This window comes from Euprymna scolopes, chromosome 46, assembly GCF_053919585.1.
Source record: "Euprymna scolopes isolate OS-2025 chromosome 46, ASM5391958v1, whole genome shotgun sequence".
NCBI lineage: Eukaryota > Metazoa > Mollusca > Cephalopoda > Sepiida > Sepiolidae > Euprymna > Euprymna scolopes.
Genome location: NC_136527.1, coordinates 175098360 through 175170448, shown reverse-complemented (window position 1 = coordinate 175170448; position 72089 = coordinate 175098360). Strand labels below are relative to the sequence as shown.

The following is a 72089-nucleotide window of genomic DNA, read 5'->3' as shown; positions in this document are numbered from 1 at the left end:
TGGACAATGTCAATATTTACGTTCTGAGAAATCAAATCTAGCTATGCCTATAAGTACTCACACTGGAGAAAAGCTATATTCTTGTGAACAATGTTAATATTCACTTTCTGAGAAACCAAATCTAGCTATGCATATGAGTAATCACACTAGAACAAAACCATATTTTTGTGAACTATGTCAATATTCATGTTCAAAGAAATCCACACTAGCGATACATATAAGAACTCACTCTGGAGTAAAACCATATTCTTGTGATCAATGTGATTATTCATCTTAAGATAAATCAAATCTCGTGAAACACATGAAAATTCACATTACGTGAAAACCATATTCTTGTGAAAACTGTGTATATTCATGTTCTCGTAAACAAGATCTAACAAAACCTACGAAACATAATACAATGTAAAAACCAGATTCATGTGAACAATATTAATATTAAAGTTCTCGTAAACAAAATCTTTCGACACATTTCAGAACTCACCCTGTGTTTATTATTGTTCTTATACATCATATATTTTGAAACATAAAAATTCACTCTGAAAAAAATAAATCCTTACTGGAAATAACTGAAATGTTTACTTAACATCGTCCTCGGATGTCTTCAGGATTTCTTTATAGGTTTTTGTGGGGAAGTGCAATGCGGAGATTTTGTCACAAAAAGGCCATGAGATAATCATATATAAAGTTAATATAAAAAATACAAACAAATGCTGGCAACCAAGATAAGGGAGAGAAATGAGACGATTTCAGATATAAAGTCTTGATAAAATCTATGCAGATCCGTGTATTTCCATCATTTGTAGCAACAAAGAATAGAGAATTATGAACTCATAAAACCCATGGATTTTTGATCAAAAGAAAATATTTTGCTGTCACTAATCCAACTTTGCAGAAAATAATATAAAATCCTGGATGAGAAAATTAAGGAATTGCGGAATCATATGGTCAGTAAGTCCAGAGTATGGAAAGGTAGAGAAGAAAAACTCAGTTGTTGTCAAACTACAAGAATTACAACGACAGAAAGCTTAACAAATTATGAGTTTCTCAATTGCAAAAACCACGGGCGTCCTAGCACAAAAACAAGACAACACATTTAAAACGGAAACTCAAGAATTGGTTGAATTTTTGCAGAAAACAAATTGCTTCAGATAAAACAATTTCTTGTCGCTTACAGTGTTAAGCTGGTTGGACAAGAGAACCTGCAACCTGGAAACATTATGATATATAAGACAGAAGTAGAAGAAAAGTCATTATATTATGAGACAAAAGTAGGAGAAAACTCATTATAATATGAGACAAAAGTAGAAAGGAAATCATAATTACGGCTATGACAACAGAACATTCTTTTCATTGTTTTGACTTTCGAGTATATATCCGACACAATTAGACAGTTAATCACCCTAGAACCACATCACTCTATATAGAAGCATATAAGATATCAACGGATACAATTAGACAGTTAATCACCCGAGAACCACATCACTCTATATAGAAGCATATAAGATATAAACGGATACAATTAGACAGTTAATCACCCGAGAACCACATAACTCTATATAGAAGCATATAAGACCTCAACGGATACACACACCAGATCCAAAACAATGAAGAAATATGCCGTTGCCTAGCCATAATTACACAGGGTGACCCCCTAAAAACGGGCACCAACGCTAATTAGGCCCCGTTTTTTTTGTGTTTTGTCCGAATGAAATGAAACTTCGCTCATAACTAGTTTATTATATTCAAAACAGCACGCCAACACACGAGGGTCTTTGGCCTTTTTTTCACCGTTCTACAGCATAGGTTCTAGATGGCCTCCATTTAGCTTTTATTTTTGGGGGGTGTCACCCTGTATGAGACAGAATTAGGAGGTAACTAAAACAGTTGGCAAAAGAATGAAAGCAAGAACAGGGCAGAAACAGAAAATAAACGGTTTAAGTAACATGTACGAATGTTTTACTAAATTTTGATATAGGGAACAGTCACAGTAAAAGTCAATGTAAAGTAAAATGTTCGTAACGTGCATATACAAGAGATCAAACAGATCTGTGTTTGTTGCTTTTCATCATATCAATCATAAATATCATAATTGATAAAAACAGAAGAATAAAAACAGAAGCTGAGTGGATTCCAAAATTACCCAAAACAGTAATTTAGTAAAACATATCATATTGACCCACAGAAGCAAGAAATAAGGGTAACTAGGAGACTGACAATCAGTATCGTGGTGCTATCGTGAACAACAGGTAATATCTGATGATCTCCCAAAAGTCAAACCTCAAAATGGCACATCAACATCACTTAACAAAAGTCAGTTTTATATACCTTCAACATCACTTAACAAAAGTCAGTTTTATATAACTTCAACATCACTTAAGAAAAGTCGGTTTTATATAACTTCAACATCACTTAAGAAAAGTCGGTTTTATATAACTTCAACATCACTTAAGAAAAGTCAGTTTTATATAACTTCAACATCACTTAAGAAAAGTCAGTTTTATATACCTTCAACATCACTTAAGAAAAGTCAGTTTTATATACCTTCAACATCACTAAAGAAAAGTCAGTTTTATATACCTTCAACATCACTTAACAAAAGTCAGTTTTATATAACTTCAACATCACTTAAGAAAAGTCAGTTTTATATAACTTCAACATCACTTAAGAAAAGTCAGTTTTATATACCTTCAACATCACTTAACAAAAGTCAGTTTTATATAACTTCAACATCACTTAAGAAAAGTCAGTTTTATATACCTTCAACATCACTAAAGAAAAGTCAGTTTTATATAACTTCAACATCACTTAACAAAAGTCAGTTTTATATAACTTCAACATCACTTAACAAAAGTCAGTTTTATATAACTTCAACATCACTAAAGAAAAGTCAGTTTTATATACCTTCAACATCACTTAACAAAAGTCAGTTTTATATAACTTCAACATCACTTAAGAAAAGTCAGTTTTATATAACTTCAACATCACTTAAGAAAAGTCGGTTTTATATAACTTCAACATCACTTAAGAAAAGTCAGTTTTATATAACTTCAACATCACTTAAGAAAAGTCGGTTTTATATAACTTCAACATCACTTAAGAAAAGTCAGTTTTATATACCTTCAACATCACTTAACAAAAGTCAGTTTTATATACCTTCAACATCACTTAACAAAAGTCAGTTTTATATAACTTCAACATCACTTAACAAAAGTCAGTTTTATATAACTTCAACATCACTTAAGAAAAGTCAGTTTTATATAACTTCAACATCACTTAAGAAAAGTCGGTTTTATATAACTTCAACATCACTTAAGAAAAGTCAGTTTTATATAACTTCAACATCACTTAAGAAAAGTCGGTTTTATATAACTTCAACATCACTTAAAGTCAGTTTTATATAACTTCAACATCACTTAAGAAAAGTCGGTTTTATATAACTTCAACATCACTTAAGAAAAGTCGGTTTCATATAACTTCAACATCACTTAAGAAAAGTCGGTTTTATATAACTTCAACATCACTTAAGAAAAGTCAGTTTTATATAACTTCAACATCACTTAAGAAAAGTCGGTTTTATATAACTTCAACATCACTTAAAGTCAGTTTTATATAACTTCAACATCACTTAAGAAAAGTCGGTTTTATATAACTTCAACATCACTTAAGAAAAATCAGTTTTATATAACTTCAACATCACTTAAGAAAAGTCAGTTTTATATAACTTCAACATCACTTAAGAAAAGTCAGTTTTATATAACTTCAACATCACTTAAGAAAAGTCAGTTTTATATAACTTCAACATCACTTAAGAAAAGTCGGTTTTATATAACTTCAACATCACTTAAGAAAAGTCGGTTTTATATAACTTCAACATCACTTAAGAAAAGTCAGTTTTATATAACTTCAACATCACTTAAGAAAAGTCAGTTTTATATACCTTCAACATCACTTAAGAAAAGTCAGTTTTATATAACTTCAACATCACTTAAGAAAAGTCAGTTTTATATAACTTCAACATCACTTAAGAAAAGTCAGTTTTATATAACTTCAACATCACTTAAGAAAAGTCAGTTTTATATAACTTCAACATCACTTAAGAAAAGTCAGTTTTATATAACTTCAACATCACTTAAGAAAAGTCAGTTTTATATAACTTCAACATCACTTAAGAAAAGTCGGTTTTATATAACTTCAACATCACTTAAGAAAAGTCAGTTTTATATAACTTCAACATCACTTAAGAAAAGTCAGTTTTATATAACTTCAACATCACTTAAGAAAAGTCAGTTTTATATAACTTCAACATCACTTAAGAAAAGTCAGTTTTATATAACTTCAACATCACTTAAGAAAAGTCGGTTTTATATAACTTCAACATCACTTAAGAAAAGTCGGTTTTATATAACTTCAACATCACTTAAGAAAAGTCAGTTTTATATAACTTCAACATCACTTAAGAAAAGTAAGTTTTATATAACTTCAACATCACTTAAGAAAAGTCAGTTTTATATAACTTCAACATCACTTAAGAAAAGTCAGTTTTATATAACTTCAACATCACTTAAGAAAAATCAGTTTTATATAACTTCAACATCACTTAAGAAAAGTCAGTTTTATATAACTTCAACATCACTTAAGAAAAGTCAGTTTTATATAACTTCAACATCACTTAAGAAAAGTCGGTTTTATATAACTTCAACATCACTTAAGAAAAGTCAGTTTTATATAACTTCAACATCACTTAAGAAAAGTCAGTTTTATATAACTTCAACATCACTTAAGAAAAGTCAGTTTTATATAACTTCAACATCACTTAAGAAAAGTCAGTTTTATATAACTTCAACATCACTTAAGAAAAGTCAGTTTTATATAACTTCAACATCACTTAAGAAAAGTCAGTTTTATATAACTTCAACATCACTTAAGAAAAGTCGGTTTTATATAACTTCAACATCACTTAAGAAAAGTCAGTTTTATATAACTTCAACATCACTTAAGAAAAGTCGGTTTTATATAACTTCAACATCACTTAAGAAAAGTCAGTTTTATATAACTTCAACATCACTTAAAGTCAGTTTTATATAACTTCAACATCACTTAAGAAAAGTCAGTTTTATATAACTTCAACATCACTTAAGAAAAGTCAGTTTTATATAACTTCAACATCACTTAAGAAAAGTCGGTTTTATATAACTTCAACATCACTTAAGAAAAGTCAGTTTTATATAACTTCAACATCACTTAAGAAAAGTCAGTTTTATATAACTTCAACATCACTTAAGAAAAATCAGTTTTATATAACTTCAACATCACTTAAAGTCAGTTTTATATAACTTCAACATCACTTAAAGTCAGTTTTATATAACTTCAACACCACTTTAAGTCAGTTTTATATAACTTCAACATCACTTAAAGTCAGTTTTATATAACTTCAACACCACTTTAAGTCAGTTTTATATAACTTCAACACCACTTTAAGTCAGTTTTATATAACTTCAACACCACTTTAAGTCAGTTTTATATAACTTCAACACCACTTTAAGTCAGTTTTATATAACTTCAACACCACTTTAAGTCAGTTTTATATAACTTCAACACCACTTAAAGTCAGTTTTATATAACTTCAACACCACTTAAAGTCAGTTTTATATAACTTCAACACCACTTAAGAAAAATGAGTTTAATATAACTTCAGCACCACTTTAAGTCAGTTTTATATAACTTCAACACCACTTAAAGTCAGTTTTATATAACTTCAACACCACTTTAAGTCAGTTTTATATAACTTCAACATCACTTAAAGTCAGTTTTATATAACTTCAACACCACTTTAAGTCAGTTTTATATAACTTCAACCCCACTTTAAGTCAGTTTTATATAACTTCAACATCACTTAAAGTCAGTTTTATATAACTTCAACACCACTTTAAGTCAGTTTTATATAACTTCAACCCCACTTTAAGTCAGTTTTATATAACTTCAACACCACTTTAAGTCAGTTTTATATAACTTCAACACGACTTAACAAAAGTCAGTTTTATATAACTTCAACATCACTTAAGAAAAGTCAGTTTTATATAACTTCAACATCACTTAAGAAAAGTCAGTTTTATATAACTTCAACATCACTTAAGAAAAGTCAGTTTTATATAACTTCAACATCACTTAAGAAAAGTCAGTTTTATATAACTTCAACATCACTTAAGAAAAGTCAGTTTTATATAACTTCAACACCACTTAAAGTCAGTTTTATATAACTTCAACACCACTTTAAGTCAGTTTTATATAACTTCAACACCACTTTAAGTCAGTTTTATATAACTTCAACACCACTTTAAGTCAGTTTTATATAACTTCAACACCACTTAACAAAAGTCAGTTTTATATAACTTCAACACCACTTTAAGGCAGTTTTATATAACTTCAACACCACTTAACAAAAGTTAGTTTTATACAACGTCAACATCACTTAACAAAAGTCAGTATTTTATTATTATAAATAAATTTTAAAAACATTATATATAATTTCACTTAACAAAACTAGTTGAACATTTGGAACAATACTATTTAACAAATAATTGAGAATAAAAAACCCATAAATATTCCAAAAGAGACACTAAAATCCTCCATAAAAGAATAGGCCAACCAACAGCGGAAAGGGTATATTCTGGGTGAGTTTACTCAGAACTATATAAATAAGGAAAGCTACAGACTAAAAAAAGACTGTATAAACTTGCTAAAATTAAGATAACTCTATTATGATGACATAAAGATTAAATTAATGATGCTTTTAAGAAGATGAGTAGTTTTGCAACATAGAAATAGTGTAAGCCACGATGGAATGCGTAAATATGTCTACTAGAATAAATTTAGATGTCGATTGTAGCAAGTCTTGCAAACATATACCAGAAAGAGTAGTTGATACGTTCCTAAAACGGAGCTATTAAACCTAACATAGAAAGAGAAATAATCAACCTTAGAAGTAAGCATGCGCAACAATGTTTGTTTAAACAGATCCGAGCGGGAAAAGATAACAAAATGCCAATTTTTACAAGAAACGAAACTGGATTCTTGGGAAGATCGCTATAATACCAGTAATTATAGGACTAACTAGCTAAGGTTCTACTGGAGGACGACTACTATACAATGCAACAAAATGCAATGTATAAATATGGTCACTAAGCAGGAAGTTGGATATTGATAGCAGCTGTTGTATACATCGAATAATGCGAGTTACTTCCCCTTTATTGTGATTACTTCCACCATCACCAATGCCTGCAACCTTCAACCACGTAATCACGTGGTATATTGTTGTAGTAAAAACTACTCCTCTTTTCCAGTGTTAATAAAGTTTCTATTACGTTCACACGTGTGTCTCTCTTCTCTTAATGTTCTAACTAACCTTTACTAATTCAGTTACAAACACCTGTATCGATCTAATACAACATGACGTCAGGGAATAACTATGAACCTTAGCATTCACAAACATAAACTAAAAAACTATGAAACTTTTGCTGCCCCCCCCCAATAGAGTAAACTGTTCATCCGACAATCTCGGACAAGAATAAGAAACATGGAGAAACGATTTGCAGTCATTTTTACAAGCAACAACAACAAAAAAAAACAGGAGAAGGTTAAAACATGAAAAAAGTTGAAATTAATGTTTTAACTCTAAAAAGAAATCGGCGTTCGTACTAACCCGTGAAAAATATTCACTCCAATTGCGTAACACAATTTTCTCTAGATTTCTCAACTCCTCGTCGTCACAAAATCGCAATTACATTCCAACCCTCTCGCAAAAACCCTGTCCTTTTATACAGCCTTTTAATTCCGACAATGCTACGATTTTCATATTCTTCCTCCCTTTTCTTTTCTCGTACACGACAGATACCGGGTTCAAATGGCGGTGGTTCTTGTGCGCATCATTTTGTAACCTCAGTGTCGTTCAGTTCCGTTATACATTTTGACAGGAAATCAATTCGGTACATTTAACTAATGAACGGACATTTTTACACGAGGAACACAATGCTGATTACACCGTGTTTTGATGACCTAAATTCATTGTTCTTTAGCAGTTGATGTTTTTTAAATAATTTGACGTTAAAATCTTTTTTTAATCTTTTTATTTTATTTGTTGTAGTAAAAAAAAAAATCGTGCAAACCTTTTACCACTGGCAACGCCCGCTTCAGAGAGTGAAAGAAGAAAGAAGAAGAGAATTGCCACTGCGTCTATTTATAGACTAGAGATCATGGGAAGAGTATGCAAATAACTTTGGACGGTTTTGTCCTATAAAAAGTCTGTATTTGGGAGAGAGGGTGTCTTTTTTGTTTGGCAGAAGCAATTGCTGTCAGAAGTGCATTGGACTGCAGGATTGAAGAGTGAAGATTGAGTTGTGGGGTCATTGTATTTAACCACAAGCTATTTTGGCAAAGAACAGATCATGGAATCTGGGATGTTGAGATTGGGAAAAGATGTGATACCACCTTTTAGTGGAGAAGGTGATGTAGTCGGATGGATAAAGAAAGTAAAACTGGTGGCTAAGTTTCAACATGTGCCAGACCTTGCCAGTTTTATTTCACTTTTTTTGCAGGGAGATGCACTCGCTCTCTATCTTGAGATGAATAATGCAGAACAAGAAGATGCAGAACTGATAGAGATGAGACTCGCGACCGCCTTCACTAAGGGGCCTTTTGAGGAATACGAAAAACTGCAACGATTGAAGTGGACAGGAGAATCGGTGGATGTTTATGCTAATAAAATCAAAAGATTGGCTGGACTGGCGGGATATCTGGGAAGAGGGCTGGAACATACAGCCAAACTGGCATTCATAACTGGATTCCCATACGCTGTATCTGTGGCATTACAGCAGCTACCGAACATAGAGAGAATGGATGTCAGCAAACTGATACCGACTGCACGGCTTTTAGTCAGCAAAAGGGTCGTAGAAACTCGGACATTGGCCGCAAGTGCGCAAACTAATGAGACTAATAAGGGAAAGAAAGAATCAAGCCTTCAGTGCTTTAGATGTCAAGGACCGCACATAAAAAAAGATTGCACAGAGATTCCTAGGGCCAGGGCAACATGATACAATTGTGGGAAATTTGGCCACATTGCGAGATATTGTCCTCAGATTCAGGGAAACGGGCAAGGGGGAGCTTCTGCGCCGCAAGCTACCCTAGCAATGAAATGAAGGCGCGATACTGGCCTCTTCCTATAATAGAAGTAGAGGGGAATGATTCTGTAATGACTGCACTTGTCGATACTGGATGCACCACTACTTTAATCAATTCCAAACTTTTGAAGGGATATGGAAGGAGCGGTACAGTGAAAGCAGTTGATGGGAGGAATATAGAATGTAAAGGAGCCAAACAAGTGGAGATAAAAGTCTGTGGAATGCACGTAAAGGTGAGGGCAATCTTGATGAATCACATCGTTGATGGGATCAACGTCATAATTGGAATGGACGTGATTAATGAACTGGGAGGTGTAACTATAAAGAAAGCCAAAGTGAAGTTTGGAGATATACAATGTGCCGTGGCTGCCCATCAGCTGAATGTTTGCAAAATCGAGGATAAAGACTTTGAAGCAAACTTCGATGGAGATAAATGGGCAGTAAGATGGACATGGAAGGGAGAGCCTCCAGTATTGCAGAACAAAGTTCAATATTATAAAAACTCTCTGGAAGGCGATAAGAAATTAGAATTCGAGAAAGAGGTGGAAAGATGGATATCGGATGGTATTCTGTTACCATGGAAAGGAGAAAGAAAAGGCGTGTTGCCATTGATGGCAGTATTTCAGGCCACAAAAGGGAAAGTTAGGCCAGTGTTCGACTTTCGTGAGTTGAACCGTTTTGTGGCGTGTCATACAGTGAGTGACATAATAGATGTATGTGATGAAAAGATACGAAAGTGGAGACAGTTGGTAGGAGGGACCGCAATAGTGGACCTTAAGTCTGCCTACCTGCAACTACATGTGGCAAAGGAACTATGGCAGTACCAGCTGGTCTGTTATAAAGGAAAAACCTATTGCCTAACACGATTAGGATTCGGACAATGTCGCACCAAAGATTATGGCAGCCATTTTAAAAACAGTATTAAAGAAAGGAAGTAAGACGAAAGAGGCCACTGATTATTACATTGATGATATAATGGTAGACGTAACGAAAATATCGACACAGGAAGTTGTGGAACATTTGAAGGGGTTTGGGTTAGCAGCAAAATCTCCGGAATCCCTGGACGGAGGAGCGGCACTGGGCCTTAAGCTTATGAAAAATAAGATGGGTGCGCTAATGTTCAGGAGAGGCAACGAGATCCCAGAGATGGGAGGAGAAATTAGTAGGCGGGAGCTATTTTCGATCTGTGGTAAATTATTGGGGCACTATCAAATTGCTGGATGGCTGCGATTAGCATGCAGTTATGTGAAAAGAAGAGCAAATGGAATGGATTGTGAAGAAAAAGTTGATTGCAGAACCATGAAAGTGATGCAGGAGGTTCTAGCTGAGGTGAAAAAAGAAGACCCTGTTAATGGCGCTTGGCACATACCTGAAGTGAGCACAGGAGTCGTGTGGTGTGATGCAAGCAATATTGCAACTGGCGTGGTTGTCGAGATTGGCGGTGTGGTGGCGGAAGATGCAACTTGGCTGAGGAAAAGTGATGACTTTAATCACATTAACATAGCTGAATTAGATGCTGTTCTAAAGGGTGTCAATTTAGCTATCAAATGGAGACTGACAAATATTGTAATAAGAACTGATTCAGCCACTGTACTCAGTTGGGTGAACTCTACTGTGGAGGAGAGTGGCAGAATACGAACAAAGGGTGCCGGAGAAGTGATAATAAAGCGGAGATTAGGGATGCTTAGAGAGTTGATGTCTGAATTGAAACTGCAAATAAAAGCAGTGTTTGTGCCTTCTGAAAGAAACAAGGCAGATGCGCTAACACGGATAAAAAAAACAGTGGTTAATTGAGAAAGAGGAGGCGCCGATATGCTGTCTTGGAATTGGAGAAATTAAAGAGTTGCATGACATGCATCACATGGGAGTGGAGAGAACATTATATTTGGTGAGGCAAGTGGATCCGAATGTAAAACGGGAAGAAATTTAGATGATAGTAAAGAACTGTGTTCGGTGTCAATCGATCGATCCTGCCCCAAATATACATAATCCTGGGGAAATTGGAGTTTTAACGAACTGGACGAGACTAGCTATTGACATAGCACACTACCGAGGGGGAGCGTACTTATCAATAATTGATTGTGGGCCAAGTAGACTGGCGATATGGAAGGAACTGCGAGTAGAAGCCGCATCTGCAGTTTCAACTGAATTAGAAAAGGTGATGCTTGAACGAGGTCTAGTAAGGGAGGTGATAATGGACAATGGCACTGTTTTTCGCTCAGAAATCTTTCAGACGATGCTAAAAAAATGGAAGATTAAAAGTTATTACAGGGCAGCCTACAGACCTGGAGGAAATGGCATTGTGGAGCGACATCATCGGACCGTGAAAGCAATAGCTGAGAGAGGAAGAATATCGCCTGAAGAGGCCACATTTTGGTACAACATGTCCCCTAAGGTCGGGCAAAGAGATGACACAGTACCACATAGAGCAATCTTTAATTACGAATGGAGGCATCCTAGAGACATGTCACCGGAAATTAATGATCAAGGACCAGCCAGAATCCAAATAGGAGAAGAAGTTTGGGTGAAACCGCCTAATGCCCGATGCACAACGCAGTGGGGAAGAGGAGTGATAACAGGAGTGCAATCCCCAAACAACTTAAGTGTCAATGGAATGCCACGACATGTTTTAGATTTAAGGCGTGTGGTCCATTTAGGTGATGAGGATGGTGGTACTGAGCCAGTGAGTGATGAAGATGAACCGGTGCAGATGCAGAGACCGCAAAGAGAACGCAATGCGCCGATCTGGACACGGGATTATGAGATGTGAATGATCTTTAATGATCATGGGGGCGTGTAGTAAAAAAAAAAATCGTGCAAACCTTTTACCACTGGCAACGCCCGCTTCAGAGAGTGAAAGAAGAAAGAATAAGAAGAGAATGGCCACTGCGTCTATTTATAGACTAGAGATCATGGGAAGAGTATGCAAATAACTTTGGACGGTTTTGTCCTATAAAAAGCCTGTATTTGGGAGAGAGGGTGTCTTTTTTGTTTGGCAGAAGCAATTGCTGTCAGAAGTGCATTGGACTGCAGGATTGAAGAGTGAAGATTGAGTTGTGGGGTCATTGTATTTAACCACATTTGTTTATATTTTCATAACTTTTATTTCTGAATGAATTAGACATACACAAAAATAGCTGTTTCATTTAATGAAAAAAAATTCTAACAAACAACACAAAAGCAACAACGAATTCATTTTTCTTTTCTTTTTTTTTATTGAATTCCTGGAATGAAAGTTAAGTTTTTTTACTTCTTTTTTGCTTACACTTGTAAAACCTTTAATTCGATAACTTTTTAAAATAATCTTTAATATTACATTCATATTATTTTTATTGCAATCCGATGTAATAAGACTGGTCATATGGCCCGGGATTGTTCGAGAAACGGGGTCGGGGACAAGGTGCCAGCGTTGACGTCTTCCCCAAACAGAAATTAGACGAGGCGCTTCAGACCATTCAGGTCTATGTCAATGAGACATTGTGCTCAATACTCTTCGACTGTGTGCTCTCGCACCGCAGTGAGTGCGGGCCTCTGTCGTACTTGGAATAAGAAGACTATTAGATTAACCATCCTCAATGGAGCAATGCGGACATGTTGCGAGGTTGGCACTGTGAACATTCGCACTAACACTGGAAATTCAGCTAACATCGAAGCGTTGGTAGTACTTGAGAAACCGCTCAGCTTTGACCTGCTCCTAGGCTATGATGCCATCAGAGCCCTAGGTGGTGCTCACATAACGCAGACGGGGGCGATACAGTTTAGGGAGAAGGTTCCAGTGTGTGCTGCTTTGAAGATTGATCAGTCAGACTTTATTGCCGAGTTTTACCAGCAGCAGAAGGCTTGGACAGCCGCGTGGAAGTGGTCGGAAAACCAGGAACCAGTCAAACTGCGAAACGAGGTAACAGAGTACCATGTGCCCGACCAAATGAGGCCTGCATATGAAGAGGAACTTCGTGATTGGATCAAGGATGGCTGGTTGATTCCCTACCCCTATGAGAAACTTGGACCTCCCAAAGGACTGATTCCGTTGATGGCAGTCGCTCAGCACAACAAAGCAAAGGTGAGGCCAGTGATGGACTATTGTGAACTGAACACGTATGTTGATGCGTTCACGGCAGATGCTGACGTTTGTGCTAGCAAGTTACGAGAATGGTGCCAGCAGGGTTCCAATGTGTCCCTGCTGGATCTAAGAAAAGCATATTTGCAGGTCCGAATCAGTGAAATAATGTGGGCATTTCAGACGGTAGTGTTTGCTTTCAGGAGGTACTGCCTTACCAGACTAGGCTTTGGGCTGAACGTAGCACCCCAAATAATGAAGACCATTATTAACACTGTGTTGTAACAGGAAGAGACAATAAAAGATGGGACATCGACATACCTTGATGACATATATGTGAACGAAGACATTGTGTCGGCGTCACGTGTGAGGGCCAAACTGGCTGAGTTTGGTTTGACGTGCAAGGATCCAGAACGTTTGGTAAATGGCGTTCGTGTCTTGGGCCTGAACGTTCGGCAGGAGCGATGGACTTTGAAATGGAGGCGAAGAACTGCAGTTCCTGAAGTGCCCGATGTTTTCATGAGTCGAGCAGTATTCTTCCTGTGTGGAAAACTTGTGGGGCACATACCAGGGTGTTACTGGACTCGCATGGCAACAGGCATCATAAAAAGTAGGGCAAGCCCAGTCACCAAAGACTGGGATGATGAAACAGCTGACGATCTGTTATTTGCGTGGTGAAAGAGACCATCGCAAGGGTAACGCATGATGACCCCGCCAAAGGAGACTAGTGCGTGCAGAGAGACAAACTGAATTTGTGGGTGGATGCGAGCTCTCTGGTAATCGGTGTGCTGTTAGAGAAGAATGGTGCTACGATTAAGCCCGCTTGCTGGTTGTGACCGGCGAGTGACGCTGCTAATATCAACCTGGCAGAGCTCGATGCCGTGATAAAAGGTATCAACCTGGCATTCCAGTGGAAAATCAGAAAATTACACATGAACTCAGATTCACTATGCGTGTACCACTAGATATCAGACACACTGATAGGCAAGACTAGGGTGCGCACGATTGCAGCACGAGATGCTGCTCAGACGGAGGTTGGAGACGGTAAAAAAGCTGGTTACAGAGTGCAACCTGTCTGTGGATACGGTACTGGTCACTTCAAATTGCAACCTTGCTGATAGGTTCACTTGGGTGCCACAAAAATTGTATGACACCATGAATTGGAGTCCATATTTTATGGAAGGAGGCCGCCTGGAGAGATCCTCACAGACACTGACACGGCCTTCTGCAGTGGGGAGTTCAGACATTTTGTAGACGATTGGGGGATCCAGCTCAGGCACAGATGTGCATATGTACCAAGTGGCAACGGCATCGAAGTGTGAAGAGGATCGCAGCAAGAAAACAATGCACGATCACAGAGGCGGTCTATAGATATAATGCTACTCCAAAGGATGGCATGACTGCTGCAAGCGCACCCACCAATGCGATCCATTGCTATAGAGTGCGCATCAAGGACATTGACGCCCGTCTGCCTTATTAGCAGGAAACCTGAGGGCCGTATGAGTTAGGGGACACTGTTTGGGTGAAGCCTTTCAATAATCAATGCACCAGCAGCTTTAAAAGAGGGCTAATCACTGGCATTATCAGTGAGCAAGCCGTGCTAGTCAATGGTACTCCACACCATGTGAAGGATATCCGGCCTGCCCTGAATACGAACCTGTTGGCGAGTAGCAGTGATGGTTAATCGTCCAACGATGACCTGTGGATCAGTCTTATTTCCCGCGATGGTACAACTGTGAACCCCATCCCTGACGCCGATAGTTCCAGCACCCCATCTGAGAGCTCTGATGGAGATGAAGAAGTCCAGCCTGATGGTATGACTGTACGCCCTAAAGCTGATGCTAATGGTTCCGACACATCTTCTGAGATCTCCAATGAAGATGAAGTAGTCAAGCCAGTCCCCCTTCGTAGGAGTGCCGGCAACAAACGACCACGTCCACCATGCCAAATGTGTGTTCTGGAGACCAGGGGGAGTAAAAAGTTGAATGTAATAATCAAAGAGGAAAGCGACCCCGCGTGTGTGTCGTGCGGTCATACAACTTACCTTCGGATGGGATCTGAGAGAAAGAGAAATTAAAGATGGCAGCCATGGATTTATAAGGTGTAGTCTCGTGGAATCTCACGAGATCTCATCTTCCACTACACATGTATACAAATGAAATTGGGTCAGTTTTCTGATAAAATGCTTGTTGGCAGAGGAAGTGAGACCAGTCCATTTAACGTCATAACAGGTGAGGATTAACCCTGGTAAATGTGTTTTCGGTGCTTCGTCACTAGTTTTCATGAGCCACATTATCAGCCCAGAGAGTATATCTTCGTTACCAGAAAAGGTGAAGGCTATACAAGACTTTCAACCATCTACTTCACTTCCTCAACTGAAACTGGCAGAACAATGTTACAGAACGTTTAGCCATGAACTCCTCGCAATGTACCTCCCAATGAAACACTTCCAACATTCACTCGAGAGCCGTCGATTTGTAATCTACACTAATTACTGTCTGCTTACAAACACAGTGTTCTAAGCCAGACAAATATTCTCTCTACGAAACGCGCCATGTTGATCTTTGTTTCACAATTTACCAGCGATATTCGGACAACGAGCTATTACAAAGCTGTCATCGCCAATTGAAAGCAGCGTGTTGGGTTAGCCTGACCAACAGTGATGGAGCGAATGTGTACCAGTTGTCCTTCTTGGCTTTCGTGCATTAATCAAGGAGGACCTGGGATACTCTCCAGCCGAATTTGTCTATGGAGTACCTCTATCGTTGTTAGGTCAAATACTGACCTCGATAACATTAACAACAATCAATTCAGCTGTGTATGTTGACAGACTGTGAGCTTATTTTAGTAAGATCTCACCGATGCACACTAGGGAACAAACCATCAGATCATCGGTCCCAAAAGATATCTCATTTTCGACTCACGTTTTTCTCAGAAAGGACGTCGTGAAAGCCCCTCTAACTTTACTTTTTTACGTGCTTTCACGTACTTATAAACTTTTCACTCTAGATATTAGTGGTAAAAGAGAAACTGGCTCTCTTGACAGAGAAAAAAAGGCTTTCTGAACACAAAAACACACGAGCCTCACATCCCCTTACTTAGACACATCATCAAAATACACATATACCTGAAGTGAGTACTCCACCCAAAGACAATTATGTAAACATCACATGCAGTGGTCGTAGAGTACATTGCCCAAAGAAATTATGTAAGACTCTGCATATATAATATGCCTATGTCCAATTTCTGCTTGGATTTTCTTTCAAACAAAAATAAAAGTAAGAAAAAAAAACAGCAAGAAAATGTTTTCACATAAAAAAATTATAAAGTGATTATACTATTTCTCTTGTTTCCTCTCTCTCTCTCTCTCTCTCTCTCTCTCTCTTATTTCCGCCTAAGCAGGGGTTGATGTTGCTGTTACAGAGAACTATCTTCTCTAATGAATCAATGCCTCCCCCTGAGTTTTTCCGCCACTGACTGACCTATCAGCTAAGAGAGTGCATCGATTCATCTGCTTCATAAAAAGTCTTGAGGGAACGTCAGTCAGTCAGGATCGGATCTTCAGCCAAGAAACCCCTCTTCTCTGGATATCTTGCAATAGCATCGACGGCCACCACTGGAGATAACTGCTATAAGCTGGGGACGACACCGTACTGACTTCTTCCTTTATCGCAGTCCGACCTGTTCTGTTACAAATAAATATTTTAAATTGTTAAACAGATTTTTGTTGTTATTTTGTGTTGTGTTCTTCAAATTACCTTCCCTAAAAACGTCTGCTTACATTAAGCGATATTATCGGTGTCTACCAAACAAGTCCCTTTTAGTGATTACATGTTATTTGTACAACTAAACGGCAAATCTGCTAAAAGTACTATCGTTTGAAATGATAAAAGTTCTATTTATATTGTAAAACATTAAAAAAGGCTTCTATTTTTTTTAATTATAAAAAGTTCTATTCTTATTGTTTAAAATTTTAAAAAGTTTTATTTAAAATGAATAAAATGTTTTTGTCTTTTTAAAATATTTTAAATTAAAAAAAAATAGTTCTGTATATATATTGTTTAAAATAAATAAAAAAATGTTTTTCTTTTAAAATAGTTTAAAATTAAAAAATTGTTCTGTATATATATTGTTTAAAATAAATAAAGTATTTATTCTTTTTTTTTTAAATAAAATTTGTTTTCCTGTCTAATTTTGAAAAAACCGTTCTGCTTATTTAAAATTGGAAACTTCCGAAATACCGATGTCATTATTTATATATTCTTGGCAAAGTAACATAACGGTGATAACAGAGTTTCGTTCGTTTTATGTGATATAGAAATCAAGAGTATTTTGCCACCTAATCTCCAATCTTGCTTTTTTTTCCTATCAGGTTTAGATTACATTTGTCAATGTCTTATTACGATTTATTAAGAAAAATTCTTGTAACAGAAATGTGTAAGGAAAAATTCAAGATGGCGCCCGACTCTCTCTTTAACACGGTAAGTTCAGGAAAAGATGTTATAAATGTTGCAGCAATTCAATAATCCTTTTACACCGGTTCTGCACGGATTCCAACAACGGTAAAATATCCTCACACGGCACACGATTCCCCAGCCAACTCAATCGTCGCTCCTCACGTCTTTTCCCTCACCCGCTTTTATCGTCGTTCTAGGCCGGCTAAATTTGCATATTCCGAGAATTCGTGTGACTTTGCGAGACATCATAATTTACAAAAGACGGCGGCCGCCATCTTGGTCTTTCTTTTCTATTTTTGGTCGGTAATGCTGAGCTGGTCTCGAGGTAAGTCTTTTCCCCCTCACCCGTCTCTCCCACGTACCCACACAACATGCAAACACGCGGGCGCTTATCTCCTGGATGCACGTTACAATTCTCTTATGTGTGTCCAATTCATTAATAAATAAAATATATGGAGATAAAAAAGGTTTATTTTTTAAGACTGAACATTTCATAATTATTTGGATTAGTCGAACTAATGTAAACATCCAAGATAAGAATAATGTAATGTTGCAACCAAAGGGACATAACTCCCAAAAGAGTTACCTGCCCCTTAAATGAGAATGTATTATGTTCTATTTTTCCTTCTCCCCTCACACTATTTTGAGGGCATTGACAACATTTCAAACAGTAGTCAAAAGAATTCAAATAATTTTCATATAAAAAATTTCAAATCTAAACATTTCACTTAAACTGATTTTTTTTTACATAAACTGAATATTTCGCATAAACTGAATATTTTATATAAACAACTCCAATAAGAGGAAGGAATTATAAAAAACAGTGAAGTCAGTCAAATGAAAAAAAAAAGATTTAAACAAAGAAAAAAATATACTTTTGAATCATTTCCGATGAAGTTAGATAATTTATTTTTTTACAGACTTTTGTTATCATGTGCATAGGGTTTGTTTCGGCCGAATAATCCTCTGGCCTTTTTCAGGTGATTAAGCGCGACCGGATATGAATTATGAATTTTGTAACTCTATCCACAGTAATTCCTGCTTTCCATAGTTGATTTTTTACCATGTTTCGGCCTACTATTCCTCTGGCCTTCTACGGAACCTTACTGGGGATGATTGACTTGTCTGGTGCACAAGTCATTTCAAACTACTCAACTCTACAAATGAACTAGGTGAATTAACAACAAAAATTGACAGTCACACTGAAATTATAGAACTCGGAATTTATAATCTTTTAAATTTAATTTTGTGATGTTTTCTGGTCTCCCATTTTCAGACAAAAAAATTCGCAAAAAATAATTACGCAAAATATAAATTCTTATCTCGAAATATAAAATAATCCTTTGTTTTAAATCAGAGCAGAAAAACTCCATGCAATATTCCAACAAATTTGCGAAAAAGATTTCACATTCAATGACAACAAATGTGCATAAAACAAAATGTCATTCAATTTCATCCGACAAATCTTCGCTAAGGAAATCATCAGCAAATCACAAACTTAACAAAAAGCAGTCGTTGGATTACTCGACCTGAAAAATCTATCAGAAATCAGAACCTTGCTGGGTATGATCGACTTGTGTGGTTTACGAGTCACTTCAAAATATGTAACTCTGACAAATGAACAACGTGAATAAACAACAAAAATTGAAAGTCACACTGAAATTCTAGAACCCTTCAGGTATGCTCACTCGTCCCCTTTGACCTGAAAAACATACTGATATATATATATATATATATATATATATATATATATATATATATATATATATGTATATATATATGTATATATACGTGAATATATATGTATATGTATGCATGCATATATATATATGTATGCATATATATGTATATATATATATGTATATATGTGTATGTATATATGTATATATATGTGTCTATATATGTATATATATATATGTATATATATATATGTGTATATATATATGTATATATATGTGCATATATTTATGTATATACTTATGTATATATATATGTATATATATGTATATATATATGTATATATATGTATATATATGTATATATATATGTATATGTATGTATATATATGTATATATATATGTATGTATATATATATATATATGTATATATATGTATATATATATGTATATATATATGTATATATACATGTATATATATACATGTATATATATATGCATATATATATGTATATATATACATATATGTATATATTTATATATATATATATATATATATATATATATATATATATATATATATATATATAGTAATGATGAAAATCCTATAAGAATCTCTACATATATCAGAAATTTGGAGGAATTTTTGACACCCCCAACAGAAAACTGCGAATAAAATTTAAAACCTCGTAATTTCTCTTTTTAAAGTGGGTTGTTTATTTATTTTATGGAATATACTTCCAAAATAAACTATCAATGTTGTTTAAAAAATAATAGAAATATTATTTTTTATTTAAAAAAACAGTGTTTACAACATGTTTACAAAATATTTTTTACATAAACTGATTATTTTACATAAACTGAATATTTTACATAAACTGATTATTTTACATAAGTAAAATAAGGGAAAGGAATTTTACAAAACAGTGAAGTCAAATGAAAAAAAAAATAGATTGAAACGAAGAAAATTATATTTTTTTTAATCATTTCACATGAAATTTCATACATTTTTTACACACTTTTGTTTTCATGTGCATAATTGTTGTTTCGGTCAACTCATCCTCTTTCAGGTGATGAAGCGCGATCAGAAGTTCTCTAAATGAATCCATAGTAATTGTTGTTTTGGTCAACTCATCCTCTTTCAGGTGATGAACCGCGACCGGAAGTTCTCTAAATGATTCCACAGTAATTCCTACTTTCCATAGCTGTTGTTTGTCCATTAATCCTCTGGCTTTCTTGAGTATGACTGAAACCGATATCTTCAGGCAAAGCTGACTTGGAATCGAAGAAATTTACTGCCTTTATCCATTGCGCCATTATCCCCGAAGGGCGATCAAGGTCGGAATTTATAATCTTTGAAATTGAATTTTTGTGATCTTTTCTTGTCTCCCATTTTCAGACAAAAGTCAGAAAATAAATGAATACGCAAAAAAATAAAACTTTATCTCAAAATATTTTAAAAAATTATTTGTTTTGGATCAGACGTCAGGACTTTGCTGGGGATGATCGACTTCTTTTGTAACTGACAAATGAACTACGTGAATTTACAACAAAAATTTAAAGCCAAACTGAAATTCTAGGACCAATCAGGTATGCTTACTCGCCTTTGTTGACCTGAAAAAATACCGATATATATATATATATATATATATATATAATGCCGCATATCACCATGTCAGGTTTTATAGCACCGTATAGCTGTAAAGATTGTTTTGTCATAGTGACACTATCGGCCGGCCAATAACATGAGCGACCTACACTCATATTAAATTTCCTCGAAACGGTAGCTTGTAACATGATATCAAAATGATAGGAGTCTTGATGCTGTCACACCATCTCAATATTTAAGGCAGACATAACACGACAAGACACAATTTTAATACATATGAGAGATACTTTTTTTAATTTCTATACACAAATATATTACTATATTTTACAAAAAGAATTAAGAGCAATTATTACGTAAACTATTAAAATGATTACAGTGAACTACGTAGATAATCCTAACTAGTGTTGGCAGAAATGGGGGTGGCCCCGTCGTTTACAGGGAAGCAGAAAATATGTGCTCATCCCATGGCTGTCCGGAGCAAAAGAGGTCGAAGGAATAGGAAGTGAACTGTGGTTCTCATTTACTTGTGAGTGCCTCCATGTGTGACAAATTAAATCCCGGCCATAGCAGGGTGGGGGTGAACTAGAACGACTAATAGTACGATCAAAAATAGTAACACAATAGACTTACTTCAAACTATCCTTTCTGGTATCTGTTGGCCCACTCCTTAAGATGCATGCAATGAAAGTTTATGATATATTTTTTGCCATTTTGGAGCAATTTTTGTAGCAGAGATTCTGTCTTATTTGTAAGACAATCGTGTCCAAAATGTTTGGCCAATTATGTCTCCAGTGTAAGTGCTCATACGTGTCACTAAATGTGAATTGTGCAGAACTAAAATAGTCATACACTTTAGATGACAATGGTTTTTACTCAGTGTAAGTTCTCATGTTTCACTGACTTGCATATTTCAGAAGAATATCCACACATCAGTCTCATATTTGTTATATATATATATATATATATATATATATATATATCCGAGGGCTCTTTTAAGATTAGATGCTGCTCCCTTTATGGCTGCTATTTGTATTTCGTTACAGCTTGGTCTTCCAAGGATTGCTTCTAAGTATTTCTGAAGATTTTTTTTTATTAAGCTAGTTGCTCCTATCACAACCGGTATAATGTATATTTGTTTACGAGATCATGTCATTTTAAGATCATTTTTACGGTCCTGTACTGTGAGTTCTCATATGCACAAATAACATTGATTTTTTAAAGCAAGAATATCCACACACTTCACAAGAATGTGGTTTTTCCCCGGTGTGAATTCTTATATGTGTCACTAAATCTGATTTTCTAGAACAAGCATATCCACACACTTCACAAGAATGTTTTTCCCCGGTGTGAATTCTTATATGTGTCACTAAATCTGATTTTCTAGAACAAGCATATCCACACACTTCACAAGAATGTGTTTTTTCCCCGGTGTGTATTCTTATATGTGTCACTAAATCTGATTTTCTAGAACAAGCATATCCACACACTTCACAAGAATGTGGTTTTTCTCCAGTGAGAAGTTCTCATATGTGTCACTAAACCTGATTTTCTAGAAAAAGCATATCAACACATTTTCCCTTTTGTTTTATTTTACTTCAGACGAAGTTCTCAGAAATCAAGAGGCCCACAACCAGGGGCTAACACTTGAACTCTATATGAGATACATAGATATTCGAATGCTCCATTTAAGTTCTTTATCTCTCAAGCACTGAGTTAGTAAAGAATTGAGAACATAATTTTCCTCTCCCAAATTAACCATTTTTATACGTTGTAGTATATCTTTCATGTTGGTCTCTTGGTCTTACTGGATTCCAGGACAAGCACTTATCTAGTCTGGTGGAGTATCCAGCTTCGTGCTATTACTTGAGGTAATATTACTTGCACCGTTCCTCGGAAAAGCTGTGGAGTGGCCATAGTAAGGAGATCTTATTTGGGCTGCGAATACGAAATGTGATTTTGAATATTTGGTCAGAGTTTACTTCTATGGAAAAAGCATCCTCATGCAAGATTGTTCTGACAAACCCCTGTACAGAGAGACCTTAGACACTCGAGGATAGTGTCTAGTAGGCATTCAAGTTCTCTCCAGTAGGCATTTAAGTTATCTCCAGTAGGCATTCAAGATCTCTCCCCAGTGTGATTTCTCATATGTGTCACTAAATGTGATTTTTGAGAACAAGAATATCCACAAACTTCACAAGAATGTGGCTTTTCTCTTTTTTTATTTATTTTACTTCAGTAAGTATTAAGAGATCAAGGGGCTCCCTCCTGGAGCTAACACTTGATTCTGTTATGATTTAAATTTATATCCGAGGGCTCTTTTAAGAATAGATGCTGTTCCCTTTATGGCTGCTATTTGTATTTCGTTACAGCTTGGTCTTCCAGGGATTGCTTCTAAGTATTTATGAAGATTCTTTTTTATTAACCCAGTTGCTCCTATCACAACGGTATAATGTTTATTTCTTTCAGAGACCATGTCGTTTTTAGATCATTTTTTAGGTCCTTTTTCTCCAGTGTGAGTTCTCATATGTGTCACTAAATTTGATTTTTGAGAACAAGAATATCCACACACTTCACAAGCATGTGGTTTTTCTCCAGTGTGAGTTCTAATATGTGTCACTAAATGTGATTTTCTAGAACAAGCATATCCACACACTTCACAAGAATGTGGCTTTTCCCCAGTGTGAGTTCTCATATGTGTCACTAAAGAATATTTTTGAGAACAACAATATCCACACACTTCACAAGAATGTGGTTTTTCGCCAGTGTGAGTTCTCATATGTATCACTAAATTTGATTTTGTAGAACAAGAATAGCCACACACTTCACAAGAATGTGGTTTTTCGCCAGTGTGAGTCCTCATATGTGCAACTAAATATGATTTTATAGAACAAGCATAGCCACACACTTCACAAGCATGTGCTTTTTCCCCTGTGTGAGTTCTCATATGTGTCACTAAGGCTGATTTGTTAGAACAAGAATATCCACACACTTCACAAGAATGTGGCTTTTCACCAGTGTGAGTTCTTATATGTGTCACTAAATGTGATTTTCTGGAACAAGAATATCCACACACTTCACAAGAATGTGGCTTTTGCCCAGTGTGAGTTCTCATATGTTTCACTAAAGAATATTTTTGAGAACAAGAATACCCACACACTTCACAAGAATGTGGTTTTTCGCCAGTGTGAGTTCTCATATGTATCACTAAATCTGATTTTCTAGAACAAGAATATCCACACACTTCACAAGAATGTGGCCTTTTCTCACTATGTACTTGCATGTTTTACTAAACTTTATCCCGGTTCAATATTATGTATTCTGTTATGAATATTACAGAATTTCACTTTAGCATTATTTCGAAAATATTCTCCTTCACAAGAATACAATATTTTTTTTTACCTGTGGAAAAGCTATTTAATGGAATCGTATATTGTACAATATTTTCTTTTCAAAAACCGCATACTTTTCTGTGAATTGTGATTATCTTGTTTATAGCTTTTCATTCGTTTGAACATTAAGCACATATACCGCATATGTGAATATTATCTTCAAGGTGTGTGTGATTTTCTACACTATTTCCAATAATTATTTTTAATAGTAGTATTCGCATACATATATGTGTTGTCTTTTATATTAATAATTTTCTATAGTAAAACATACTGATCCATGAAAATGTAATAATATATAATGATATATATACATATTCGCATACATATATGTGTTGTCGTTCATATCAAAAATTTTCTATAACAATCATCAAACAGGAACATCTGTAAATAAAAGAAATAAATGAATTTCAATATTTTAGTATCATCGTTTATATATTGTTTTTTTTTTATCAAATCTTGTTTACTCAAATCTTAATATGATACACAGAAGAAAATTATTGCATGTTTTATAATTTGACACAGAAAGAGTCGATACAGGTGTTTTTTAACATATACTTTAGAAACAGTTACACCTAGAATTTTATGATATTCATCATAGTGAAAACATAGGAAACACACACACACACATATATATATATATATATATATATATATATATATATATATATATATAGAGAGAGAGAGAGAGAGAGAGAGAGATTGATATACATATATATATATATATTGATATACATATATATATGTTGATATACATATATATATATATTGATATATATATATATATATATTGATATATATATATATATTGATATACATATATATATTGATATACATATATATGTTGATATACATATATTAATATATATATATTGATATATATATAGAGAGAGATATATTGATATGTATATAGATACAAAGAAATCCCTTCCCATAATTCCCTTGATATCTTTCTGTCTCTTTCCTGCACGACCACCATGAAGTGAAGACGCGTATTCTGTCTCTCCATAAATGGGGAGAGCACCGCCTCCCTTTATACTAGTTAGGTTAGTTAGCTTTGAAAAGCCTATTGTCCAGTTTTTAATTGTAAAAGTTTTTGTATTACATATTTTGTAAATTCCAGTCAGAACGTCACCAAGGGTGAAGAGGTCAAGACGTTTCCTGGGAGAAAAGGGAGCAACACAGCACATTCAACATATCAGGTATGCTTTTCTTGATACAAATACCCTAATGACTGGCCCACCTTTACGTCTCCCCGAGACCACTTTACGACATTTATTATAACACGTCTGTCGGTCATACACCTCAGTGACCGGCTGATAGTGATATAAGAGTAGCATATCGATTGCAGCTTTTTACAATCATTTTTTATAAACAAAACGTTTGTTACGCTGTTGGGAGATCAGAGTCTACATGTTAACTATTCTGTACTTTTATCTAAGAAATTAATAAACAAAGGATGCGGTTTTTACGTTGTTGGGAATTAGAGTCTTCATGTTAACTTTTCTGTACTTTCATCTAACAAATTAATACACAATTAAAAATTCAAAGTGAAAATTTGTTGATTTTTTTATTGTCATCATACAACAAACTTATTTAAAAAATTATTCGGTTGAATGTTAAATGCACATTTAAAATTCAAAATGAAAATTTGTTGGATATTTTTATTATCATCATACAACAAACGTATTTAAAAAATTATTCAGTTGAATATTAAACGCACATTTAAAATTAAAAATGAAAATGTGTTGGATATTTTTATTGTCATCATACAACAAACGTATTTAAAAAATTATTTAGTTGAATGTTAAATGCAAATTTAAAAGTCAAAGTAAAAATTCGTTGGATTTTTTTGTTGTCATCATACAACAAACGTATTTAAAAAATTATTCGGTTGAATGTTAAAAGTCATATTTTAAATCCAAAGAAAAAATACGTTGGAATTTTTTATTGTCATCATACAACAAACATATTTAAAAAAATATTTGGTTAAATGTTAAATACAAATTTAAAAGTCAAAGTGCAAATTCGTTGGATTTTTTTATTGTCATAATATAATAAACGTATTTAAAAATATTCTGTTGAATGTTAAATACAAATTTAAAAGTCAAAGTGAAAATGTGTTATGCTGTGAATTTAATATACGTATTCAAAATTTGGACTTTGGAATAAAATTGATGCTATTGAGAAGTGAAATATGCATTCAAATCTCGGACTTGTGATTATTTGTCGGACTATAGAGATATTTTTATTTGCACATGCAAGTCAAAATTTGAAAATTAAATATTCTATAGAACTTACAATGCAGATAAGATTCCAGTTTTTTAGAATTATGTCGTATTTTGTCCACTATAGAGCATCAGTTATTTTAAGTCTGCCACAAGGGATTGTTGCGACTTGTGTCGTAGGTAACACAAAACGTATAACGTCATTGGTCTGGTGATGTTAGAAAACATTTAATTTTCACTAATCACAACTTCGGAATGATTAACCACACCTTCAGTCCGACCATGTGACTTATTATACCCAAGTTATCCAATCGAATGAGTCGAACGTAATGGCTACCTCAAGCATAATAAGATCAACATTGCCATAAACATTTTCTTTACAGATAAATGTCGTCCATCACTTTTTCAGACAAGTAGATTATTTGGTTCAATGTTAAATCACAGGAAACATTCGTTGAAACAATTACATCGAGGGCATTGCCAGGGCCGCTGCAAGGAAGGTGGGCTCTCTCTACCGTGCTAGAAAACTACTAACACCCGAAAGTATCCTGTACCTCTATAAGACAACCATTCGCCCATGTATGGAGTATTGCTGTCATATTTGGGCTGGTGCATCGGCTACTAGTCTCTTGCTCCTTGACAGGGTTCAAAAGAGAGGCGCAAATCTGATAGGCCCTAAACTGGCATCTAAGCTTCAGCCTTTGTCCCATCGACGAAACGTTGCATCCCTCTGCCTGTTCTACAAGTATTTTAATGTTGAATGCTCTGATGAACTGCAAGCAGTTGTGCCCTCACGACGTGAACACCCTCGACAGACCTGACAAGCTGCAAAATCCCACCCCCACACTGTAGAGATCCCTAGATGTAAAAGATCTTTCTACTCCGGAAGTTTCTTCCCCAGAACCGCGAGACTTTGGAATTCCATTCCAGGTCACTGCTTCCCCAACTGTACTGACATGCAGAAGTTCAAGTGCAACGTGAACCAACATCTTGCTGCCCAAATTCCTACATAGTACCCCAGTAGTTGTTTCCCCTGATAGTAGCCCCCTACACCAAAGTGGCAATGTGCCTTGTTTGGGGTGAAAATGTAATAATAAAAAAAATGCACATTTAAAAGTCAAAGTGAAAATTAGTCATGCTGTGGATTTTATATGAATATTCAAAAGCTGGACTTTGGAAAAATTGATGCTCTTAAGAAGTGAAATATGCATTTGAAGCTCGGACTTGTGATTATTTGTCGGACTATAGAGAATTTGTTATTTGCACATGCAAGTCAAAATTTGGAAATTAAATATTCTATAGAACTTACAATGGCAATTCGAGTGTGTGATGCTGAAATTCGGTCATATTTTAAATTTGGTTGTATTTGAAGAAAAAAGTCGTTGCTGTTAAAAGAACTTTCTATGCAATTCAGTTAACTTGTATGAAAAAAGTCGTCGTTTTTAAATGAGAAATTTAAAAAAGAAATTTGCTTGTATCTGCTGAAAAAAGTTTTAGCTCTTAAATGAAGTAATTAAATTTGTTTTAAAATGAAGAATTTTGGAAATGTAATTCAGTTTTGTCATATTAAGGAGGAGTCGTCATGTATCTAGCTGCGTCTAGCCAAGTATCGTGGGCTAGGAAGCACGAATAGCAGGGATATTTGTGTGGACTTGGAATCAGAAAAAGTAGGGATATTTGAATGGGCTTGGAAGCGTTACTAACAGGGATATCTGAATGAGTTAGGAAACGAGACTAGCAGGGATTTCTGAGTGAGCTAGGAAGTGAGATTAACGGGAATATCTGAGTGGGCGAGGAAGTGGGACTAGCAGGGATATTTTAATGGCTAGGAGGCGAAACTAGCCTGGTTATAGGTTTATGAGGTGAACTTTAGGTATCAGGGGAATGCGGTTTAATGTGATTTGCATATCAATGAGACTACACACTGGAATGAGAGACTATAAGGCCGGCAGCCTAGATGGCGACAGTTGAGTTCTAGAAAACAGGAATGAAAATGATGGAACCTACAATGTCATCTGAATGCTGATAAGATTCCAGTTTTTTAATTATGTGGTGTTTTTCAACTGAGTGGGATAAGAAGTGAGACTAGCATGGCTATCTGAGTGGGCTAGGGAAGCGAGACAAGCAGGGATATCTGAGTGGGCTAGGGAAGCGAGTCTGATCATGTGACTTTTTATATCCAAATTATCCAATCAAATGAGTCGGACGTAATGGCTACCTCAAGCATAAAAAGAATCAACATTCCAACAAACATTTTCTTTGCTTAAGCTCTTCCAGACAGTCGCAGATAAATGTCGTGCATCACTTTTTCTGACAAATAAATTTTTAGGTGGAAGTACAGTATAGCTTAAAACATGTAGGTTTTAATCCTACCTTCGTAAAATCAAAAACAAAAATCGATACAAGGATTTCCCTCTCCCTTTCACCGCCACAAAAATTTGAAACTGCGAACGAGTACATGTCTAGTTGATTGAAATGTGAGCAGGAAGTAGGTGCTTAATTCATGTTAAATTTATATAACAAAGTCTTAAATATTTATAATCTGTTTTTTATTCTATTTGTCGTGATATTTTTTATGGCTTTTCAGACGCAATTGCGAACAAAAAGTAGATTTTCATTTTTTTTAGGATTAAAACTATGGTGGCTTCGATTGTAAACATTTACCAATTTTTTTTTTACATTAAATTTTAGTTAATTTATGATTGTCAATAAATGGGTGCTCATTTTTATGTAAACTTTATTAAAGAAAGTGTTGCCTATTCTATAACCTTAAATATTGAATAAAATGGTACCAGTGCACTTATTGATCCGTGCTGAAATAATAACGTTATTATTTAAAATGCCATTCTTAGCATGGGGAGGGGAGGGTGTTTTGTACCTATTTTATACTTTAACCTTAGAATTGAATAAAAAACACATCATAAAACTTTCATTAAACTTGGAAATACGATCTAAAAAAAATAGGGCGGATCAGTAAGTGCACTATCACCAATAAAACATTACAATTCACATGGAAATAGATTGAAAAATGTTTTTAAAAATTTAAAAAAAAACGGAAAACGATAGATTGGAAACCGTTTTTAAAAATTATAAAAAAAAAATTAAATATCGAAAATACAGTTTAAACCAACTTTGACTTAAATTATTTTGTTTATGGTAAACATTATTATTTTACTAGAAATCACGTAAGTTTTACTTAAATAAACACATTTTTGACAAAAAAGATCTAATAGTCAGATTAAATACTATATTTTAAAGGAGTATTGGTCAATACGAAGAATTACTCTATGCAGTTTAATTAACCGTTTTAACGTAAGTAACACGCCGACATTAACCAAGCAGAAGAACTGTTTAATATTTTACAAAAATTCTGTTTGCATTTGGTGAGAGGCGGCAGAGCCACAACACCCCCCCGCCCTTCAACCGCCTCCTGCCAAATTTATATAATAAAAAAAACGAAAAACAAACCGGCAGTCTCCTACTCCGTTAAAAAAAACAAAACAAACGGTGATCATAAAGTGACTGCATTTCTTCATATCTTGGAAACTACTTGTTTCCTGGAATTTAAAAAGTTAATGGTAATTTTAAAGGATTTTCCGAGGGTGGAAAGAAAGTCTTCCCCCGCCCCCCCACACACACCCCTGAAAAAAAAAATTACGTTAAATTAATATAGGAAAGTGATCACCGACTTTTTTTTTAAACTAACATTTCTTTATATCTTGGAATCTACTCGTTTGCCATCATTTTAAACATTAATTTCGTTTTCAGTGACCCCGAAAACCTATGTGAGTGGTAATTTTAAATGAATTTTCGAGGGGGGAGTAATTCTTTATATTTACCGGAAGATTTTTTTTTTTTTTTAATCGGAGATTCAGTACTTGTACAGTTTAACCAAGACATTAAAAAATGAAAATATCGAAAAATGTTTAAATTGTATGGATCTGTTATGGAACGAAGTTCTCAAAAAAAAAAAAAGAAAAAAAAAATAAATAAATAAAACAAATAAATAAATAAAAAATTAACTTAATTTCATCAAGCAGTGTTTTTATTTATTTTTTTTTTTTACAGGGAAAAACTAATTTGTTATGATACCGACTAAACGGTTCGATGTTTAGGAAGAAAAGCTAGTAATAAAAATGGGGTGGGGGATGTCAGTGCTTTAACTAGAGTTATCTCCCCGTGGCGTGTTCAATAAATTTCACAATGGCTGACTTCAACGCGCTCTCATAATAAACGTGTTTTTCCGCTGTAAAAAAACTTAAAAAAAAAACTACTCGATCAAATTAAGTGAAATTTTTTTTCGGAGATCTTCAGTCCAAAACGGATACGTACAATATAACCTTCTTTTCAATATTTTAATGAATGATTAAACTGTACAAGTATCGGAGATTCATATATTTTCATTCAAGTTTGTTATAAAGCATGGCGGAATCAATATTTTTATTGGATTGCAAAAAAATAAACCATTTTAAATTTTTAAGATTTTGTGTAAAAATGTCCGAATTGTTTTCCTATAAAGTTTAGATTATATTTGTGAATTCTTAAACCTTTTGGGGTATTTCTATCGTAAATTTATATTTCGTATTCATTAAAAAAAAAAAATTCTGAGGTGCAAAAAATAAACTGCTTTTCTGTTTCAGATTATTTCTAAAAGTTATTCAAACGGATGTTTTAAAGTCGTAAAAATAACTTACCTTTTATATTGGATTGCAATAAAAAATAAATTAGTTTAATATTTAAAAGTATTTGTAAGTTGTTAAATGATATATAAAAAAAAAAAAGAAACTTACCTTTTATTCAGGGAATTAAATACGAGAAAATTGTCGTTTTTTTTTCTATTGTGTTCAAAACAGAAACTTTGTTTGTTATGATTTCTTTAGTAAATTGATACAACTTTTGTTTTGTGTGTCCAATTCATTAAGAAATAAAATATATGAAAATATAAAAGAATCAAAATTAAAAGTTGAAAAACACGATTTAAACGTGAAATTATTTAAAGAAAAAATCAACTGCTAAAGAACAAAGAACTTAAGGTCATCGTAATAACACGGTGAAATCAGTATTTCGTTCCTCGTGTAAAAATGTCCGAATTGTTTTCCTATAAAGTTTAGATTACATTTGTCATTCTTAAACCTTTTGAGGTATTTCTATTGTAAATTTATATTTCGTATTCAATTCATTTTTTTTTTTAAATATGAAGCTTTAAGAATCAGGGTTTTTTTTTTTTAGATAAAACATTTCATTATTATTTTGATTAGTCGAATTATTGTAAACGTCCGAAATGAGAACAGTATTCCGAATAATAATCCAAATAATGTTCATATTAAAAATTGTAAAACTAAATATTTCACATAAACAAATCCAATAAGAGGAAGGAATTGCACAAACAGTGAAGTCAGTCAAATGACAAAAATAGATTTGGTCCAAGAAATTAAACTATGACGTCATGATTACGTAATGGGACTTGCAACTTATTGTTATCAAACTTGATTCGGTTAAACTTGCGATGACCTTCACTCATTATTCCAGACTTAAACTTGCTTATTAGTCTGCTTGTTTTACATAAAATCAGCATTAAACGGACAACGATGAAAGTGTAGTACCTGTTTCTAATTTGTTTGTTCATTTCATCCATGTTTTGCGCGTTATCATCATTGTAGCTAGTTCAAGAGAGGCTTTATTTGTCATGGGCTGTGCCATCCTCCCATGCATTAACGCCTTCTTTGATAGAGAAGTAGTTTAATGTTGTAAAATGATGCACCGGCTCCCGGGTGTGAATATGGTAGAGAATAGAAAAGGACACAAATCAATACTTTACAATCTACTGCTCGCCGTGTGACTTGATCAAACGCTCTTTTATTTACCTTATATTGAAAGAATTTTCCTTACCTCAATTCGGGGGGGGGTGTTAGGATTATCTATTTTCTTTGTAGAAGGGGTAATTAGCACATGTAAATGACAGGAGGAGTAGAGATTGTGTATATATATAGATCAGTTGGAACCAGTAGACGGTGGAACAAACACGTCGGTAATCCTGGCTCATGGACACAATTTACGAATTATGTTACGATCCTCTATTTCCTGTTTTCCTCTGGCCAACCTAATATGTTAAAATTTTCTTTTGATGTGACTAACGTCGGAATTTAATTTTGGGAAGGCCAGAAGTAACAATGTGTCTCTTATTTTTTCGATTCCTTATCTATTACCTGCTACCCTTTGGCCAACCTAATATGTTAAAATTTTCTTTTGATGTGACTAACGTCGAAATTCAAATTCTGGGAAGGCCAAAGACACTATTTTTCTCTAATAAACAAAGAGTGAATCTCGGCCGGGATTCGTTTTATTCTTTTTTATTTTTATTTTATTTTTTCCACTGAGAGGTTATTTCCACAAATTTATTTGTATGGGAGAACACTTTACTTGTTTCCTTGGGCCTATGAAAGGTCTCGTTTAATATTGATATAAATGTTATCAGGCACAACGAGCCGCGACGCTAAAACAGCAACGTCGCAACTTTGAAGACCAGGTAAGAGAACTAACGTTATTTATTATTTTTTTTTCTTTCTGTTTGTTGCTTTGTTGACTGGCGTTTGCAACGGTTCAGTTTTTTTGTCTGTAGTGATAATTCGAGCCCGAGCCGCTTTTAAGTTCCCATCATTTAGCCACATGTTTTTTAACAGTTTTTGCGATACTCGCTAACAGTGTTGGGTTCGTTTGGCTTAACCAGAATTTCTGGAGTTATTTAATATTTATTTATTTATTTTAATTTTTTTTTTTTTTTTTTTTTTTACTTTTTATGGATTCCTTAGAGTTAGACAGCTGCCGACAGCAGCAAGCTGTGCTAAGAAATAAAATTAGTACAGAACTATGATCAAGCTACTTTGCCAATGGCAGTTTTTCAAGAACACCGGGAAATGATAATGGGATGGCTGGAACGCCTTGGCGAGTTGGAAAACGAGGTGACAGCTGTATGCTTGGACAGTCCTCCGAGTGTGGAGCTTAAAACTAATGATGACTCGTTGGATAATGCCTTCCGATTTAGGAAGAACACTTTCCAGAAATTAAACGAGTTAAGTGAGAAGTTTGAGGGGAGTCGAACAGATAGACGAGAAGAGAGTTTGGGGAGTGAAATAGCCCCAGAATTTAGAGCTAATATGGAAGCTCCTACCTTTGATGGAGAACTATCTGATGATCGATTCGCCTTCAAAAATTTCTTGGCTGGTTTCTGAAATTGTGCTGAGGGCTTTCGCTCTGAGTTGACAAAGTTTCGCTTGTTGAAGAGTTGCCTAAAGGGTCAAGCTCTACATTTGGTGAAGCACCTTTCCACCACAGAAGCTAATTTTCCTGTGGTTTTGCAGCTGTTGGAGGGAGAATATTTGGATATACCAAATATTTTGGATCAGATGTTTCAGCAGTTAGTAGCATCCAGGCCAAAGGTGGATAGCCAGTTTTCTCAAGTTAAAGTTTATCTTAACCAAATCAGGTGTGCTTTGCTGGAGCTGAAAAATAGCTACTAGTTGGACTTTTTGGAACCGGCTTAATAAGTCATATTGTGTTTGTCCGGCTACCGGTTTCTTTAAAGAGAGAATTAATGAGAAAAACTGGAAATAGTTATCCCGGAATTGATGACATTGTTTCCTTGTCTAAGAATTTAATCAAGGATCTGGTGAGATTGGAGGAGTATTCACCCCCTTCTGGCAATGGCAGGTTTCGATCTGATCGATTTGTTCCAGGCTCTTACCCACCAAAAAGAGCTTTAGATAACTTTTCCTCTAGGGGTGACACCCCACTATCAATGTCAACTTGTAAGTTTTGTTCTTCAGGCGGACACGACGGGAAATTATGCAAAAAAGTTTGCTACATATGAAGAGAGACTATCAAGGTGCAAAGAATTGCGCCTTTGTATTGCCTGTGCTACGGAAAAACATTCATATGATAAATGTCCCGGTAACAAAAAGGGCTTCGCATATGGTTGTGCTAATTGTGGCTCGAAACGGCACTATACTGTAGTTTGCCCTAAAGATAGAGCCTCTTCGGAGAAAACTAAAGTAAATACCAATTTCCAGACTTGTGACACTCAACAGAGATCTATCCTTCCTATCTATAAAGTGGTTCTACATCGCAACAAGAAACGTTATGTTTGTAAATGTATACTTGATTCTGGAAGTCAACGTTCCTATTTTTCCAGAAGCATTCTGAAGGGATTAGATATTTCTTTAGAGTCATGTTATGACCGTCAATATACAATACAAACATTCGTGGGAGAGGAGAAAAAGAATTTAAGTGAGGTATTATTGCAGGTGGAAATGGTGCCTGGCACCAAAAGACCTTTGCCTGTCCTCATTGACTCCTCCTTTAATTTAAAGACCCAAATAGATGGAATGGATTTAATATATAAGAATTTAAGAGAGGCCCATTTCCAATTAGCTGCTGAATTTGACAGAAAGGGACGTCTTTTTCCTATTCAAGGTCTAGTGGGGGTAGATCTGCTGCAGTTTTTGCACCCTTTAAGCCTGATAAGGTGCCAGAATGGTGTTGCCTGGGAGACCCCAAAGGGTATAGTGCCTTGGGGGAATTCGCTTAACTTCTTGAAAGAATCCCAGATAATGTCAATCGGAGAGGAGCGTTCACCACCCGTTGATTATGAAAAGGTCCTTGCCAGCATGAGTACTGTTTCCACTACAGCGGTGAACTTTGTGCTGGCACCTCAATATAATTATATAGATCTTATAAGGATACTTTTGAGAACACCTCAGTGGAAAGAGGGTTGGACAGTTTGTTTAGTTTGGAACTTATGGGGCTCACTGAGGAGGAAACTTTTTCAGATTTTGAACGTAAGAAGGTAAAGGAGTTCCAAAACTCTGTGGTCATAGAGAACCAGTGTTATTATGTCAAGCTTCCTTGGTGGGAGGACAAGATTGGCAAAGTTCCATCTAATTATTCGGTGGCGTTAGCAGTTTTGAACCGTGTGTTCAATAAACTGGAAAAAGAAAACAAATATAGGAAGTATTTGAATGTTTTCCTGGAACAAGAAAGGGAGGGCATTGTGGAGAGAATTGTGGTTACTCCGGAAGAGTATGAAAAATATGTATGGATACCACACAGTCCTGTATATAAAACTGAAGAGCAAAGCACTACAAAAGTGCGGCCTGTGTTTAATTGTTCATCGAAGCCCAAGGGTGGAATCTCGATTAATGAGGCTGCCTACCCCGGGGTGAACTTGATGGGAAGTTTCCTGCAGTTGTTCTACACTTCCGCTCTAATGAGTATGTCTTGCTTATTGACATCCGCAAGGCATTTTTGCAAATTAAACTCCTCACTGAGGAGGATAAAACTCGATTTTTTTTTTCTTACAATAGGAAAAAACTTGGTATGCTTTAGATATACCACCTTAATATTTGGCTATAATGCCTCTCCGTTTATATTAAATTTCCTTTTGAAGCATCATGCGGACCGTTATCCACAAGATGAATGCTCCAAAACTATTGGAGAAAATTTTTATGTGGATAACCTTATTAAAACAGGGAATGTTCCTGAGAACGAGCCGCGACGCTAAAACAGCAACGTAACAACTTTGAAGAGTTTAAGACTCTTTTTTTTTTTTTTTGGTGACCATATACGAACGACCATAAAAAGACGAAGAAAACGCTTACAACCTTTTCAGAGAAAATGAATTTTAATTCGGACTCTAATCTTCGGGCGAGAGAGAGCCCAACACTTGAACCTTTTGAAGGTTTTGTTTGTTTTGAAGAAAGGTCGATTAAAGGACAGAGAAGAGAAAAAAACATGGAAAAAACTCTTTCTATGTTATTTCCCCCCCCCCTTTCAGAATCCCCTTTTTTCAAGTAAGCCGTTCTTATTTATTTTAAAGGAAAAGAGAATGCCCCCCCCTTTGGAAAGTCTAATTTCGAGTCTCCATTACAAATTATATTTCTTCCTTTTTTTGTATTTACTTCAATTGAATTTGAACTTTGTTCGTTATATTTTTTTCTGTAACCTTGTTAATGTGGTATTTTTTTACATTTGCTTTTGGGAAGCAAAACAGCAACCAGTTTTTCCAAAATAAACTTTGGAATTTTTAAAATTCAATTCAAGGTCATTTATTTATTTATTTATTTGTGTTGTTGCATTGCTATTTTCGTTTTTGTTTTTTTAGTACATGTTTTTCAACAAAGTCGAATTTTTCAAAAATAAAAAATATATAAAAACAACGTTTTTGTAAGAATAAACCGATGTTATTTATTTTAAGCAATATATACAGAACTTTTTTTAATTTATAACTATTTTGAAAAAAATAAACACTTAAAAAAACAGAATATATTTATTTTTTTAAAGCTTAAACAATATAAATAAAGTAGAATTATTTTTATAAATTTAAAGAGTAAATTTTAATTTGGTTTCCCCCTTAACATTTTCTCATAAAATGACGACTCTGAAGTTTTCGGGTATGCTGAAAACGAATATCGCATTTAACTTTTCTTCAAATATGTCGTTTTTCGGATTTGAAGCAATGTATTTTTTTTTTTAAAGCGATGACCTAAATTTATTGTTTTTCTCAACAGTTAATTTCCTATTTAAATAATTTCACGTTTTATTCGTGTAAATTTTTTTTTTGTATTGATTTTTTTTTTGTATTAAGAATGAACAAAGATAATAAACTTTATAGGAAAACAATTGGACACGCTTCAATAATGAACGAACATTTTTACACGAGGAACGAAATAATAATAACACCGTGTTAAGATGACCTAAATTCATTGTTCTTTAGCAGTTGATTTTCTTTTTATATAATATCACGTTTAAATCGCGTTTTTCATGATTTAATGTTGATTCTTTTATATTTTCATATATTTTATTTCTTAATGAATTTGACACACGAAACAAAAGTTCGGTAAATTTACTAAAGAAATCTTAACAAACAAAACAAATTTTCTGTTTTGAACACAAAAGAAAAAAAAACGAATTCATCCCGATTTTTTTTTTTTTTTTCGTCTTGAACTCCTGGAATGAAAGGTTAGTTTTTTCATCTTTTTTACACTTATAAAACTATTCAATCAGTAACTTTTAAATTAATCTTAAAAATTTAAATAAGTTTATTGATTCCACCATTCTTTATAACAGACTTGAATAAAAAAAATATGAATTCCTAATTAAAAAAGAAAATCACCTTAAATATATTATTCAATCGGACATTTGAATGTTGATAAATATGCTTATTTAGTAAAATACTACTACTACTACTACTACTACTAATAATAATAATAATAATAATAATGCTTATTTTAGTAAAACTTATATGACTTTTGAGCAAATAATAATGTTTTCGATAATGACAAAAAATTATTTCGAAGTTTATCAAATTGTTAAACAACTGAACACAAAAACTGATTTTTTTTATATTTAATTGTTTTAACATTTTTTTTTATCTGTTTATTGTCTGTCTTATTTTGTCGCTAGAGAATTCTGTTTGCTATTTTAATGTTGATCAATTTCTTTTATAAAGTTTACATGAAATGAGCACCCATTTATTGACCATCATCAATTAGAAGAAACTTAATGTAGAAAAAAATAATACCCCTGAAAATTAAAATATACTTTTTTTTATATATTAAATATCCGCAAAGAAGAAACTAAAACAAACAAAAAAAAAATTTAAGATTTTAGATTTAAATTAACACCGTGTTACGATGACCTAAATTCATTGTTCATTAGCAGTTGATTTTTTTTCGGTGCTAATGCAGAGAGTGGTCCGCGAATGGGAGATAACTTTCTTACGTAAATTTAACGTACAATGAACATTCACTCCATGGTCAATTATGGGTCAACGAGACATATTGCCAGTGTTTGCAGTTTCACATTTTCGGGCGGTGGTACGAAGGGACCATTTTGATTTTTCTTTATTACGCTTTTGTGGTGGTGGTGGGGGGGTCCATGTGCTGTTAACTATTCTGTACTTTCACCTAACAATTTAATAAACGAAAAATATAAAAATATAATTAAGCATAACAAAACTTGGCAAAAAATGTCACCATGACATATATTAGATTTATTCTTGCAAGTATTTGATTTAATTTTCTATTCATGAGCGATATTCGGAACTCCCAAAATGACCCTTTCACGTCAGTCAATTCTTCTTTTTCTAACGGAATATTCAGCAGTACTTTTTTCAAAGTAAAAAAAAAATAAATAAAACACGCCAATATAAGTTAAAACATAATAAAAAAAACTTATCCAGGTTGGAAGAAATTAATTTATATTGCATTTGGTAACATTTATTTGTAATATAAGTTTATTTTTATTTTTTTGTCAATCTCGATAATATACCAATGTACAACTTACCGTTATAATGTCCATTTTTTAAAGTTTTTGTGTCTGTTATAAACGAATATCACATTCAAAATTGGGCCCGGCAAACAGTTTTGAAGATATCGACATCTTCATAATCCAATGGTGTCTTTAGTAGTTTTGCCCGGCTTAAGCATTTTTTGTGCTATTTTTCGTTTTTATTTATTTATTTATTTATTTTTTAGAGGGTATTCATTTATAGAACTTGTATAGTTTTTAACATGTGCTCCTGCAGTTTAATTAACCGTTTTTCCGTAAGTGACGTGTCGATATTAACCAAGCAGGATCCGTTTAATAATTTCACAAATATTCTGTATTACTTTGTGCAGGGATTGAGTTATGATCCATAACATCAATTACAATTTTCATTTAACTCATCAAGTGCCTCATCTCTCACAATGTCGTCTACCAAGCTCTTGCTCTTCTCAAAATTATCACATAAAGATAAAAGAATTACATATACCATACGTTCCCTTTTAAGCACAATACTTTACTGTTCTTATGCTCAGCTAAGAAATTTCACAAAAATTCTGTATTACTTTGTGTAGGGATTGAGTTATGCTTCATAAAATCCATTAAAATTTTAAGCGCAAGACGTGACTGTTTTTTATGCTTAACTTAGAAAGGTAAGTCGTATAAGCTCGAACGTTTCAAAATGGTTCTTATTCTCATCAGAGGGTATGTTAACCTTTTAATTAATAAATGGTTGCTCCAAATATTTTCTTCAAAATATGAAACTTTGTCAAACAGAAAGGTTGAACATATTATTGCAGGATGTAAGTAGAATCATTTTTATATTGAATAGAAAAAGCTGTTCGTAAGTTTTTTTTTTTTTTGTTTTTTTTTTTACAAAAAAGGTCACCACTTATCAAGGGCAGGAAGCCACCGGAGAATAAGGGTTATTGAATGTACAGTATACAATGGGATAATTTCTTAGTAATCGTTAGTAGTAGAAATTTGGTAAATTGGATTATTTATTGGGACGGTTCATCATGAATTTGTTTACATTGGACTTGAAATCAACCAAATTGTAGTCAGCTGGAAAACAGACATACAGAAGACAGTTCCAGAGGTGCGCAGTTCTGAGGAAGATGCTTTGCTCAGGGAATCTACATTTCAGTTTAGGCACCGATGAAGAGTGGAGAAAATTATTGACAGTGATTTCAGCTAGACGGGTGTTTTTCATGAAAGATTGATGAGGGAGAACCATAAATTGGAGCTCAGATGAGCACTTGCCATGGAAATAGCGATAAAGCAGAGACATGCTCGCTATTTCTCTTCTTTGGGAAAGAGGTTGTTGGGAAAAGAAAAGGGATTCCTTTACTAAGCTTTACTATCCTTGTTTTATCGTTATGTCCATGGCAGGCGCTCGTTTGAACTCTAATCTCTGGTCCCCCCCTCGCCAATCTTTCATGAAAAACACTCGTGTGGCTGAATCCACTGTGAAAAATTTCCCCCACTCTATATCTGTGCCTAAATCAAAACGCGGATTCCATGAACAAAGCTTCTTTCTTAGAACTGCACGTCTGTGGAACTCTGTTCCGTCTGCCTGCTTCCCACTGGACTACAACTTGGATGTGTTCAAGTCCAACGTTAATAAATTCCTAATGAACCGCCCCCTTAAGTAAATACTTAATCAAATCTCCACACTAACGTAATATACTTGCAATAACCCTTATCCCTGAGTGGCTTCCGGGCCTTGATAAGTGGTGATCACTGTGTAAAAAAAAGCTACAAAGTCTATTTTGAGCTTCGTCAAGGCATCGTAAGCTGCTTCTAGCAGCCCCTGCCCAGATGTGGCAACAGTACTCCATCATTGGACGTACTTGGTTCTTATATAGATAGTGAATTGCATCAGGAGTGAGATATCCACTGGAGTGGTATAAAGATCCCACCATTTTTCCAGCAACCTTGGGAACAGATTTGATGTACATGTTCCATTTTAGATGAGGAGTAAATGTCAAGCCCAGAAGTTTATCAAAAAGTGGGGCCTCCCCAAGACGGGAGCCATTCATTTCAATTGATGCCAGATAGGGATCAGAGCGTTGATGATATAAAGATAGAAGCTTGGTTTTAGATGCATTAAAAGTAACCAGCTAGTTCTTTCCCCATTGGACTACGTGCTCAAGATAAGAGGAAAGAGATGCGTTGCCATGGATGGTAGTGTCGTCAGCATAAATGTCTATGAATGATGTAAGTATGTGTTTTGGGAGATCATTGATGTAGATCAAGAAGAGAGTTGGACCAAGGATGGACCCCTGAGGAACTCCAGCATTAATACTGAGAGCTTCCAATTTCTGCCCATCAACCACTACTTTTACGAACCTAGGTGAGGGAAATGATTTAATAATAGAGAAAACATTTCCAGCTATACTCTAGCTTAAAATCTCGTAAAGTAGGCCTTTATGCCATACACTATCAAAGGCCTTTGATATATCAAGACCAATTGCCCTAGAATAGAAGCCTTTGAAGAGAGATTCGCTAATCTTATGAGATATAACCGTTAGCACATCTGCTGTAGATCTAGCAGAATGGAAACCATATTGTATGTCACTTAGAAGGTTATTTATGCTGAGGTGGTTGACTACTTCATTATTTAACATGGATTCTAGCTACTTACTCATAACGCACAGGAGACTTATTTGTCTGTACTGAGAGGAAAATGACCGATTACCTGAATTCTTAAATACAAGGTTTTCCAGGGTGTTGGGAAGCAATTCTTTTTAAGACAATGCTTAAACAGTTTTATAAATATGGGAGCTGTTTCTGGTTGCAACTTTTCCAACATTATAATTGGAATACTGTCAGGGCCAGTTGCTTTATTGGAATCAAGGTTCTTGATTAGCTTGGCAACATCATGCACTTATATTTGTATGTCGCAGAGCATGTTTTCTGTTACAGGAGGAAATACGGGAGGATGGATGACCTTGGTAGAATTACCTACAAAGTTCTGGGCAAAGAGTTTGGCTTTGTTTATGGTAAGGAAATTGCCTCAGGTCCATTGATTATGGTTGGGATAGAACACACACTTCTGTTCAGGACAGTGTTTGCTATTTGCCAAAACTGGTGGGAACCTAGCCGCTGCTCAGCTACTTTGGTTTGAACAGACTGAGCATACAACTCTCTTGTATTTTTATTACTCTTTTACAGTGGTTGCTGGCAGTCCTGAATGCGGATTTAATCTCAGTACATCTATTACGTTGCAAGCAATAGAAAAAGTGATTTCTGAGTGTTATGGCAGCAACACATTCTGGATAGAACCAGGGATGGCTGTTACGTTGTTGCTGGAATATTTTCGAGGGTATGAAGCTGTCTATATCTACCATTAACCATTTTGCCAGGTTTGATAAAATAGAGGACACATCCTTTTTAAACAGAGCACAGAGGTAGATCAGATATAAATGTACAAAAGCTATCCCAGTCAGTCATAGAGTATCGATATACTATACGATGGAGAGGTACGTCTGAGGACTTATTGTATGTCATTTTAATCTTCACTGATACAACCGAGTGATCAGAGGATCCCAGTGGAGACAGAATAGAAGATGAACATAGCTCATGGCAAGTTGTGAGAAAAATGTCGGGCACACAGGTGTGGTCATGAACAATCTGAGTGAGGTCATAAGCAATGGAGAAATCGTTGCAAAACCTCCCCTATTCATCTGTCTTGTTTGAGTGGGTTAACCATTCCATATTGTGAACATTGAAGTTTCCACTGATGTGAATGATAGCAGAAGTCAATTTTCTCATATATGCTCTTAAAAAGTGTATTGTGGGGCCGATAGAGGACAAATGTAAATGCAGTGGTGTGAGCAAGTGCAACCTAGAAGCACATATAGAATAAATCAGGGTCTAAGCGAAACTGGCATTGGATCAACTATTTCCCTAGATGAGTTCATAGTTAAAGAATACTCTAACTTAACTTCCAAATCTGACCCCCAAGATCGCCATGGGCATGGAATATATGCCTATATTAAAGATGGCGTTCCATGTGGGAGGGACATCTCGAGAGAAGACCCTAATTTTTTCTTTATGTGTTTCTGGACTGAACTTGCTCACACTACTGCATTTGCTCTTTATCGCCCCTACAACAGCAGAGTTACTATCTTTAAAAGCATATCTGAGAAAATCGACCAAATCCTGTCTGCTCATCTTTCAGCTTACTTTCACGTCTGTAGAAACTTCAATGTTCACAATGGAATGGTTAACCTAATCAAACAAGACAGATGATAAGAAGAGGTTCTGTCATGCTTTCTCCATTGTTTATTACCTAAGATTGTTCACGAACCAACTTGTGTGCCTGATACCGACGGTCAGTATGCAAGTGTCCTAGACCTTTTTTTCACAACTTGCCTAAGCTATGTTCATCTTCCATTCCGTCTCCAGTGGGATCTTTCGACCATACAGTTAATATAAAAATGAAATGTAATAAGTCCTTAGACGTATATCGATACACTTTGGCTGACTGGGATAGCTTCCGTACATTTTTATTTGATCTCCTCTGCATCCCCTGTTTAATATGGATGTATCCTCTCAGACCTGACAGAATGGTTAATTGTAGGTATAGACCATTTCGTTCACTCAGAAAATGTCAGCAAAAACCTTACAGAAACCGTGGTTCTCTCCAGAATGTGCTTCTGCTATAGCGTACAGAAATCACTTGTTCTATTGCTTCCAAAGTAATAAATGTACTGAGACTAAAGCCGCATCCAGAACAGTCAGCAACCACAGTAAAAGCATAATAAAGAACCCAAAAGAATTGTATACTCAGTCCGTCAAGTCCAAAGTAGCTGAGCAGCGACTTGGTTCCCACCAGTTTTGACAAATAGTAAACAGGATCCTGAACATTAGCGTGTGCTCTATGCCAGCTACCATCACTGGAACTGAGGTAATCTCGTCAACATCACACAAAGCCAAACCCTTTGCCAAAAACTTTGCAGCTAATTCTACCCTATGTGATCAAGGCCGCCAACCCCCAGGATTCCCACCTGTGTCAGAAAACACTCTGTGGGACATACAAATATCCGTGCATGATGTTGCCAATCTAATCAAGAACCTTGATTCCAGCAAAGCAACTGACCCTCACAGCATTCCTATTATAGTGTTGAAAAAGCTTCAACCTGATAGAGTTCCCATACATATAAAGCTGTTTAAGCATTATCTTAAGGAGAATTACTTCCCAACACCCTGTAAAACCGCGGCAATATATCCTGTATTTAAGAATTCAGGTGATTGGTCATCTTTCTCTCAGTACAGACCTATGTCTCATGTGGATCATGAGTAAGTTGCTGGAATCTGTGTTAAATAGAGAAGTAGCCAACCACCTCAGTAAAAATAAACTTCTAAGTGACATACAATGTGGTTTTCGTTCTGCTAGATCTACAGCAGATGTGCTACCAGTTATATTTTATAATATTAGCGAATCTCTTGAGAGAGGCTTACTTTGTAGGGCAGCTGTTCTTGACATAGCAAAGGCAAATGATAGAGTATGGCATAATAGTCTATGGCACAAGATTTCCAGTTACAGTATAGCTGGAAATGTTTTCTCTATTATTAAATCATTTCTCTCTGATAAGTTCATAAGAGTAGTGGTTGATGGGCATAAATCAGAAGCTCATAGCATTTATGCTGGAGTCCCTCAAGGGTCCATCATGGGTCCAACTGTCTTCATAATCTACATCAATGATCTTCCAACTCATATCCTTAGATCATTCATAGAAATTTATGCTGAAGACACTATCGTATATGGCAGTACATCAAAGACTGTAAACGACCACGTTGTCTCTGATCCTCTCTCCTCTGATCTTGAGGATATGGTACAATGGGGAAAGAGGTGGTTGGTTACTTTTAATGCATCTAAAACCAAGCTTCGATATGTATATCATGAACGCTCTGATCCCCATCTGCCATCAATTCAAATGAATGACTCTCATCTTAGGGAGGCCCCACTTTTTGACAAACTTCTGGGCTTGACCTTTACTCTTCATCTGAAATGGAACATGTACATCAAATCTGTTCCCAAGATCGCTGGTCAAATGGTGGAATCCTTATACCACTCAAGTAGATATCTCACTCCTAATGCAATTCCCTTTCTATGTAAGAGCCAGGTTGTCCACGGATGGAGTATTGTTGCCACAAGTTGCCAGTAGGTGCTAGAAAAGACTTATCCTGCCTTTATGGAGTTCAAAATAGACTTTGTAGCCTCATAGTGGGGATGCCATTTTATCTTCCCCACAACCTCTTTCTCACTGAAGAGACGGTATGAGCTTGTCTCTGTTTTATCATTATTTTATGACAATTGCTCATTTGAGCTGCTGTCTATAGCCTCCCCTCACCAGACTTTCAGGAGAAACACGTGCCTTACTGTAAACACTATCAATAATTTTCTCCTCTCTTTATCTGTGCCCAAACCGAAATGCAGATTCCAAGAATAAAGTTTCATCCCTGGAACTGCACACCTGTGAAACTCTTTTCCATTTCCCTGCTTTCCGGCTGGCTATATATGGTCATTATCAAGTTCAATGTAAACAAATTCTTGATGAGCCGTTCCTCTTAATCCAATTAATCAAATGTCCACTAACAATTATTATGAAATTGTCGTATTGACCACTGTATGCTTACTAACCCCTATCCCCCAGTGGCCTCTTGGCCTTGATAAATGGTGACTCCTTTGCAGAAAAAACATAAATCAAACGTAGGTATATAAAATTTCAAACGTACAATTTTTAATGACTCAAAAAAATTATAATAATTTAAAACTTTTCTTAAACTTGAAAAAATATATTAATTATTGTGGGGAAACAACTTAAAAAAAACAACTTTTACACACTATGAAAAACTGTTACAAACTATGAAAAACTGTCACAAACTATTAAAAACTTGGGTCGCAATTTTAAATCCAATATGTTTCAACACTTTGTAAGAACATATTCTGTGGAGATCTGTAGTAAAAAAAAAAATCGTGCAAACCTTTTACCACTGGCAACGCCCGCTTCAGAGAGTGAAAGAAGAAAGAAGAAGAGAATGGCCACTGCGTCTATTTATAGACTAGAGATCATGGGAAGAGTATGCAAATAACTTTGGACGGTTTTGTCCTGTAAAAAGCCTGTATTTGGGAGAGAGGGTGTCTTTTTTGTTTGGCAGAAGCAATTGCTGTCAGAAGTGCATTGGACTGCAGTATTGAAGAGTGAAGATTGAGTTGTGGGGTCATTGTATTTAACCACAAGATCATAAAATTCTGTAAAGTTTCTTCCGTGAACAACTTGTGCTCTAGTTCAAATTAAATAACTTTATACCTCTTAAGTTTGCACTTTATAAACCACACACAAAAATAACCTAACAATGAAGTACAACCACACAATATATATATTGTCTGATTATTATGTGAAGATGAATTAGTATTGATACAACACATAAACATTTTAAAGGTCAATCGGTTTGGCAGGTGAGTTGTTACACACTCCTATAAACATAATACAAATTATCCAAGATACTATTGGTCTATTTTCTAAACAACTCTTACATCATTACAAATTTTATGATGTCGTACCATCAGGCATGAACATCATAAACCACATGCAAAATGGATAGTTGCAGTTGAAAACAGAGAACTAAGCTTTGTCAATCTGGACATTAGCAACGATTTATTCCAACGACGCCTGGTATTTTACATGTAACATTATATCAATTTATAACTTCTTTTTAATTTGAACAATTTTTTATTATTCTGTAAAAGAGCTCTTAAAGACACAACACCAATTTTATGACGTTTGTGAGCTGAACATCATAAACTACATACAAAATGGTAGCTGAAAAATAAAAACAAATCCTCGCCAATCTGCACAATAGCTAATTTTATTGCAACCGACGTATGGTCCGTAATATGAAACAAAATATCAGTTTAAAACTTCTTTGCAATTTGCTCATTTTTTTTACTATTCTGTAAAACATAACTTTTAAACACATAGAGTTCTTATTTACATAACCTCAATGTAATGTCCGGGTAAAATTTGTTATACTAACAGTAAAGATGATATTTAATGACAATATGGATACAATTCACTTTAAACACATAGAGTTCTTATTTACATAACCTCAATTTAATGTCCGGGTAAAATTTGCTATACAAAATCTAAAGATGATATTTAATGACAATATGGATACTCAGGGGTCATTGAATTATCATATATTTTAAATATGAACCTTACTTATCCACTGTTAATTTTATTACTTAATATCATCTCAGCACTATATAAACGACATTCAAAATTGTTTGCAGCAGATAAAACATTAGGTGTAACAACCCTCAAAACATTCCACGGTAAAGAGAAAAATGCAGATAAAACATTAGGTGTAACAACCCTGAAAAACCTCCACATTAAATATCGACAAGATACAGAAACAAAGATTAACTTGTTTGATTTGTTGATCTTCATCAATTCTCTGTTTAAGGACCTCGTTATGAATGAAGAAACTTTGATTTCTTAAAATAAACGTAAAAAAAGAACCCAATTCTGTTGCATTAAATTAGTATGAATATTAAACGTTCGGTGAAATAATTCGTTGAATGAAAAACTGTTGATTTCTAAACATAAAAGTAAAAAAATATAAAACCCAATTCTGTTGTATTAAATTATTATGAATATTAAACGTTCGATGAAATACTTCGTTGACTGAAAAACTGTTGATTTCTAAACATAAAAGTAAAAAAATATAAAACCCAATTCTGTTGTATTAAATTCGCTATTATTAGTATTAACAAATATGTATTGTTATGAAAATATTCAGTTTAATATCAAACACATTATAAATAAGCGGCTATATTTCCACACATATGACTTAAAACGAAAGCTATTTTAAAAGACCATATTAGTATCCATTGCTAAGTAACTAGATTATATATTGATTTGTATTTTTAACTTTAATTTACTGAGTATTTAAATTCACTTTTATTGTATTATTGTTTATTATATTTCTATGGTTAGCAATATATTTTTATTAATTTCAGTAGCAACTATGGTAGTTGCATGTATATTAGTAGCAATATATTAGTTTATTATTAACAATAGTATTATTGTTCCTACAAATTCTTACTATATTATTGTTTATTTCGATTTATTGAATAATTCCTTATATATTAACATTTAAACAATATTATAACACGATCAGCTGGCGTGTGACCGACCCAGGTGTTACACTAAATCTCCTGGAAACAGTCCGCATATGAAGATCTGTTATTTGACGTCTTTTGTTCAGTAGCAACTATAGTAGTTGTATGCTTATTATACCTAAAATTCTTACTATATTATTGTTTATTATACTTTATTAAGTGCATAATTCATTTATCTATTACACAATACTACGAATAGTATTTAACATTTAAAGAATATGAATTTGAATTAAGTGTTTATTTCTGTAATTTTTAAATGTTTTATTAAGTTATATTTCTTGTTTTGTTGGCACAATTAAAATAAACAATGATATTAAAATATTAAATTTCATTTATTTTTTTATTTTCAGATGTTCCTGGTTGAATGTTTTCACTGAATATTAAGTGACCATCCTTCTCCTTAAGCAGTATTCTATACATTATTATTATTATTAGTCTATATACAATTATTTGCTTGCGTGGCAGACAACAAAAACAGCTGCACACAACATTATTATACATACATATGTGAAGAATTATTTTATCTGGATTGTTAAGCAAATAGTGATAAAAACATCACACATATTTAAATTTGTGAAATTGTTGTTTAATGATTTTATAAATCATAAGATATCGAATTTAACATTTCAGAAAAATCTGCTTACAAGACAGAATATTTTAACTTTTTCACTACGAAATATCTTTTATCAAACGAAAAATACAAACTGAAATTTGTTTAGCATAAACTCTGACTTGCATCAACAACTCCAATAAGGGAAAAGCCACATTCTTGTGAAGTGTGTGGATTTTCTTGTTCTCTGAAATCAAAGTTAGTGATACATATGAAAACTCAGACTGGGGAAAAGCCACATTCTTGTGAAGTGTGTGGATATTCTTTTACTAATAAATCGAATTTAGTAATACATATGAGAACTCACACTGGGGAAAAGCCACATTCTTGTGAAGTGTGTGGACATTCTTTTACTGAAAAATCAAACTTAGTGAAGCATAGGAGAACTCACACTGGGGAAAAGACACATTCTTGTGAAGTGTGTGGATATTCTTGTTCTCAAAAATCACATTTAGTGACACATATGAGAACACACACTGGAGAAAAGCCACATTCTTGTCAAGTGTGCGGGTATTCTTGTTCTGAAAAATCAAAGTTAGTGAGACATATGAGAACTCACACTGGGGAAAAGCCACATTCTTGTGAAGTGTGCGGATATTCTTTTTCTCACAAATCAACATTAGTGAGACATATGAGAACTCACAGTGGGGAAAAGCCACATTCCTGTGAAGTGTGTGGATATTGTTGTTCTCAAAAATCACATTTAGTGACACATATGAGAACTCACACTGGGGAAAAGCCACATTCTTGTGAAGTGTGTGGATATTCTTGTTCTGCAAAATACACATTAGTTACACATATGAGAACTCACACTGGGGAAAAGCCACATTCTTGTGAAGTGTGTGGATATTCTTGTTCTAAAAAATCAATGTTAGTTATACATATGAGAACTCATACTGGGGAAAAGCCACATGCTTGTGAAGTTTGTGGATATTCTTTTACTAATAAATCAAGTTTAGTTGAGCATATGAGAACTCACACTGGGGAAAAGCCACATGCTTGTGAAGTGTGTGGATATTCTTTTACTAATAAATTTAATTTAGTTATACATATGAGGACTCACACTGGGGAAAAGCCACATTCTTGTGAAGTGTGTGGACATTCTTTTACTAAAAAATCAAAATTAGTGATACATATGAGAACTCACACTGGGGAAAAGCCACATTCTTGTGAAGTGTGTGGACATTCTTTTACTGAAAAATCAAACTTAGTGAAACATAGGAGAACTCACACTGGGAAAAACAGAGCTTAACAGAGCTGAAAGAGAGAAATAGACCAAATACCAAGGTCTCATGTATGATATGAAAAGAAACTGGAACCTAAATGGGATATCGATCATACCAGTTATTATAGGTGCCACAGGACAACTGAAGAAGAACCTGAAGTCCTACCTAACTAATATTCTGGTGAACCAAATGCAAAAGAGATTCAGACAATTGCACTTAAGAGAACAGCGAGGATACTAAAAAGAACTCTCGGTTGGTTTCAATAAAAAAGCGGGGCAATGTTGGCAGCTAGTTTGGCTGCCCCATATCCAGCATTACAATCTTCAAAGGAAGAAAAATAATAAAAAAAAGTAAAAATTCTTGTCCTGAAATTCAGTAAGACCAAGAGACCAAAATAAAAGATATAATACAATATATGAAGATGGTTACATATAAAATTATTAAACGAGACGTTGCACATGAAACCATTGAACGAGATGTTGCATATGAAGCCGTTAAGCCATACAGTGCATATGAAACCATTAAACCAGACGTTGCATATGAAACCATTAAACAAGACGTTGCATATGGAACCATTAAACAAGACGTTGCTTATGAAACCATTAAAACAGACGTTGAACATGAAACCATTAAACCACACGTTGCACATGAAACCATTAAACCAAACGTTGCATATGAAACCCTTAAACCAAACGTTGCATATGAAACCCTTAAACCAAACGTTGCATATGAAACACTTAAACCAAACGTTGCATATGAAACCCTTAAACCAAACGTTGCATATGAAACCATTAAACCAGACGTTGCATATGAAACCATTAAACCAGACGTTGAACGTGATACCATTAAACCACACGTTGCACATGGAACCATTAAACCACACGTTGCACATGGAACCATTAAACCAAACGTTGCATAAGAAACCCTTAAACCAAACGTTGCATATGAAACCCTTAAACCAAACGTTGCATATGAAACCCTTAAACCAAACGTTGCATATGAAACCCTTAAACTAAACGTTGCATATGAAACCCTTAAACCAAACGTTGCATATGACACCCTTAAACCAGACGTTGCATATGAAACCATTAAACCAGACGTTGAACATGAAACCATTAAACCACACGTTGCACATAAAACCATTAAACCAAACGTTGCATATGAAACCCTCAAACCAAACGTTGCATATGACACCCTTGAACCAAACGCTGCATATAAAACCCTTAAACCAAACGTTGCATATGAAACCCTTAAACCAGACGTTGCACATGAAACCATGAAACCAAACGTTGCACATGAAACCCTTAAACCAAACGTTGCATATGGAACCATTAAACCAAACGTTGCATATGAAACCCTAAACCAAACATTGCATATGAAACCCTTAAACCAAACGTTGCATATGGAACCATTAAACCAAACGTTGCATATGGAACCATTAGACCAAACGTTGCATATGAAACCATTAAACCAGACATTGCACATGAAACCATTAAACCAAACGTTGCATATTAAACAATTAAACCAGACATTGCACATGAAACCATTAAACCAAACGTTGCATATTAAACAATTAAACCAGACGTTGCATATGAAACAATTAAACATGACATTGCATATGAAATCATTAAACCAGACTTGCATATGGAACTAGCCTGAAAGAACGGATCTCATTATCGATGAATATGGCCTTAATATACCCGAATGGAAAAAGATAACAAATATCAGGTCTAATTTCAAAACGGCATAATCCCTTAATAAATCAATGTTATACAAGTTGTGATAGGAGCAAGTGGTTAAATGAAAAAACATTTTCCATACCAAATTTCATAAAATGATGCTTCCCCTATTAAAATACTATTAAAGGATGTGAAGTTTACATAGACGATGTAATTGATTGTGATGATCGTGATGATGAGTTTACATAAACGATGTAATTGATTGTGATGATGGTGATGATGAGTTTACATAAACGATGTAATTGATTGTGATGATGGTGATGATGAGTTTACATAGACGATGTAATTGTATATAGCAGAACTTTCAATGAACATTTAAACATCATTAAACAATTTTGTGGGAAGCTGTATGTAAATTTAAGCAAATGTGAATTCTGCCAAGTGGATTACGTCTGCTATACTATATGCCAGGGACGGACAAAGCCTATCTCGGCAAATAATGGAAGCTATTGTAAAAGATACTGTCATTAGCAATAAAAACTCAGCTGCTGATATTTCTTGGCATGGTAAGATTCTGTCGAAGTTTGGTTAAAATTTCTTGTCAATATCAAGTCCTCTCACTAATTTCCTAAAATAGCAGTGAACGATAAGTGGAATAAAATTTACAGTGAGCATTTCAATAGAATCAAGTCGAATCTAATCTTTTCTCAACCAAATTACAAGTCGATGTAATTGATGTTAAATTGGCTGAAATCCCCGCCCAAGTAAATGGTAAAGTCATCAACAAAAGCATTGGACATTTCTATAAAAAATGAATAACTTACCAAAAAAACTATCGAAATAGAATGTTTGGCAATGCTACCAACCTTGCAACCCTTTGACTTTTATTTCAGTGTAACTTTGCATCCTATTCCAATCTAGACTGACCATAATCATTTAACTTTTCAACAAAAGATGATTAATAAAAATCAAGGACTCACAGGATAGAGTCTACTTCTCTATGAATCGAATATTATAATTGAACATATCACAGAAAAATAAAAAGTACTATTGAAGATATTCTGTCTAAAACATAATTTTATCTTATAAAAAAACAAAAACAAAAAAAATGCATAAAACGTATTGCATTTTTTTACACGGTGGTCACCACTTATCAAGGCCCGGAAGCCACTCAGGGATAAGCGTTATTGCAAGTACAGTACGTTAGTGTGGAGATTTGATGAAGTGTTTACTTAAGGGGGTGGTTCATTAGGAATTTGTTAACGTTGGACTTGAAGACATCTAAGTTGTAGTCAGGTGGGAAGCAGACGGACGAAACAGAGTTCCACAGGCGTGCAGTTCTAAGAAAGAAGCTTTGTTCATAGACTCAACGTTTTGATTTAGGCGCAGATAAAGAATGGGGGAAATTTTTCACAGTGGATTCAACTAGACGGCTGTTTTTCGTGAAAGATTGGAGAGGGGGGCCAGAGATTCTTTTTTGCATTTGTTTTTTGTTTGTTTCCAAACTTTTATTTGCATGAATGATTTCTGTTCTGTGCAATGAAGTGCATTTCCACTTAGCATGTTAACTTGACAACTGTGATAAATTAAAGAAACAAGCAAAGAAGAAAAGAAATGGAAACAACAATTTAAACATGGACTTAGCGTCCAAGAAAGGGAGGTTAATAAAACGAAATTAGTAATTCGCTGTCAAGATATGTCCATCTGTTTCATAAAGAAAATCTTTATAAATTAGCATTTTTGAAATGAATATATATATATACATATATGTATATATATATATATGGAAAGAAAGTTTACTTAATAGACGTCCAATATTCAGAGTTCAAATTAAATCCCTTTCTAGTTTATTTTTAGGAGATTTATTTGTGTTCATAAAAGTATCCTCATTTCAGGGACGTTTAAATCGTAATAATTTTAGGGTAATCCGGCTTTCCTTTTTTTAGCAAGCTTATAATGTTGAACTTAGAAATGTTTATGCTTAAAGGTTTATGTTTAATGAACGTAGAAATGTTTATGCTTAAAGGTTTATGTTTAATGAACGTAGAAATGTCTATGCTTAAAGGTTTATGTTTAATGAACGTAGAAATGTCTATGCTTAAAGGTTTATGTTTAATGAACGTAGAAATGTCTATGCTTAAAGGTTTATGTTTAATGAACGTAGAAATGTCTATGCTAAGTAATGAACTTTGAAAAGTGTCTGTGGAGTAATGGATTATACTTAATGGATTAACATGGATTATACTTTATGGATTAACATGGATTATATCAGATGAACAAACTACAATTTGGTGTGCACATTGCCACCAGCAATTTTTAAAAGGGAAATAGACAAGAGGTTGAAAGCATCCGATTTTGCAAAGTGTGTGTGGATGAAATCTTATTCTAAGGAGTGTTTTGACTGTTATGGATAGAAATTAAAGATGAATTAAAATCCTAACTTTATCTCACAGTAATTTATCGACAATACTAGAATAATTTCACTGTTTAATCAGGAAAGCTGCCACGTTGGTGTGGGCTGCTGTACAAACGAAGCGATTTTAGAAACCGCACTTTTATTAACTCATTTTGATCCATCTAAGCGTATTCCATATAGAATAGGAGCTGTGATATCTTATAAACGATGAGGACATTTTTATCCACTTCTTCCCGTGGAAGGTAATTCTTCGTAGCTAAATACAAGTTAGGTATAACACAATTAAGGAAGAAACAACAAAAAAGGAGAAATGATAAATCTATTTTATTAAATGTAATGACAGAAAGAAAAGTTTGTCACCTGATAGGGCTGCCAAAAATGTCCATCTGTAGGCTCATTCCGTGTTCCTTTTTTCACGAAGGTTGAATATTTTAGTTTTTACACGTTTCTTTGAAAACCTCGAGACAAATTTTCTTCTTAATCCTAAATTATATTTTTCTCGATAATTGAATTCACGTTTCTCTGTCTTGTTCTACCTGTTCGTTGTTTTTTTGTTCTCTTGACGATGCCCTTTTTTCAACTGATGATATTAATTCAAAGGTCCTGCACGTGCTCCAATTTGACGCAGAAAACGTCCCTATCAATCGACGAGCATAAGGCAGTCACGTGACGTAAAAAGGGGAAAAGAGCATGAAAGCTAGGGAAGGGGAAGGAAGGGAGGAAACAAAAAAGTAAAAGGAAAAGAAAAAAGAAAGGAAGATGATTGAAATAATTTCGACAAATGAAGTTTCGATTGAGAAAACAGTATGATACATGTTATGAACTCTTTCTAGGGCAGAATGGTGTGGCCCAGTTTTTTGCGATCAAAATAACATTCATATTTATATAAGAACGACTTTATCTTGTTTACAGACCAGAAGTCATTATTGTTTGCTGAACACTGATCGATTCCTTCTTTTGCTGCAGTCAGGGGTCAACTTTATGCAATTTTACTAGTATTCGACAATTATAAGTTAGAGTATCGTAAATGATCTCAATATAAATGCAGATTGTTTTAGTCGTCATCAGGAGGAGGATGCCACAGACACCATTAACAGAATACATTTGAATTTTATTCACGCTTCACTAACCTTTGCGGTTGTAACAACGAAAACAGAGAAATTACTTGGAGTCGAGTTCAGCAATACATCATGAGTGTCTAGAGCAACTACATCACAATGAAGCTGTATTTTAAGAACGGAATGCAGTTGACACAAAGTAACTACATTAAATACGTACAACGTATTGCAGCTATGTGTGGTTGTCAAATTTAGCAATTGATATTGAAAAAGTTGGCTGAAGATATCCAAAGCTTGCGAAACGTGCATGTTTTTTTCAAAATAACTCAGCAAGTCTCCCATCCATGGCTGGAGGTATTTTAATACACTATGGTAAAGAATTTATACAGGTTTTGTGGGTCTTCTTGTATTTGATATTAGTAGATGTCAATTTAATTTTATTTAAGTAAATATAAAGATTTTTGTATATTTTCTTACTGTTTAAATAAATATTTGCTTATTTTAACACTAATTTCTATTAATTTTTGTTTTCTTTTAATTTTATTTAAGTAAATATATATTTTCTTAATGTTGAAATAAATATTTCCTTATTTTTACTCTGATTTTTAGTGTTTTTTTCCTTTTAATTTGTTACTCGTTAATATTCATGACAGACACATAACAAATCTGTGAGTTCTTCATAAAAAGAATAAACCTATAACAAATTTATCAGTTTTCATTTTTTTCATAAAAATAAATAAAAAAATTATTGTTCTTATTGGTCTCGGTTTTGATGATAACGGCTTTTGCTTGCTGCGATGTGTGGTGGCCAAATTTAACCGCTGATATTGAGAAACTTGGCAAAACTTGTGAAACCTGTATGCTTAATCAAAGTAACACAATAAACCCCCAATTTATGGCTGACGATATCCTAATACATTATGGCAGAGGATTTACATATGTTTTGTGGGTCTTCTTTTGATACACATGTATTTGATATTAGTAGATGTTCATTTAAAGTAAACTTCGATATCCATATTGAAAACAACTACTAAAATTAGTGACTGCCCGTATTGCTGATGAGTAGAAACACTTGATGCTTTACAAGTCAAGAATTATAAACATTCATGAATGTCACTCATAGTTTTTTACTATCTTTAAATGAACAGGCAGAGTGCAATGTATGCAAATTCAATGAAACACTTAAAAGAATAGAAAAAAAAACAAAGGCAAATCTCGAAACAAAAATGAACAGATTTTTCTTTTAGAACGCCAATGTTGACAGTATACCATTAAATAGAGAATGCTTTGACGAATACCAAAAAGCAAAAAAGAAATAGAAAGAATAGAAAAAAAAACAAAGGCAAATCTCGAAACACCATTAAATAGAGAATGCTTTGAGGAATCAATACCAAAAAAGAATTATAACTCTTCATTGTTTCTGCAATGTAGAAAAAAAGCAGATCTTCCAATTCAGACAATGAAAACCGGAATTATGAATGTTTAATTTTCCACTTTTTTGTTTTAAATTATGCAATTCGTTTAATGAAATCCGTAAAGAAAACAATAAATTTTTCCGATCAATATTTTAAAAAATTGGCAAAAACAAAAATAAGCAATGGAAAATTATTTCATGACAATAGAAATAAATCTATTATGAAAATAATAGAATTTATTCATAATAAAATAAGAATAAAAAATATCCTGCGGAAAGTATAATTAAAATATTGAAAAGAATATAATATCAATGTTAAAAGTTCGACAACTCGTGATGAAATTCTAATAACACATCTTATGATTATCTGTCTTTGATTGTAAAAATCCCACAATCCCCTTTTCTTTGTGCCTCAATAAAGATTTCTTCTATCTATCTGTCCGCACGTATTTGCATTTCATCTTTATGTGGTTTCCTTTTACCCGTAGTGATGATCTTGCTAATCAGAAACTTGTTGGTACGAAAACAATTTATCCTGCATTCTGCTTTTTATATTACACTCCAGACAGTATATTTCATTGAATGAAGAGCTTTTATATTACAGGAGAAGATTCGGCTGTTATTGTTAAGAAGTAGTATCTCACTGTTATGGCGATGAGGGTTGTGTCACCTTTTATGAGACATGTTTGCTTCCAATCGACAAATTGATGAAAAACCAATACAATTGCTATGAAATGATGCATGTCACTTCATCCAGAAATTTATAGGTGTTTTATGCATCGAGTTTTTTTTTTGTATTTTATTCTATGCATCGATTTTTATACTGTAAATCATTCAAACGATATCTTTAACCTTTGGTATTTTATACATCGAACGGGTAATCTCCAAAAATACCGTTAGGGCTTACAACATGGCCGCCAGAAGAGTCACGTGATCCGGTTGATCCAAAACATGAATCGTGCAAATGGAAAACGCAGCCTTGAAGGCAAACTTTGACAAACAATCACAATTTGTTTGTATTTAATTTTTTGTTGATATAATGTTGTTATAAAAATAGGCAAACTTTGAGAAACAATCTTAGGTTGTTTTTAGTTAAAACAGTGTTTATAAAAAGTATTTTATTCAGAACAAACAAGTGGTCGACTAGGTGTATCAGAATTTTAGGCGAAATTTTTGACACCCCAACAAAAAACTGCGAATAAAATATATAAAACTCGTAATTTCTGTTTTTAAAGTGGGTTATCAATTTTCTTTATGAAATATACTTCCAAAATAAACTATTACAGTCGTTTAAAACATAATAGAAGTATTATTTTTTATTTTTTAAAAACAATGTTTACAAAATGTCTACGCACGTTCGTAGACATTTTGTAAACATTGAATTTGTACTTAATTATTATGCTTGTTTGTCAAAGTTTGCTTTAAATTTGCGTTTTCCGGTTTCGTAATACGGCGATTCATGTTTTGGATCAACCGGATCACGTGACTCTTCTGGCGGCCATGTTGTAAGCCCTAACGGTATTTTTGGAGATTACCATCGAACGATATAATAAATATTTTATTATCTTATACATTCCAACCGAGATTTTTTTACAGTTTCATGGGAGTAGTTCGTCACTGTTATGGAGATGAGGCTTGTGTTGCCTTTTATGAACCATAATTGTGTAGCTTGCTTACCAAACCTACAAATTGATGAAAAACCGATATAATTTCTATGAAATAATGCTTGCTTCTTTATCCAGTAATTTGGTCAGTACTATCTGCAAAATTTTCTTTATAAATAAATCCCACGGTATCATCAATATTCTGTGTTATTTCTGGTATTTAGATTTGCTTTTGTTATATTTAATATCTACTTGATCTCTTGACTATTTTGTTATTTTCTATTCATACCAAGTATTTCTTTATGCTCTTATATAAACTGGAAAACGTGTGTTCAGAAACCATGTCTTAAAATCATTTTTTAGATTCTAATATTTAAAAAAAAAATCCCGTACAGCTATATTAAGGCCATAATCATCTGCCGGCCTGTATGTCTTTATAATATAACACAGTAATAACATCACATTGTGAAGGAAAACATATTTATGCATACAATACTACAATATATATATTAATGTCACAATTCATATTATACTACTATGCCTTCATAATATAAGATTGTCACGTTTTCATTTCGTGTCCAACGTGTCAAGCTGCATCTCTCCACAAATATTCCAACGAATTTATTTACATACTGTGTTGTGGCAGAAATTGTAATGCCCATCTGCTAATAAGATTGAACATCCAGACATTAGGTAGATCGAGCCCTCAATTACTGAGTGGCAAAACCTGAGAAACGAAAGAATGCTTTACAGTTTAGCATTGGATCAAAGTATTGTATCAACATCCACTACATAATAAAAGCAATACTACAAAAAACATAAACAACCAAACAAAAAGACTCTACAATTCACTACATAAAAAAAGAGCTGACCAACTTATCAACTTGTAGAAAATATTAAAACTTTATCAAGTTTATCTTCAGTTGATCCAACAATAACTAAAATATAGAAAACCAACAGATTTTATGAGTTTCTATACAATATGTTACATATATTTTATTAAGTATAGGCAAGACACACAACATATAGTATAGTTTATTTTCAAAGTTTTGATACAATTGGTTTTGAAAAGATTTTCTAATATTTAATATTTGTAAAAAATAGGGCAACAATTATATTACTTTCTTATTTACTGTTTTTAAGTCATTTCGGGATATAATTTCTCTGTAGCACTTGATTTTCTCTAAATTTATATCTGAACGATGTTTTAGCCGCTAAAACTTTCTCGTCATGTTAAACACATGCTGTTAAATAAAAATTGTAATAATAGTCTATATAAGTTAAATGATATTTAAGGCATTTTTCAATCTTATTATTTAATTTCCGACACCCAAACATTACACACAATAGAACACCTGATTAACTCTGTTGACAGTGGAATGGCTCAGCTTGTGTGTGGCGGTTGATAATCTTGTAAAACAACAATTGGTTGTTGATAATCTTGTAAAGCAACAATTGGTTGTTGATAATCTTGTAAAGAAACGATTGGTTGTTGATAATCTTGTAAAGCAACAATTGATTGTGGATAATCTTGTAAAGCAACGATTGGTTGTTGATCATCTTGTAAAGCAACAATCGGTTGTTGATAATCTTGTAAAGCAACAATTGATTGTGGATAATCTTGTAAAGCAACAATTGGTTGTTGAAATCTTGTAAAGCAACAATTGGTTATTGATAATCTTGTAAAGCAACAATTGGTTGTTGATAAACTTGTAACGCAACAATTGATTGTGGATAATCTTGTAAAGCAGCAATTGGTTGTTGATAATCTTGTAAAGCAACGATTGGTTGTTAATAATCTTGTAAAGCAACAATTGGTTGTTGATAATCTTGTAAAGCAACAATTGGTTGTTGAAAATCTTGTAAAACAACAATTGGTTGTTGATAATCTTGTAAAACAACAATTGGTTGTTGAAAATCTTGTAAAGCAACAATTGGTTGTTGATAATCTTGTAAAGCAACAATTGGTTGTTGATAATCTTGTAAAACAACAATTGGTTGTTGATAATTTTGTAAAGCAACAATTGGTTGTTGATAATCTTGTAAAGAAACGATTGGTTGTTGATAATCTTGTAAAGAAACGATTGGTTGTTGATAATCTTGTAAAGCAACAATTGGTTGTTGATAATCTTGTAACGCAACAATTGATTGTGGATAATCTTGTAAAGCAGCAATTGGTTGTTGATAATCTTGTAAAGCAACGATTGGTTGTTAATAATCTTGTAAAGCAACAATTGGTTGTTGATAATCTTGTAAAACAACAATTGGTTGTTGAAAATCTTGTAAAACAACAATTGGTTGTTGATAATCTTGTAAAACAACAATTGGCTGTTGAAAATCTTGTAAAACAACAATTGGTTGTTGATAATCTTGTAAAACAACAATTGGTTGTTGAAAATCTTGTAAAGCAACAATTGGTTGTTGATAATCTTGTAAAGCAACAATTGGTTGTTGATAATCTTGTAAAACAACAATTGGTTGTTGATAACCTGGTAAAACAACAATTGGTTGTTGATGCAGAACCACTTTCTCCTGTACCCTGCTTGTTCTTTTTAATCTACAATCACCAAATGTGTTTTCTAGAACAAATTTTAAGAACACACACACACACGTCACAAGAATATGGCTTTTCCCTTTTTTTTACTTTAGTTAGTTTGAAGCAATCAAGGGGCCCCTTTCTTGGAGCAAACACTTGATTCTATTAAATTTATATCCGAGAGCTCTTTAAGAATAGATACTGTTCTCTTTATGGCTGCCATCTGTACTTCATTACAGCTTGGTCTTCCAGGGATTGCTTCTAAGTATTTATGAAGATTTTTTTTATTAAACCAGTTGCTCCTATCATAACCGGTATAATGTTTATTTCTTTCAGAGATCATGTCGTTTTTAGATCATGTTTTTGTTCATGATATTTTGTTATCTTTTCCCGTTCATCTCCGTTAAGTCCGAAATCATTTGGGACTGTGACATCGACAATGAGTGCAGTTTTTCAGGCTTGTTCCATATAACAATATCTGGTTGGATGGTCTTGTCTTTTATGTATCTGTCTGCCTATATATCTTTGTCGTAGAACATGGTCACATTTCTGTTTAATGCTATTGGTGGTGGTTCATGTTCCCAAATGGTTGGCGATCTGTCAAGTTGCATCTCTCCACAGATCTTCCAATGGAGGTACTTGCATACTTTGTTGTGACAAGCAGTATAATGGGCATCTGCCAAAAAGATTGGGCATGCAGACATTAGATGGCTTGTGCTTTCAATCGCTGAGTGGCAAAACATACACTGGCCATTTGTTTGTAGGCCAGCCATTTTTTTAAATCCATTTGTAAGTAAGCCCTGATCTTGCCCGGCTTCAATAAGTCTTTCCTCATCAAATGGAAGTCTCCCACTCTTGAGGCATTGGAGTGAAGCATCTTTGTCTATGTACTGCTGGTTCAGCTTCTCTAGGAACTTCCCTGCTGGCTTATTTTGTTTCCAGGATTATGATGGTCTAGATCCTTCGCCAGTGTGAGTTCTCATGTTTCATTAAATTTGATTTATTAGAACAAGAATATCCACACACTTCACAAGTATGTGGCCTTTCCCTTTTTTGGTTTATTTTACTTCAGTCAAAGTTCTCAGAAATCAAGGCGACCACAACCATTGGCTAACACTTGAAGTCAATATGAGATACATAAATATTCGAATGTTCAACTTAAGTTCTTAATCTCTCAAGCACAGTGTGAGTTCACATATGCTAACAAACCCCTGTACAGAGAGACCTTAGACACTCGAGGATAGTGTCTAGTAGGCATTCAAGTTTTCCCCAGTGTGGATTCTCATATGTCTCACTAAATTTGATTTTTCAGAACAAGAATATTCACACACTTCACAAGTGTGTGGCTTTTCTCCAGTGTGAGTTCTCATATGTTTTACTAAACTTGATTGATCAGAACAAGAATATCCACACACCTCACAAGTATATGGCTTTTCCCCAGTGTGAGTTCTCATATGTCTCACTAAATTTGATTTATTTGAAAAAGCATATTCACACACTTCACAAGCATGTGGCTTTTCCCCAGTATGAGTTCTCTTATGTTTGACTAAGTCTGACTTTTCAAAACAAGAATATCCACACACTAGACAAATATATGACTTTTCCCCAGTGTGAGTTCTCATGTGCTTCAGTAAAGTTGACTTGTGAGAAAAAGAATATCCACACACTTCACAACCATGTGGCTTTTCCCCAGTGTGATTTCTCATATGTATTACTAATCTGAACTTTTCAGAACAAGAATGTCCACACACTTCACAAGAATGTGGCCTTTCCCCAGTGTGAGTTCTCATGTGTATTACTAACCTTGCTTTGTCAGAACAAGAATATCCACACACCTCACAAGTGTGTGGCTTTTCTCCAGTGTGAATTCTCATATGCTTTACTAAACTTGACCTTTCAGAACAAGAATACCCGCATTCTTTACAAGTATGTGGCTTTTCGCCAGTGTGAGTTCTCATATGTTTCATTAAATTTGATTTATTGGAACAAGAATATCCACACACTTGACAAGTATGTGGCTTTTCCCCAGTGTGAGTTCTCATATGTATCACTAAATTTGATTTTTCAGAACAAGAATATTCACACACTTCACAAGTGTGTGGCTTTTCTCCAGTGTGAGTTCTTCTATGTTTTACTAACCTTGATTGATCAGAACAAGAATATCCACACACTTCACAAGTATGTGGTCTTTCCCCAGTGTGAGTTCTCATATGTCTCACTAAACTTGATTTCTTTGAAAAAGCATATCCACACACTTCACAAGCATGTGGCTTATTCCTAGTATGAGCTCTCTTATGTTTGACTAAGTCTGACTTTCGAAAAACAGAATATCCACACACTTCACAAATATATGGCTTTTCCCCAGTGTGAGTTTTCATGTTTCACTGAATCTGATTTGTCAGATAAGAACACCCAAATACTTCACAGTATGTCCAGTAAAATAAATCTTCCAACAGATGTCGCTGTACACTTTCAAGTGAAGCAATAATTGTTCATAGGATGATGATTAGGAAAATGTCACTCCATTAAAATTTAACAATAGCATCCAATCAGCAACATCTGTAAAATTATAGGAAAGTCAATATATTAATATTATATTTGTTTATTGTTGTAAATATTATTGGATTAAACTCATATATCAAGAGTAATTTAATCTTAAAAAAGTTAATTGTAATTAATTTCCTAACTTGACAAGTCAATTGCAGTGCTGAGGCAGATATAGTCTTGTTGAAAATAATTCTTGCATTTTTTATTATTAATATGCTAGTGAAAGATAACATTTATATTTATATATATTGCATTCAAATATTAGTATTATGTCTGTTTATCGTTACGCACTGTCCATACAGGTGTTATTTGAAGACATAGTCGTGTTGAAATTCTATCTAGCGTTTTTATGATTTAGATAAGAATGAGAAGAGAATCATATTATATTACAATATATATTAATATATTACAATATATATTAATATATTACAATACATATTAATATATTACAATATATATTAATATATTACAATATATATAAATATATGTCATAAATAAATGAATAATAAGACAAAACGTGTATTCAGTACTTTTTGACGAACTTATTGTAATTTACTACTATTGTAAAATTAAGGTATATTAGATAACAATATATTTATCTATTAATATAGAACGATACATATATAAATATATATATATTAATATATTACAAGATATATTAATATATTACAACATATATATATGCAGTAATGAGAATAAATTACAATAAGTCCATCAAAAGGTATTTAATACATAAACGTCTTTTGCATTCTTCAAGCACATACTATAACTGATACATGAACATGAAAAATAATACAAAAATATTGACAATGTCTTCTTAATATGTGCTTGTTTATTGGGAGACTGATTTGGTTGAAAAAGCTACAGTTAATTCGATACACGTTACTTTGTATTTATACTGTTTTTATCTTAGATATTTGTCAATTCTTCAATAATATTATTAGATCCAAGAATTGTTTGAGGAAATATATCTGTTGACCTCTAATTCATCTGAATATAAAAATTATTTATTATAATATAAATAAATACATAAATTGAGAACATGACAAAGCCTTCTTTACAAATGTTGGTTTTCTCAAGACTGCTAGAAAATTACTTTTAACCGTGAGTATCCTAGACCTTTAAAAAAGCTCACATTAATATATGCACTGAGTATCTAAGGATCTAAGGTTTGTTTGAGGAAATACATCCGTTAACCTCAAATTCATCTGAATATTAAAATTATTTGTAAATACAGAGGTTAACTAATATAGGCGTTAATGTTTGAACTGTCTTTAAATATCAGTACAAACAGATATTAGTTTACTAATTATAATAAAAATGATGAAATCATTTGAGAACATTGCAAAGACTTCTTTAAAAAAGTGGATTTTCTCAACACTGATAGAAAATTATTTTAACCGAGAATATTCTAGACGTTTACAAAACTTACACTAAGTAGCAAATGCGCTGAGTATTTTCCATACATAAGTAAGTGCAACTACCACTACTATATTCGTTTTAGACAAGGCTCAAGAGTTTCAAATCTCATAGATATGGACTTTGGAATTCCCTCGCTGTATTTTGCTTCCATGACTATACTGAAATGCAGTAGTTTAAATGTAACGTGAAGAGACATCTCGCTACTCCCGTTTGTAATAGTCCTAAATAGTAGTTACATACAGATTGTAATACGCGACGACAGCCGATATCTATTTATAATATGATAATGTATTATAACAAAGTACATGAACAATGAAATGATGAAGAACAATAGATTAACAAATATACTCACACGGATGACACCTGGCATATATATATATATATATATATATATATATATATATATATATATATATATATATATATGTTCTCAAAGAGGTAACTAACTATTTTACATGTGGGTTATAAGATGCAGACTGAGGGGGATGACGTCATAATATTATCAGTTAAATATTAAAAGGAAAGATAAGTATGGATAACTTAATGCAGTGACAAACAAAACAACCAACCAACCAACAAAGACAAATAAATTAAATGCCACTCATATCTCGTTTTTTTTTTCCTTCAAATTATTCTCATTTATATTATACAGGGTGCCCGAAAAGTCCCTGAAGAATTGAAAATCTTTGTCATTTTACCATTAATAATTATTTTTTTTCTTTATTTCAGATATTTTACAGATAATATTTGGGAAATAAATTATCGATACGAGGAGCGTGCAATAAGTAATGCCCTTCGTAAGTATAGTACTGAACTACATACGCAATGCTTTAGTGACAATATTATCTCTCACTATGGCAATGTCAAATGGCCACCATATTCCCCAGATTTTACTAGCCCCGACTTTTTCTTGTGGGGATATCTTAAAGAAAGAGTCTATGTTAACAAACCCAAAACCCTGCAAGAACTGAAGGAAAACATCAGGAACAAAATAAGGTAGTTAAATCGCATCCAGAGATTCTACAATCTGTCAGTAATAATGTTTTGGAAAGAGCACAAATATGTGAAGTCGACAACATTTAAAGACGTTTTCATAGTAATCCCTTAGACTAGAATACAGACGATTATGCACACCAGTTTGATAGTTATAACAACTAATGTTTATAAAACATGTGTTGTTTAAAGTTAGCAAAAGGAAAGGGGGGAACCCAGATCAAATGAACAGAAGTCTTACCGCGTGTGTGTCGGGCGAAGGTTGGGCGAAAGAGAGAGAAATCAAGATGGCACCCGTAGGTTTAAAAGGTGTGCGCTGGCAGAAGTCAGGAAAAATCACGTGAAATCACGCAGTAAGAATGTATAAATGGAGTTGACAGGTTAGATCAGGGAGAGATAGAAGAAGTCTGGTGCCAGTAGTGATATCAAACTCGGCGGTTGTTTGGATTGAAAAGACGTTTTTGTTTTTTTATTTTGCGGTACTAAACTAGAAACACTTCAGCTGCTAACAACTTTACTGGTGGTTTATCAGATGCAGATTGGGGTGGTATGACGTCATAATATTATCTGTTAAATATAATTTTTCAAAGTAAAGATAATGCAAAGAATGTGTATGGATTGATACCGGATAACTATGATTTTCTGTCTGATTCATTTCGACAACTCGCTTTTTTGTTTCCATTAACATTCGCTGTATAAAGACTTCACATAACTATAATACACGATGTAGTGTGCATTGGATAAGACAAACTTACCTAACAATTTTGCATATGCTACTATTTTGTGTGTGGTTTATAAAATTGCAAAAGTTTAAAATTATTCAATTCGAAGTGAAGCTCAAGTTGTTCAGAGTAGATACATTTGCTTTGTAAAGAGGTGCAACCAGAGGTGTCGCATCGATATTTCAAGACGGTTTCATCCATACTCAGTATTCAACAAACACTGATTACCCATTGTTGTCATTAATTATCCTATTTTCTCTTTTAAAGATCACTTTATTCAACCATTAAATTGATGTTATGCCACTGAGAATTGTATGCGTTTCACATATCATGTCTTTAGAAAATGTTGAAATATTAAATTTATGACAACAATTTTAAGGATATTTTATTAGTTAATAATTATTGTAAACTTGATATTTTTTGCAAGAATAATAATTTCATGTTTCGAATTTTATACAGCTGTATTAGACCTATGTTTTTTTCATATATTTATATCTGATAAAAAATATGTGGACTATTTGTCAAACATAACTCAATCCCTACACAAAGTAATCGCATACTAGTTTATGTTATTAGATATATATATACATATATATATATATATATATATATATATATATATATATATATATATATATATATATATAAATATGTAGATAAAAATGTAACATTTTAAAATTTAGGAGATAAGTTACATGATAAAGTAATTGCAAATTTAAATTAATTAGAACAATTTAAATTGATTTTTGTCAAATGTAATGCGATCCTCATATTGTCATATTTTTTTTAATATATTTTTTCTTAGATTAACATATAAACCTGAGTGTAAAACCGTTGGTTAAAATAGGTAATTATTATTAAGGTCGTTCTAATAATTTTACACCCATGCAGTATATTACCCGCTAATTGAGTTTCAGTCACAGAAATGGCAGAAACATTGTAGAAAGATTTAAAGGTCAACTTCTTTTCCTTGGTTATTTTTATTAGTTATAGAGGTTTCGTAATTTTTATTAAACGAAAACTGTGATTTACTAGATGTTGGTATTACTAATGTGTTGTTCAAAAAATAAATTTAAAAAAAGCTGCAACCTTTTTTCATATTTTCATCTTTGTTTTATTAAGAAGTTTTGTCTGGTAAAAAAAAACAATAATTATTGTATCATTGCATTCAAGCAAGTAGAAAAAGTCGCACAGTTGACAACTATCGTCGCATTTTCAATTTTTGTAATGTTACAAACTAGATGTTGGTGTTATTAATATTATAAGCTTTGTTTACTCCTTGGTTGTCTTGGTAGCTTTTAAAGGTTAAAATAATTTCTTAATAACCTAAACATTTACTTTTTAATTAAGAAAAAAAATGTGCCGAATTTAAAAAAAAAAATGTTTTCATCCAATGAAAATATCGTGGATTCGTTGATTTTCTCTTAATAGTCGCATAAAAACTACATTTTGTTTTATTAATGTTATCAACTTTGTTTACATTAAACAAGTTCATCACAGCTTCGCCTTGTTTTAATCGTTTGATTTTTTTTTAAAAAATACCGTGTTCAAAATTATGAGATGAAAAAATGAACGATTCTCTTAGTAAACGAGAGTTGTCTCCCTCTGCACAATGACAAATTGTAAAACAGCGCCAGTTTCTCATTTACAAAGCTGGATAAGATTTTCTGTTTTTTTAACGTATTTTTAAGCTTTTATTTAATTAAAAAACGACAAATTCGTAAAAAGAAACAAATATATAACAAAAAACGTTTACAAACAAAATATACCTGGCTGGATAAGTTTTTTAAAACTTATTTTGCAATGTTTATCTAATTTTAAATAATTCCTGGCGAATCTTACGTTAGAACTAAGAAAAATAACAGTCATCTTTTGGTTCCCGATGATTGCTAAAAATCGAAAATCTAACAAAATACAGGTAGATAATAACTGGAAGGTTTGTTTTGCTCGATGATATTTTATGGTATGTTTTGTTTACGAAATTGTTACATGAAAATACAGAATGATATTTTATGGTATGTTTTGTTTATGAAATTGTTACATGAAAATACAGAATGATATTTTATGGTATGTTTTTTTATTAAATTGTTACATGAAAATACAGAATGATATTTATGGTATGTTTTGTTTATTAAATTGTTACATGAAAATACAGAATGATATTTTATGGTATGTTTTGTTTATTAAATTGTTACATGAAAATACAGAATGATATTTATGGTATGTTTTGTTATTAAATTGTTACATGAAAACACAGAATGATATTTTATGGTATGTTTTGTTTATTAAATTGTTACATGAAAATACAGAATGATATTTTATGGTATGTTTTTTTTATTAAATTGTTACATGAAAATACAGAATGCTATTTTATGGTATGTTTTGTTTATGAAATTGTAACATGAAAATACAGAATGATATTTATGGTATGTTTTGTTTATTAAATTATTACATGAAAATACAGAATGATATTTTATGGTATGTTTTGTTTATTAAATTGTTACATGAAAATACAGAATGATATTTTATGGTATGTTTTGTTTATTAAATTATTACATGAAAATACAGAATGCTATTTTATGGTCTGTTTTGTTTATTAAATTGTTACATGAAAATACAGAATGATATTTTATGGTATGTTTTGTTTATGAAATTGTTACATGAAAATACAGAATGATATTTTATGGTATGTTTTGTTTATTAAATTATTACATGAAAATAAAGAATGATATTTTATGGTATGTTTTGTTTATGAAATTGTAACATGAAAATACAGAATGATATTTTTGGTATGTTTTGTTTATTAAACTATTAGATGAAAATACAGAATGATATTTTATGGTATGTTTTGTTTATTAAATTGTTACATGAAAATACAGAATGATGTTTTATGGTATGTTTTGTTTATTAAATTGTTACATGAAAATACAGAATGATATTTTATGGTATGTTTTGTTTATTAAATTGTTACATAAAAATACAGAATGATATTTTATGATATATTTCGTTTATTAAATTGTTACATGAAAATACAGAATGATATTTTATGGTATGTTTTGTTTATTAAATTGTTACATGAAAATACAGAATTATATTTTATGATATATTTCGTTTATTAAATTGTTACATGAAAATACAGAATGATATTTTATGGTATGTTTTGTTTATTAAATTGTTACATGAAAATACAGAATGATGTTTTATGGTATGTTTTGTTTATTAAATTGTTACATGAAAATACAGAATGATATTTTATGATATGTTTTGTTTATTAATTGTTACATAAAAATACAGAATGATATTTTATGATATATTTCGTTTATTAAATTGTTACATGAAAATACAGAATGATATTTTATGGTATGTTTTGTTTATTAAATTGTTACATGAAAATACAGAATTATATTTTATGATATATTTCGTTTATTAAATTGTTACATGAAAATACAGAATGATATTTTATGGTATGTTTTGTTTATTAAATTGTTACATGAAAATACAGAATGATATTCATGGAATATTTTGTTTATTAAATTGTTACATGAAAATACAGAATGATGTTTTATGGTATGATTTGTTCATTAAATTGTTACATGAAAATACAGAATGATATTTTATGGTATGTTTTGTTTATTAAATTGTTACATGAAAATACAGAATGATATTCATGGAATATTTTGTTTATTAAATTGTTACATGAAAATACAGAATGATGTTTTATGGTATGATTTGTTATTAAATTGTTACATGAAAATACAGAATGATATTTTATTGTATGTTTTGTTTATTAAATTGTTACATGAAAATACAGAATGATATTTTATGGTGTGTTTTGTTTATTAAATTGTTACATGAAAATACAGAATGATATTTTATGGTATGTTTTGTTCATTAAATTGTTACATGAAAATACAGAATGATATTTTATTGTATGTTTTGTTTATTAAATTGTTACATGAAAATACAGAATGATATTTTATCGTATTTTTTGTTTATTAAATTGTTACATGAAAACACAGAATGATATTTTATGGTATATTTTGTTTATTAAATTGTTACATGAAAATACAGAATGAAAAAAAAATAAAGAAAGCAAAAGTCAATTCTTCTCTGCCACAAAACTTTGAATCTTCGAACAATTACATGTCTTGTTAATCGTTAACTGGTCATTAAATGGGTGATCATTTTACAATGAATTTATATAGCAAAGCGATACCTTACTCTAAAATCTTAAATAATAATTATATTTTTAAAAATTTCTTTCCGGATATGTTTAAGGTTATTGGAATTTATTAGCCAATAAAAGTAGATTTAGAATTTTGAAGTGATGGCCATTAAATGGGTGATCATTTTATGTAAATTTATAGAAGAATATGATCACATTCTTAAGTCTAAAATATTGGATACAATATTTATAATAATACTAAATAATTGTATTCAACGTTTTCTAAAAATATTAAAACAATTAAAACCCGCTAAAACAGTTTTGTGCTAAGTTTTCTAACAATTCAACCATATTTGAATTAAATTATTGCGTTTTTGATAAACATTATTTCTAAGAAATCAAATAAGTTTTACTAAAACTAAACAAATTTCTGATTTAAAAAAATCTTAATGTCAGATTGAATAATATGTGTTTTGCGGAATTTTTATTAATTGGAGATTCATACTTTTTTATTCACGTTTGTTAAAAGCAGAATCCATAGTTTTATTGGATTACAAAAAAAAAAATAAATAAATTTATTTTAATGTTTAACATTATTTTAAAAGTTATTGGATGTATTTTTTTTTAAATTGTAAACAAAAAAAAAAAAGAAGAAAATAACTTACCTTTCATTTCAGAAATTCAATACGAAAACAAAAGTGGGATGAATTCGTTCTTTTTTCTTTGTGTTCAAAACAGAAAATTTGTTTTGTTTGTTATGATTTCTTTAATAAATTGATACAATTTTTGTTTTGTCTGTCCAATTCATTAAGAAATAAAATATATGAAAATATAAAAGAATCAAAATTAAAAGATGAAAAACACGATTTAAACGTGAAATTATTTAAAGAAACAAATCAGCTGCTAAAGAACAAAGAACTTAAGGTCATCGTAATAGCACGGTGTCATCATTATTTCGTTCCTCGTGTAAAAATGTCCGTTAATTAGTTAAATGTTCGAAATGTTTTGCTATAAAATGTTTTACTAACAAGTTTAGATTAAAACTTGTCAATATTTTATGCTTGTTGTGATTTCTTTATTAAATTTCTCTTTTATATTTTATTTTTATTTCTTTAGTAAAACTTATTCTTTGTATCTTTTTTGGCGCTTATACAGTTTAGTCAAGGCATTAAAAAATGAAAATATTGAAAAAAAGTTATATTGTACGTACTCGTTATAGTCTGAAGTTCTCTGAAAAAAATTCACTTAATTTCAACAAGTAGTTTTTATTTTACAACGAAAAAAACAATTTGTTTTGATACTGAGCAAAAGGTTCGATTTTTAGGAAGAAAAGCTAGTAATAAAGATGGGGAGGGAGTGTCGGCGTGTTCAACAAATTTCGTAATGGCTGACTTCAACGCGCTCTCATAAAAACGTGTTTTTCCTCTGTAAAATAATAATTACTCGATCAAATTAAGTGAATTTTTTTTAGATCTTCAGTCCAAAACAGATACGTACAATATAACCTTTTTTCGATATTTTCATTTTTTAATGTCTTGATTAAACTGTATAGGAACCCTTTATTTAATTAAAATATACACAAGACATGAAGATATAC

The 72089-nt window shown here is 33.1% G+C and overlaps 1 protein-coding gene and 1 long non-coding RNA gene across 2 annotated transcripts; one reads left to right on the top strand and one right to left on the bottom strand.

Annotated features, from left to right (window-relative positions):
- Positions 1 to 23097: 23097 nt before the first annotated feature.
- On the bottom strand, positions 23098 to 31681 carry LOC145270484 (uncharacterized). Its single transcript, XR_013865389.1, has 2 exons — positions 31377 to 31681; positions 23098 to 24742 (listed from the first exon to the last, which is right to left on the bottom strand). It is a non-coding gene; the product is annotated as an uncharacterized LOC145270484 (long non-coding RNA).
- Positions 31682 to 35380: 3699 nt separating this feature from the next.
- On the top strand, positions 35381 to 48464 carry LOC145270286 (uncharacterized). The gene is made up of 2 exons (XM_080125930.1): positions 35381 to 35852; positions 48451 to 48464. Exons 1-2 carry the CDS (start codon positions 35381 to 35383, stop codon positions 48462 to 48464), a joined length of 486 nt encoding a protein of 161 aa, XP_079982056.1.
- The last annotated feature ends 23625 nt before the right edge of the window (positions 48465 to 72089 follow it).

Coding starts and splice junctions, on each gene's coding strand:
- LOC145270286 (XM_080125930.1), top strand. CDS start 35,381: ATGGGGCTCACTGAGGAGGAAACTTTTTCAGATTTTGAACGTAAGAAG.